The 72,089-nt window shown below is 38.4% G+C and overlaps 1 long non-coding RNA gene across 1 annotated transcript; it reads left to right on the top strand.

Moving 5' to 3' along the window:
- Window positions 1-12,963: 12,963 nt before the first annotated feature.
- On the top strand, window positions 12,964-47,673 carry LOC121142640. Its single transcript, XR_005879669.1, has 4 exons — window positions 12,964-13,003; window positions 31,385-31,471; window positions 34,388-34,484; window positions 47,009-47,673. It is a non-coding gene; the product is annotated as an uncharacterized LOC121142640 (long non-coding RNA).
- The last annotated feature ends 24,416 nt before the right edge of the window (window positions 47,674-72,089 follow it).

The following is a 72,089-nucleotide window of genomic DNA, read 5'->3' as shown; positions in this document are numbered from 1 at the left end:
TGTTAGAACATAAATTTCTTTAGTAGTCATCAAAATAAATGAGTTCTATTGAACTCCACACATGAACAGCAATCCATCTGCAAGTGAAATTTGGAATATGATCCTATTTACAAGCATCAAACAAAATCAAAGGAATAAATTTGAGAAGTACAATAGTTGTACCCGAAACTTATAAAATGTTACAGCAAGAAAGTAAAGACAGAAACAAATGGAGAGGCCCTTCATGCTCATAGATTGTCACTCACTCCCCACTGATCTAGAGATTAAATAGAACTTGTCTACAACTCTCTCAAAATTCAAATAGCTTTTTTTCTAGCAGCCATTTCAACAACCAGTAAGCTTTATATGAGAAGGCCAACCTAGAGCAACCAAATGGACTCCAGAAAAGATAAAGATGGAACCCTTTCACTTCCAGTTTCAAAAACACTATATATTTACAATCATCAGGGCAGGTTCGGATAGGAGAGCTAAGCATATATTACTGAAGCAAGATTCGCCAGACAGATTGATAGATGTGAATATACAAAAACACACTCAAGTTCACAATCAATTGTCATTTTACATAGGTGCAAAGCAATTCATGGAGGAAAGGTACTGTATTCAATGACTTTATTAAACAACTACTCTCTGTGCAAAGATGTGCAAACAAATGTCTAAGACATCAGCACGATGGGATATATATGCTACTTAGCCATATGTAAGAATAAACTGTTGATATATGCTTCATTAGGGTGGATGCGTGTCATGGTTCAGATGAAAAAAATTGGATGTACAGCTGAACATGTGGTATATTCCCATGTATATAGATATTTAATAGGAACACTAATAAAAGCTAAAAAATATTGATGCTTGTGTAAGGTGAACATGGAAATAGAACATAACTAAAAATGGGTATGAGTGGTTCACTTGGAAGGATTAAGATGAAGAACACTTGAGTCAGATCAATAATTACAATATTTAGTAAAATTATTAATGGTCATTGGATTATGCACACAGAACAACTCAATTTTATAATATGGAAAATATACCTTAACATTATTTTTGTAAGTGGTGGATGGAACTGCATCTTTAATTGACAATGGACTGATGGGATAGAAGCTGATAGTGTCTGATGACATATTTCACACTGTGCTCCTGATATGATGAACCTGAGCTGTAGTCACATTCCATCCAACTATAGAAAGCACCTGTCCATGACCTGTTCACTACTGAACCAGACAAAAGATGTAGTATGTGGTTTCTACTACAGTAAAAGAAAATAAACAATGGAATGCAACAATAAAAATGCAGAGGCTGGAGTTCACCCCAGGCATCTACCAGATATGTTCAAGGCTGTGAAACTGAAGAATGAAAAAAGACATCCTGAACAAAGAGTGATAGAAAAGACTGACTTGGAAACAAAAGCATTTTACTATGACTGTGTGGTGCACATGGCTTTCCAGGCTTGGGTTACTATGATTTGAATGCATGACCTACCATGTAACTGTTTTCCTACTGTAAACATCTGCAATCTAAAACTATTTATAAGCCTTGAAAAGCTTTAGAGTACTGATTGCAATCTTAAGAATGGCCAGTCAATCTAAGTATATATCAGTGGACAGTCAGATAAGTTTTTAGGGATTTTTCAATTACACTATGAATTCAGCATTTGCATTTGCATCAATTAAATGAAATAAACCTTGGTTCAGGGAGTGGAGCCAGCAACTAGTTCAAGGGAATTAGTCATAGAGAGTCCATAGGAACCAGGAAAACAGAAAGATGCAATGGAAGCAGTAGGCAGGGACTCAGAGGTTTTTGCTTCTTTTTGGTTTGGAATAAGTGGAGAAATGAATCTCTTGTTAGATCTCCAGACAAAAGCAAAGGTAAGCTGGTTGATTCTTGGCCTCTCTGATTCTGCATGCTTTCATCCCCATATCTGATTTCTGAATCTTTGTTGGTAGATAGAAGAATAGAGACTTAGTTTAAACATACATGTGTCAGCTGCTGAGCCTGGGCCTTGGAACCAGAAATCCCTCTAGGCCTTGACCTGAGTGGTCATTGGGGAAACTGACTGCAGGACCATGGGACAGCAGATGATGATTAAAATATCAGGCAGAGAAACATCAGTTGGCATCCAATGCAAGCAATAAGCACAGAGATGGAGAGTTCATATCGAGAGGCTGCAGCTGCTCACAGGATCTCTGGAAAGCCGGCTCATGCTTAGAAATGGAGGGAGGGGCTCAAGCTTGCCACCAATGGTGTTGTTGCTGTGGACCAACTGAAAAGTCAGCAGATTTGGTGAGACACTGGGGAAATTCTTAAGGAGGGTCAAATAATATTAAAAAGAAAATTCTTTCCCGTGTTAAAAATGGGAACTATCACAATGGAGGGAGTAAAGACTCCTCATAGTGCTACTATGGATGGCATGCAAATGGAAAAAAATAAATGAGGGGATAAAGCACATAGCTGGGATTGACATAATGTCAATTGTAATTATCAGTTTGGTAGTTCATAATTTATCCCTAAAATCATGGTTGGATAACTGTGCCAAATATGAAAATTTGGCTAATAAGATTCAAGCCTTAGAAAGACTTCCTACTGATAAGACACAGACTTACTAATGAAAATAATGAAAATTTGACTGATAAGATACAAACCTTAGAAAGACCTACTAATGACAAAAAGAAAAATACTTGGACACAGATAATGGAATGAAGGCAAGAACCCACTGGATCACTGCATGATAAAACTGAAGAAGTGTAGACCAACCTTATTTGCAAACCAACCTTAGTTTATCCAGTTACTATGCCAGAATGACCAGCAGATAATAGTCATCCCCAAGGTTATTCAAAGTTAAATGGAATATTATAGAAATGTTAGATATGAGATTTAAGAAAGCAACAAATTTGCCGGACGGTGGTGGTGCACGCCTTTAGTTCCAGCACTCGGGAGGCAGAGGCAGGCGGATCTTTGTGAGTTCGAGGCCTAGCTGGACCGACAGCCTCAAAAACAATACAGAGAAACCCTGTCTCATAAAAACCAAAAAAAAAGAAAGAAAGAAAGAAAGAAAGAAAGAAAGAAAGAAAGAAAGCAACCAATTCATGTGGTGTGCATTCATCCTAGGGGAAGCAGATGTTAAATTCATGAGAAATTCAAGAGAAAATATATCCACCAAGACTAGAAAGATTTAGCTACAGCAGTATTGGAAGCTGGTCCTCAGTTACAATGGATAATATGGTAGAAAGAACTAGAACCATAGAACAACAAAATATGGCTAGAGATATTGATATTTACCAAGACCAGTTTTTTTGGTGAAAGCAAATATGATAATTAACAAGGACAGTTTGGCTTTGATGATGACACCTAGGCCCTATGTCATGTGGCTGGTTTGAATGTCTGAGTCATTTATGAAAATTATGCAAGGTCCAAAAGCAGCCTTCACTGATCTTTTGCAAAGATTAACTTCATCTATAAATAGAATAAGCATTGGATCCAGTCAGACAAATATAGCTGACTCTTTGGCTTTTGAAAATGCTAATTCAGAATGCAAAAGGGTGATTAGGCCATTAAAGACAAGGTTAGCACCAATACAGGAATGGATTAGAAATAGAGTTGATATTGCATCACATAATTATGAAGCTACTTTGATAGAAGTGACTCACAAAAATTTGAAGAAATATCAAAATGTCAAATGTTTTAATTAGGGTAAGCAAAGTCATCTGAAAAGGAATTTTAGGAAAGGCATTCCTAGAAAATAATGTTTTTTCTAATGATGATCCAAATAGAAGACTCCAGCCTTCTGGAGTATGCATGTGTGACAAAGGCTGGAATTGAACTGAGAGCAGATCAGCAAGACACAGGCAAGGTAACCCTTTAGCATCAAGAAATGCTTTAGGGGGCCTCCCACAGGGCCCAATATCAAATTTGATTCAATCATTCCCTACATATTGAGAGGCAGTAATTATATTAAGAGGTTCTGGAATATCAAAAATATCCAGAAAATAACATATAAATCTGATTTTTGAACTGAATCATAAGGACTTTGAACTAATTTACTTATTTGTCCTGACTTGTAACCCCTTTTCTTATTTATTTGCATAGAATGTAGGAACTTCAGAAATTAATGTTCCCTTTATTATATGAGGGAGAATCCAATTAGTTCTTTTATAAACTGAAGTCCCTTGCTTTTGGGATATTTGTTGCTAATCTTTTCCCCAAACTACTGAAAATTCTGCCAGCATTCATTTTCTGCCCAAAATGGGTTTCAGTATTAGTAAAAGGTACTACAGTTTCTGCTGGGTCTATTCCTGATAATTTATGAAGTCTCATTTTTCCTTTCAGAATCCATTCAGAAACCTTTTCTACATAGGTCTTTAACTTTTTACTCTCTTTGCATGGTAAAAATATCCATTCCAAGATATCACCTTTTCTCTGTATAAGAATTCCTGTAGGGGAGTGAGTAGAAGGTAGTTTGACCAGGATACAATCAAGGTCTAGATCCAAGTAATCCACTGCGCATCTGTAATTTCTTATTTACCAGAGTCAATCATCTCTCAACTTCAGAAGTTAATTTTCTTGGATTTTGAAGTCCCTATCCCCTTTAAGGTTCTGAATAAATCACTTTATTCTTGAGTTGTTAATACAATTGTGGGAGTTAATATCCCACAGCAATTTTTGAAAATCAGTAAGAGTTCATAGCTGATCTCTTCTGGTTTGTACTGCTGAATTTGTTCTAGACAATTCAGACTTAACTTTGTAATTTATCCTATTACAAAAAGAAATCAGAAATAGAAATCACCCATTTTATATAGCACATATCGTAAACCCATAAAGGTTTATTGGACCCTTTAGCAAAAGATAGTGACAAAAAAGATTAGTTATTGCTAGGAAATGTAGTAGAAGCCTTGAATTTAATAAGAAATACCATGTTAACAGCAAAGGTTTGAAGAAAAATGTTTCTATTACTTGGCAACAAGCCAATAAAATTGTAGAGATGTTCTACTTGTTCTTTTTATATTCAAACTCTACTACCTGCAGGAAGTAACCCAAAACACATTAAAATAAATGAAATTTGACAAATGAATACATTTCATTTTGCAGAGTTTAGAAATTAAAGTATGTGCATCATACCATAGATACTTCTTCAGGATTTCAATGGGCAACTGATTTCAGTTCTGAAAAGGTTGATCCTACAATTACACATTTATTACAAGCTGTGATCATCATGGGAATACTGGTACAAATTAAGTCTGACAATGCTTCATCATATGTCTCTGGTAATATGAAACAATATTTTGCATATTACAAAATAAAACATATTACAGGTATACCACACAATCCTACAGGGCAAGCAGCTATAGAAAGATCTAATTGCACTTTAAAAGATATGCTTAATAAACAGAAAGGTGTAATAAAGTTCCTCAGAGATAGGGTACACAATTAAAGTGCTTTATTAACTTTAAATTTTTTGAATGCTAATGCAAAAGGAACAACGTCTGCAGGGAGACACAAGACAATAGAAAAAAGCTTGCTGAATTAAATCAGTCTGTATGTTATAGAGGTGTGTTCATCTCAGAATGGAAAACTGGATATGTGTTACATTGGGGAAGAAACTTTACCTTTGTTTCCACAGGAGAAGGAAAGCTATGGATACCATCAAGACTGATAAAGATTAGATACAGTAGAGACCTCTTAATTAAGGAGAGATTATAGTTCATAAAACATCTTGGTCATTTAATCCAAACGAAGTTATAAGACTAACAAATGCCTTTCATTTGATCAGGATTTAGTTTTGTCTTTCCAGGAGAATAAAAAAACCCAACTAAAGATTTTAAAGACCACTGACCAAATGAGACATCAAAAGGAGGAATCATCAAGAGAAAATGTCCCAAGAAAAAGAATAAATTGTCCTAATGGTATAACACATTTCCAACTGTTTATCTTCCTTTAAAACTTGTTTGTACTATTTACCTTCCTTTAAAAAGAAGGAAATTGCCAAGTATTGGAAAGGCCCAAACAATAAAGAAAGGGGCAAAAAAGAAAGACTAGGAAAAAAAAGAAATTCTGTCTTTCCTGACACTATGGGTTAACATTTGGGAAGATTATATTACATGAAAAATGACAAGAACATAAATACAAATGTTTTCACTTAAGGAATCTTAATAAGCTGAATTCAAAGGTAGCATATACCTTTATCTCAACATTGCAGAGGCAAGCTGATTTTCGAATTTGTGTCTATCCTAATCTATACAGTGAAGTCTATACAGTGAGATTATGTCTCAAATATATATGTGTGTGTGTGTGTGTGTGTGTGTGTGTGTGTGTGTGTGTGTGAAGTTGAAACTATAGAAGAAAAGTATAAGGAAATGGTAACTACAGAGGTTGGCTGTAAGGGATGGGATAAAATACAGATTTCGGATACATTAACCAAAGGATGCAAAACTTCAGTTGGACTAGAGGAAGAGTCAGCCAGGCTCTTATAAATCTGATTTGTTGAAGATGCTGAGGCTAATGATCACTTAATCAATGCCTTTCTGGGCTAGAGTGTGATCAAGGCCATCCTAAGCAACTTAGTGATATTCTGTCTCAAAGAGAAAACAAAAGATAAAGAAGAAAAGATGAGAATAAAGAGAACTTCCAGAGACCTGCTACAGAGTAACTATGTACAATTTACCCATGTACATAATTTATTATTTTTTCAAACATTTGAGCCAAACAATAAGTAAACAAAGATAAGGGGAAGGAAATATCTGCAGGAGGCTTTAAACAGACTCCTGGGAACCAGGATGCTGTGGACATGTGCCCTCTTTTCTGAATTTTTAATGTAATTTTGGCCAAAACCACATCACTAAATACTTGATTACACAAAAGTACATTTGACTTTTAAATATAGTTACTTTCATCTCTCTGCTGTTATATTAACATGAAGTTTTTGTATAGCACTGACTATGTGCCAGGAAGTGTTGTAAATGTTTCAGAAGTGTTGATTCATTTAATCCTATAATAACTGGAAGATGAAAATTCCCCTCATTTTATACAGGGCAAAGTTTAGGCTGAGTTTTTAAGATCTCAATGTGTGTGGAAGAACTGAAATTCAAATGCTAGGCCTTGGCTTCAGGGTATACATCCCTAAATATCAAATTGTATCATCTCTGACTTATCCTCGACTTGTAGAAAGAGCAAGTGTCACAGAGTCACAGTCTTAAGGACATACTAGGTTCTAATATGGGGAAATCTGATCTCTTAAAGTATCAGTTCTCTTTAAAACCAAGTTGGATAATGCTATTTCATTAGGATTATACAGATAGTAAATAGCAATGAGCATGGGAATATAGCTTATATATTGAAAAAGTACTTATAAAAATATTCATTGGCTATCCAATCAGTCCAATATCCCTGATTAACATAGACACAACTATTCTTAGTGAAATATTTTCAGAGAGAATTTAAGACAACATTAAGAAGATTGTATACCATGAACAAATTGTTTGTATTTACTTCTGGTTGGATCAATAAACACATACTGGGCCAGTGAGATGGCTATGTGGGTATAAGTGCTTGCCACAAATGCTTCCAAGTGTGTAAGTGCTTGCTACTCAGGCCTGAAAACCTGAATTTAATTCCCAGATCCCACAATGAGAGGAAAGAATTGATTCTCAAAGGCTTCATGATAATCACATGCCCACTGTAGCACCTGCCTGCCAAAAGAAGAAAGACAAATAGACAGACAGACACACACACACATACACAGACACACACAAACACACATAGAGTAAATACATAACTTTTAAATGTATATTCAAATTAATTAATATAATACAACATACATTACTCATATAGGAAAGTATAGAAATCTCAGTATATGCAGGAAGACATTTGGCAAAATTCAACATTCTTTCATCATAAAAGTCCTACAAAACTGGAAATAAAAGGAACATATCTCAATGTAATAAAGACTAATTACGATAAAGCTATAGCCAATATTGTACTAAACGGGAGGAATCCCAGATCATTTTCTCCAAAATTTGAAAAGAGGCAAGGTGCTCACTCTCTCTCCACTCTTATTCAACACAGTGTCTGAGTCTTAGCTAGAGTAATAGAACAAAAGAAGAAAACAGGAAAGAAATAAATCAACTGATCCAGAAGAGGACACGCTCCTACACTAAAACACCCAAGTGCCTCCACTAGAAACACTTTCAACAAAGTAGCAGAAACTAAAATATACAAAAAATAGTAGCTTTTCCACAGTCCAACAATACATTTCCCTAGGAAGAAAAAAATAAATAAATCCCATTCATAACAGCTTCAAAACATAAAATTCTTAGAAATAAACCTAAAAAGGAGATAAAAGACCTTAACAATAAAAACTTTAAGACACTAACGGAAAAAACTTAAGATGACAGCAAGTAAGGAAATACCTCACATTCTCGTAGGCAAAAGCAATGTCATGAAAATATCTATATTATCGAGAGCCATCTACAGATTTGATGCAATTTTCTTCAGAATCCTGAGGAAGCTCCTTTGAAAAACAACAATGAAAAAAAAACCAATGCATAAGAAAACATAAAAGACCCCAAGTGGTTGAAACAGCCTGTAACAGAAAAGGCAATCCTGGAAACACGGCAAAGCCTAACCACAGAGCCAGACTAACAAGAACAGCATGTTTCTGGCAGAGAGACAGACATGGGGACCAATGGAACATGAAGGAGAAGCTGGAAGCCAACCACACAGCCACACTACCTAGCTTCTGACAAACAGCTTTAAAACATATTCCAGGGAAGGGAAAACAGCCTTTTCAAAAGACGATGCTATCAAAACTAGATTTCAAAACAAAACTAAGTCCACACCTCAATTATCCTGCCCAAAAATCAACTCAAAGCCCTTCTTCCTAATAAAACCTAAAATGCAGAAATTACTAGAGGAAAATACTTCAGGATATAGGCATGGTGAGAAGTTTCTGAAAATGATTCCAGTTAGTGCAGGAGATAACCCAGAAATTAAACAATCATCATAGTAAAAAGAAACTGTATACAGGATGAAAAAAAGAAACGGTCTTAACCAGCCATACATCAGACAGGCAAGCAGGGGTTAATATCTAGACTGTACAAAGAATTTTAAAAGCTAAACATCCAAAACACAAAAGTTCCTATCGATAGACAGATAGCTCTGAAAAAGAATGCAAGTGGCCCATAAATGCTTATAAATGTGATCAACAGCTTTATCCATCAGGGAAATGAAAATTAAAACTACTGTTAGAAGTAGGGAGACAGTTCAGTCAATGCAGTGACCTGAGTTGGATCCCAAGAACCCACATTTAAAATAAAATGTGTTGGCATGTGTTCTTAGTTTTTCTGGCTCCCAGTGTTTGCACAAACAGTTGTATTTGCACCTGTACACACACACACACACACACACACACACACACACACACATACACCATACATACATACATGTATGCATACGGTAAGAATCTATTTCAGCCCAAATAGAATGGCTATTATCAAGAAAATAATAAATGGTGGTGAGAATATAGGGGAAGAGAAATACTTACTGACTGCTGGAGTGAATGTAAATTAGAGAGCCACTGTGGAAATCAGTATACAGGTATCTTAAACCTAAAAATAAGCTGGGCTTTAGTGGTGCACACCTTTAATCCCAGCACTCAGGAAGCAGGGGCAGGTGGATCTCTGTGAGTACAAGGCCAGCCTGGTCTACAGAGTGAGTTCCAGGACAGCATCCAAAACAATACAGAGAAATCCTGTCTTAAAACCCTGCCCCCCCCCAAAAAAAAACTAAAAATAGAATTGTTGTATGTTCCAGATACACTACTCCTGGGTGTATGCACAAATGTCTCTAACCCCAACTAGTGAGATATTTTCCATTTCATGTTATTGCTACATTATTCTTTCCTGCGTGAGCTGAGGAAGCCTTGAGTGAATGTGTAAAAGAAAAGATAAAGAAAGCCCTTAGTACCATTAGCATGGCTTGACCAAGTATGCCAAGGACCCAATGCCTCAGGTCCGGAGAGAGGCAAAGTCTTCTCCATGTGAGCCTTTCTTCGGTCCAAATATGAGGGTTTATGGACATGAACCAATATATCCAAAGGCTAGAATTGCAGGTTCCTCCTCCAGAATAGCTGTAACCTGACACTGCTCCCTACAGAGACATTTTAACTGAGATCAGCTAACTCCTTCTCAATATGCTGTACTTAATAAAAATGCTGAGCTTCTGGATTCTTTCAAAGTTGGTCCTGCTCCAGTAGAGAGAGCACAGCCTACCCAATGCCAGATTTTCTGTATGTGGATCTGTGTGTCTGTTTTCTTCATTCCATCTCTGTCCCAGGTAGGATGAGGCACATTCCAAAAAAAGATATTGAATCATCCTAGATTACTGTGCACAGGAAAGGAAAACACATGCACACATATACACAGTGGAGTTTTATTCAGCCAGTAAGAAAAGTCAAATCATGGCATTGCAACAAAATGGTTGGAAATAGAAATGACTATGCAAAGCAAAATAAGCCAGACAAATATCACATTGTCCCTCATCTGGTGAATCTAGATTTTTCAGTGTGTGGGGGGAGAGGGTGCGTGCATGTATGTGGGTGCCTGTGTGATAACTAGATAAAGGTTTGTGAAAGGAAAAAAAGCAACATTCCAGAACTGGATGGATGAAATAAATAAATAGGGTAATGGAAAACTTGAGACCAGAACATAAAAGAGCACCTGTTGGGGGAATTGGATCAGCAAGAGGGAGACAAAATTACAGGAGAGGGGAGAGTGAATCAAAACAGTATTATTGAAATACCATAATGCATCCTGTTTTTTTAAAAAGAAAAATCAAGTAAAAGAAAGCAAAGCCTGCAAAATGGAACAAAGGTAACAGAGCCCTGGACTTGATTCTAACAGGAACAGTTGTGCTTTGGGATCCTGGGTGCATCTCCATGGACTTTAGTCTGGGCATGTATAATGTAAGGACAATACAATCCAACTTTGTGGCTTCTGAAAGTTAACAAAAGCTTATAAACAAAGAGTTTAGGATACAGTAAACACTTAACAAATACCATTTTCTGTCTTCATCAGTGAGCTAGAGCCCATGTCCTTTCACCATTGTGCAGCTGTATTTTAACAAGCAACCCTTGCCTTCCTATGGCTTGTTATGTACTGGTACCTTCTTCTCTTCTGTCACTGCTCTGCTTTCTAGGATAGCAATTTCCTTGAGACTGAGGACGTATTTTCTTCACTGCTATTTTCTAAATATGCAAATGGTATCTATAAAATAGACAGTGTGCAGTAAATACTAAAATACTCATTATTTATCTTGTCATTGTTACAGTTGGGGTCAGGAGAATTTCAGTGGAATAACTTACCACAGCATGAGGCTAGCATTCACTGAATGACTTTAAGGTGAACAGCATGAAAGTTTCCAAAGCCACTCTCATAGTAGGTCATTAGCGCTTAGGCAATTTTGTCAAAGATCAGATCCAAGTCTGCCTGTGTCTGAATAACTTGACAGAAATTTAATGGCTAAGCAAAAACAAAGCTGTCCCTGAAATGTATGTTTGTAATTATCTCCACCATTTCTGTCTTTCTTCTTTAAATGCAAAGCCCATTTACCAGCTGAGGTGATTTATCTGATTTCCAACTTTCAAAGACCTAGAATCACCTAAAGAAAGTCTCTGGGCATGCAAGGAACTGTCTAGATTAGGTTAGCCTCTGGACATGCTGGTGAGGGATTATTCAGGTTAACTTAACTGTGGTGAGAAGACTCGCCCTGAAAATGAGCAGCAGCATTCCATGGAAAAGATCCTGGGACTGCCTGCAGAGGAGTAAGCTAGGTGGGCATACACTGATACACACAGACAGGCAAAGATACTCCTAAGACAGCACACAGGCCATATACAGGCAGGCAGGCCTACAGACAGTCAGATGCACACACGCAAGCTGGGAAAGGCAGAGGCAAAGGTTTACACCTCTTAACTCAAGATCCTGTTTACACAGAATCACACAAAAGCAGAGCTATACCAGAAAGAGTTATATAAGAGATTACATCACTGTTTACCTTGGGATCTCAGACACACTGAGTGAGCCGTTTTCTGCAGACTCATAGTTCCCATGCCCAGTCTCTGCCATGTTTTAGCTAACTCTTACTGGATATCATTATCAACACCATGTTTTCTAAGCACAACCAGGCCATTATAACCTTTAGTTTCTAACAAAATGGCATTGTGTTTTATTTTAGAATTACTGTTAAGCTCATGTATTTTGTGCTTGATTTACTACTGTGACATAAGTGTTTGTTCCTTCCCTCGCTTCTGGCTTAGGGACAGTGTGTGTCTTCAGTAAGGATGGTCTCCAAGCAGCCCGGGAGCTCAGATGAGTTAATCTGATGCTGAGTCCTGAAAAGTCATGGTGAAGCGTGAGTGCTGTTTTCACCTGGAGGTGTTAAGAGTTATGTCTAAACCCTTAAGTTCAACAACAATCTATGTGTTAGAGATGTACAGCATACGTTTAGCATTTTTCTGTAGGCCACAAACCCATGTTCAACCCCAGTTTGACCTTTTTACATCTACTGTCACTCCCTAAATGCACACACAGATTTTTTAATAATTTTAATTTTTAGTTATACATACACACGTGTGGGCATTTGAATGTGTATGGAGCCAGTATGGGACTGGAGCCATAGGTTGTTGTGATCCCATATGGGCTAAGAATCCAAGCTAGGTTCTCTGCAGCAGCAGTGGATACTCTTAACCACTAAGCAACCCTTCCAACACATTCCCATCCCCCCTTTAAAGTACCGTTTTTTTCCTATTCTTGGTGGATTTTGGATATGTACAACCTTGGTGGTCTGGAAAGATATGGGGGTGCGTTGGGGAAGTCCTGTGTATATGTCAATAAAGCACTGTTGGCCAATAGGGAAGCAAGATAGGTGGGACCAGGAGTCCAGGAGGATTCTGGGTAGGAGAACCACAGGGAGTCAAGATCTAACTGCCATAGGGATAAGAAGCCCAGAAACTTCTCCGGTAAGAGAAATACTTAGATTAACAATTATGGGGTAAATACTTAAGTCAGAGCTAGCCAGTAAGAAACAAGCAAGGCCAACAGCTTCATAATTAATATAGTCTCTTGTGTGTTATTTGGGGATTACAACGCGGCAGAGCTGAGGCGACTGGTGGGGAAAAAAACATAGCCGGCTGGCAAGAAAAAGACTTCCCTCTACAGGGATGTTCTTAAGTGAATCTGAAGGTCTGAATCTGTTGATTTGCTTGGATTTGTGAAGTTTTCTGAGTCAAGAGAGTTGTGAACTGCTTTTTCTGGATTCTTCATGTTGCTTATGGGGAGGGGGATACACCAGGCTTATGTTCACATGAGAAGTCCCAGGGAATCAGGATTGTCATATTGAATAGACATGAAAACCCTGGTTTAGCAAAATGGAATCAGAGACACACAGACAAGTGAGAAACAGTGGAGCCAGAACTCAAATGCTCATCTGACCCTGAAGTCTGTTCTTGGTCATCGATGTGAAACAGGCCAAAGTCTGTGATTATTGGTCTTAATATTTATTGGAGCAAAAAAAAGTATAATCTCCCTAGAGATAAGCATTTTAAATTCTGGACTTCAGAATCCAAATGGACTTGTGCGCTCACCACCCCCGAGGATTGTTAGCAACTGCGTGTGCAAGGGGCACACTTCATGTGGCCCTGAACTCTGGAGCACTTGAATGGCTTTGTTAGAGGCTGCAGCCTTTGGACCCTTACAAGATTTAACCTGGGGTATGTCAGTAGCACAGGAAATAACTGAAAGTGAGAACTGGGCTCTCAATTGAACATGGGTGTTTTTAAATTTCTAATTATGAAAGTTTATCTTTGAAACATATTGGTAGCTTCTGAAATTCTTTGGAATGATAGCTTGTTAGTGTTCAAAAATTTAAACTCCAATGAATTCATTTATTCAAAGACGTAGTCTCAACACTGATGCTAAGAAAATAATTTAGAAAAAAATCATTTCATAGAAATTACAAAAAATGATTTGATCACAGAAAATATTTAGACTTTCAGTATATGGTAACTGGAATGTAAGTATTTTTCCCCTGGCTTTAATCCATGAACACATAATTAAGAAAATAAGTTTGAAGGCCAACTTTTCAATTTGAAATTTAAATTTATGTCTCTCTTAACACACATTATAAAACATTACACTGAGTAGTAGAATTTAAGGTGGCTGGTATCAGTTATTTTTCTCACTGCCATGATGAAGTTCCCTTAGAAAAGCAACTTAGAGGAGAAAGGCTTTCTGCTCACAGTGAGGAGGGATGCAGTCCACCACAGTAGAGACACACTGGTGGCTGAGTCTGAGGCCGCTGCTCACACTGTGTCTGCAGGACTGTGAGGCCGCTGTCCACACTGTGTCTGCAGGAGCCGTGAGGCCGCTGTCCACACTGTGTCTGCAGGAGCCTGAGGCCGCTGTCACACTGTGTCTGCAGGAGCCTGAGGCCGCTGTCCACACTGTGTCTACAGGAGTGTGAGGCCGCTGCTCACATTGTGTCTGCAGGACTGTGAGGCCGCTGTCACACTGTGTCTGCAGGAGCCTGAGGCCGCTGTCCACACTGTGTCTGCAGGAGTGTGAGGTGGCTGTTCACACTATGTCTTCAGTCAGGAAGCAGAGAACAGTGTAGGAATAAATGTGTCTCTTCTGCCTGTGACTCCTCACAGTTTCTTCAGCCTCGAAGCCTCCTGTGCCATCTTCCTTCCCTGACGTGAGAGCTTGGACCTCACACGTATACATTCTATCATAATAAAAATACTTCAAAAATGTTGTTCTAGTTTGCTGGGGATTTTTCTCTTCTCCTCCTCCTCCTCTTCCTCCTCCTTTCCTCCTCCTCCCCCTCCTCTCCATCTCTCCCTCCTCCTCCCCCTCTTCTTCTTCTTCTTCTTCTTCTTCTTCTTCTTCTTCTTCTTCTTCTTCTTCTTCTTCTTCTTCTCCTTCTCCTTCTCCTCCTCCTCCTCCTCCTCCTCCTCCTCCTCCTCCCCTGTTTTGGCAGACTGTGAAACATTGGCCTCATGTTCTGGCTGCCATGCCTTCCCCACCGTGACAACCTGTGTCTCCTCTAGAGTGATAAGCCAAAATAACCTTTCTCAGATAATTTGTCACAGAAACAGAAACAAAGCTACTACACTTGTTAAGTGGTAAGCTGAGAGCCAACCTTGTCCTTCACCACTGTGGATCCTATTATGATTCATCTCGGTTGTCAACTTGATGGAACTGAGGAACCCTGTGGGATATAAAGAAGTTATGTTTAGGTGTGTCTGTGAAATTGTTTGTAAAGTGGGGAGTGTGGGTCAGTGGAAGAGATGCACCTTAAATGTGGGTAACCTGAGCCTGCGGGGACAGCATGGGATGAAAAGGGATAAAGGGGGAAGCTAGCTGTCACTTGTGAATGACTTTTAGAGCACGGGTGATTTTTCTACTGCTGTCATCTGTGGACAGCAGCTTTGAAGTTCCTTGGATTTTAGATATGGACTTCCATCAGAAAGGTTCCAGAAGGCTTTCATGCCTACAAGGGAGCTGCATCACTGGCCTCTCATTTGAGGCTCGGCTTGTTAGAGTCAGCAGTTGCTGATTTTCCCATCCCTCCAGCCTGTAAACAGCAACTTCAAGACTCTACAGTTTCATATTCTGTGAGCCGATCTAATAAGCCGTCTCTTATTATGATATATTTTCCATTGGCTCCGTTCCTCTGGAGGACAATAATACTGTGTCCTTCTCCCTTTCGTAAATGGCGAGCAAAGAAGGGAGGTAGCCAGAGGCAAGTGATAAAGTAGATGCTTAGTCACACCTCTGAGACACCTGAACGCAACATAAAGCAGACACTGGTAGATGGTAAAGGTTTTATTAGGAGACATATATTAAAAGCCTCCAGAACGTCTTTAAGGAAATGGGATATAGAACAATCAATATTCCACTCAGCCAACTATAAAAAGAAAAAAAAGTATTTCTATGAAAGAACCATTAACTGTTACAGAGCAACACTGATAAAGATAAAAGTTTTATACCCACAATAATGCATGTCCTTTTATGGTGTTCCCTGCAGCCTAAGCAGTCTCTGTTTTAGTTTGTCTGACTTAAATCAAGCTGTTGTGTCCTACCCTTTCTTGGAAGGCACTTAGCGGTCTCTTGCAGTGTAGTGAAAGCTTGCCGCCCTACTCTCAAAGGTAGCAGACGTCTAAAACAGAAGGGTTACTGCAAGTTTTGATCTCTGTAAGAGCAGCACTCAGGCCGTAATTGTCCTAGAAAATAATTCATGTTCAAAGACCAAAAGCAAAGGTCCTTTGTTCTCACTACTGGCAGCATTTTCCTCATACTAAACTGAAAGAAAGATCATGGCAGGCATCCAGGCCTACTTGTCATGAAGCAGAATGATGCCTCTCTGGGAATGTCACAACTACAGAAAGGATACCTGATTACAGAGCGGTTACTATGGCTGCAAGTCAATCAATATAATAACACAAATCACAAAACAGCAGTCACCTGATTGCTGCTAAGTACAACTGTTACTATTAATCTTCTAAAGCTTCAGTTTCATATGAGACACCACCAGGACGGATACAGAGAAAGACATAAAGGTGTTTATTGTAATTGCAGACAAAGGGGCTGGAGTCAACAAGAGCAAAGGTACAGGTGAAGGTAGCACATGTTTCTTCTACTCGTTTCAGAGATAAGCAAACTATGAGTATATGACGTGTTCAAGGTCATAGGTCCAAGACCCTAAGTAAGTATTCAAAGCCAGCCCTCGCTTGACATTGAGCCCTCTCCACTATACTGTCCTCTCTTTTTGGAAAAGATAGAATGTTGATTTGACCTTTGAACAAGTGTGGGAAGTTCGTAAAAGCTAAGGGCATGAACATTCCAGGAGACTGGTGGCAAGAAAAAAAGTAAAGAAACATACAGAGGAAGAACAGAACTCAAGGATAAATAAAAGTAATCCAACTTGAGTGAAAAGTACAGCAAGACACCAATTAGAAAATAGGCTGGAAGGAGGCCTCGGTGGGATTTGAGTATGAAATACCCCACAGGTGCAAAGATTTGAACACGTTTTCTCCTAGTTGGTGGTAGTATTTTGGAAGTTGTGGAACCTTGAGGAGGTGAAGCCTCCCTGATTGAAGAGGGTCACCTGGAACAGGTCTTGAGGTTTTACAGCCAACCCCAACTTCGTGATCAGACTGTTTTCTGAAAGTGTGTGCAGTGTGACCAGACAGCCTCCTGTCCTTGTGACCATTCCTTCCCTACTTAGTGCCAAGTCTTCCCCAGCATGATGAACTGTGTCCCTCTAGAACTGAAGGCCATAACAAAGCCCTTCTTCCCTTACGTTGCTTTTGTCAGTATTTAGTCACAGTAATGAGAAATTACTTAAGACAGGACTGAAAGAAAGCACAGAAACAAAGTGGTGATGTGGGGAAACCCATCCAAGAGCTATGCTTTGGAAAGTAAGGCCACTAGTTGCACACCGACTGAGTTTTAAGCAAACTTCCTTTTACCAAGGCTTCACATCTCCTCTGCAGATGTCAGCATTATTGTTTTTGTTATTTATTCTTTTCTGATAGCAAAGATCCCCCCGGATATGAAAATCTCTCAGTACTTCTCCAAATTTTGGTAGAAAGCAATAATTTAAACCACACTCCAATAAAAGAAACCAATAGAAAGAACTTCTTTCTTGTATTGCTTTTACCTGACAATCTTTATAAAGAAATTCTGCACACATAAAGTTATTGCATTTTTTAATCTAAAGCTTCTTATATCGAACTATGCACCATTTTAAAGAAATGTTGTTTACACATCTAGATATATTTAGCATGCAGTCTCAAAATGGATATGAACAGATTGATGTCACAAATAGAAAATGACTAAATGACATAATTAGTTTTAAATGGATAAGTACTTAATGAAGTATCTTTTCCTAAGCATACTCAGGTTATTATTGTGGTAAAAATTGAACCAAAATTTGTTCACATTAGAATTTTCAAAGGTTGTTTTATTCAAGTACCATTTGCACTCCATTTTCTTGTTGGTTTTCTATGCATTATTTTTGGTATTTGGTGATTGTTTTTACAATATTTACTACACATTTATAATTTTATACTTTTTAACTGACACATGAAAACATAGAAGTTATACATCTTAATATAATAGTGTGGCATGTGATGTTTTCATCAAATGCAATAAATACGTACATTTTGTATAGTATTTAAATGAGATGAAGCATATCTAGCTCCTCAAATATTTATCACTTATGGTGAAAGATTCAAGTCCTTCCAGGATTTTTAGATATACAGTACAAAGTTGTTGACAATAGTCACCCTGGGTGCACTGAACACACCAGAATATTTTTCTCCTGTAATCTATAACTGACACACCTCTCTCTATCCTTCCTCACCAATAGCCTATCTGGTCTGTGATGACTACCTTGCTGCTTTTTTTTCTATTTTCTTATTATTTAAATTAGAAACAAGCTGGCTTCACATGTCAATCCAAGCTCCCTCCCCTCCTCCATTGCCCTCCACTAGCCCCCCTGACCCCTTCACCAATCCCCACTCTGCTCCCCAGGGAGGGTAAGACCCTCCATGGGGGATATCCAAAGTCTGTCATATCATCTGGGCAGGGCCTAGCCCCTCCCTCATGTGTCCAGGCTGAGAGAGCATCCCTCCATGTGGAATGGGCTCCCAAAGTCCATTAATATGCCAGGGATAAATACTGATCTACAACCTGAGGCCCCATAGATTGCCAAGGTCTCTGTGCCCCCATGGAGATGGATAATTAGACAAAATACTTTATTGATGTAAACCTTTGAGAGCTTAAACTCAATATTTAGTGTACACTACCAGGAGATGATGTCAAGACACCAGTTACTTGGCTCATTATTGAAGGCTGGTCCTGGAACTAAAAACAAGAACAAAGTTCAAGAAAACCTAAGAAACAGAGTAGCACATGTCACAATTGGAAGAGGATAGACAGGGATTGAGGAAGAATTGCCTGGTAAAAATGGAAGCTTTGTGAGTGCCAGCCAAGGAAGGCAGTGTTGAAAAGTACAGTGAAATTATTCGCCCTTGAGGTTACAAAGGAACTGTTATACAGCAAGGGTAAATAAACTATTTTTGAAACAATGAAAGTGACAAATATATCAGGTGACTTGGTGAGTTAGAGAATAATCAGATCCAGGAAATCAAAACACTAGAGTCAGTTCTCAGAATTCATCATAGTTTTACAGCCATATGCTTTGACAATTCTTTTATAACTGAACTTCTGTGAAGGACTCTGGAACCCAAAGAAAATGAATATCAGACATTTATATTTCTGTAAATGCAGGAATGTATTTAAATTGAAAGGTGTTATTCTTTTCCTCCTTAATAGACCATGATAAATTTTATAGAGGAATTTCAAGCATTCTATGAGTCTAAAATTTAAATATCAATCTCCATGCCAGGTAATTTTTGAAGCAGTTTCTGAAAACCACTTGACCCCTCACCACTTTTTCCAAGAGGCTCACACAGTTACTTGGTTGCTAGCAGCTATTACCTCAATCAGAAAGGACTCAGCAAAATGTATTCATTCAAAACTCTCAGAGAGTCATGTGCAAACGTGAAAGAGTTGTCCAGTGTGAAAGAGCTGTGCTATTGTGTTCCTTCTGGAGAGGGAAAGGAGAGACTAACAGTTTGTTACTCGTGATCACTTAGAAAGTGATATTCAATAGCTGAGAAAAGGGTATAAACCTTTTAATGAAATTGTTAAGAACCTTGTGAAGCAGGAAATGTATGATCACATTGAATAGCCAGAGTGTTTAAAACCAAAACAGAGATATGTTAGTCATAATAAAACTGAGAAGTGTCTTTAAAACACTCACATCTTAGACCATGGAAAAATATCTATTGACCAGGTGAAGACTTTGCCTGCATACAGCTTCTGAAAAGTCATTTCTAAGAAAGGAATGAGGACTACTCAACAGGCTGTCACTTAGAAAATAGGAAGAGAGGAGAGATGCTGGGAGTATGGGTCCCAGGGAAGAAAAGATTTTTGTTTCGTTTAAGAATCAATAGCCATGTCTGAAACTTGTCCGCGTTCCTAAGATGCACTTTTTGTCAGGACTAAAGTTGAATTCCCTTTCTCAGTAGGTACATATGGTTCAGAAAATCCCTAGCAACTTAACTCTCCATTTCTGCTTTTGTAAAGCAAGAAGTAGAAATGCTAGCATCCTCTCACAGAGTCTCTATAAAGAGTGAATAAAATGGATGATGTTGGACATTCCTGGAACAAAGTGAGCATTCAATTGTATTGGTTGCCAACTTCTTTCATCTACTGAATTTTACTTGACCTTCAGGAATCAGAACTACACAGCCTAGAAGTAGATCATTACAGTCATGGGATGTGGGATCAGAAGCAATATATATTCTACATGCCTTTCCTGAAATATGTGCTAGGTAAAATACACCTTTAGTTGAAACATAAACTACAATATGAAGATGCTTCAGACCTATGTTCAGCTATCAGTAGGTAAAATCAAAGAAATATGTGTCTTAGTTACTTTTCTGTTTCTGTGAAGAGCCATCTTGATCAAGGCAACTTAAAAAAAGAAAACAATCAACTGGGAATTTCCTTCAAGTTCAAAGAGTAAGTCTGTGGTGGGGAGCATGACAACAGGCAGGCAGTCATGGCACTGAAGCATGAGAGCTCATATCTGACCCATTGGCATGAGGAAGAGAAAAAGAGACTGAGCTTGGCGTGAGTTTTTAAAGCCTCAAAGTCAACACCCAGTGGCACACCACTTCCAACAAGACCTCACCTCCTAATTCTTCCAAAAATAGTTCTATCAACTACGGACTAAGTATTCAACTATATGAGCTTATGTGGGCCATTCTCATTCAAATTAAACCACAATTCAAAAAATACAGAAATGAAAGAGTCTGCTTTTACCTATAAAATACCCTGCACACACCCGGTAAGAATAGATTTGCTCATCACACTTTTGTTCACTCTTACAACATCCTTAGATGCAACTCAATAAAATGTTTTTAAATCAGAAACACAAGAGTCAGAATTAGAAACAAAATTGTCTCATCCCAAATCTTTTTCATTTGAGACAGGTCTCACTATGTGAGTCAGGCTGGCTTCAAACTCAGATCCAGATTAATCTACTTACCAAGTGGTGATCTTAAAGATGTATATGATTGCACCTGACTAAATTCTCTTAATAACCTACCACAGCTCTAATTCATCCAATTCATCCAAAGAGTCACAATTTATGTCAGTTAAACTGAATATGCACTCCCAATAAATTGTAGTCTTTTTCCTTCCAACAATGTAGAAGTTGTTTCGTTAACTTCATGGGTTTCCTTTAAGACAGAAGAGTATTAAAGTATGACTGCCCCTTCTTCAATGAGTCTGATGGTTAGGGGAGTTTTTATTCATATTTTGCAAGTTCTTAAAGCTCTATAATTATGAATATGGCATCAATGAATGAGTAACTCAAAAATATCATCTTTAACACCATTGTTTCCACCATCATCACCACCCATAATTAACTATACAAATGGGATATTATTTCACATATTAAAAAAACACTTTTTTACAACCTTCCCTCATGGGAGTCTGCTGACCAACTTGTGACTAGGAGCTTCTAGCAAAACACCTCTGTCCCCTCCTCCCGGTAAGGCCTGCATGCAAGTTCCTGTTTTCTGTCCATCCTTATTGTTTAAACGTTAATTCCTGTTTTGGGACCATCCTTTGGAACATAGACTTCTGGCCTTGGTGGTTTTCCACTGTACCTGACAAGTATATAAGGCTCCACTCTTGTAAAAATAAATCCCATTCTGCTTATAAGAATGAGCCACTGTCTTTGTCTTCATTTACATCCTTAGCCCTTCACTTGGATCGTTGTGAAGTGTTGTAGCCCCATAACTGCCAACAGCTCACTACAACTTTGAGACTAGAACAGCTGAAGTCACTCCCAGAATAAGCTTTCTCAAATGTACAATGTTTAGTGAGCAATGATTTAACTAAACTTGTAAAGAAGGTAGTTATTGAGTTGACAATATGGATTCTTAGTGTCCAGACTTGTTTGTATTTGGTTTCACAATCCTAGCCCATTGATTTCTGGCTACAGAACTTAGGCGTCATGAAATCAAGAGTACTGAAGACTCTGGAAGCATAAAAATGTTATAATCCCAGGCAGAATAAAATAAACTAAATGTGCTCTCATCCTTCCATACTCAGAGTAGACATCAACATTTTATTCTTATTTATTAAATCTAAGTGTTTCTTCTCCAAGATGGCTTCCATAAGAATTGGTCCTTCAAGATTACAGAACACAATGTCCACAGTACTTGAACACTGCTAATATCCTATGATATTATCTCCACTAGTGTTAGCCTTTCTTCCTGAGAATGAGAGACCGAGAGATAGAAGTACTGTAGTCAATGAGCCAACTACACATGGACTACTATGCTTGTAGCCATGACGCCTGCCGGGTGGTATTTATTATCGATTTCTGGGTAATCATGGTTTGCTGGGACAGATTAGTACTAGTACAGATCATAGTTGCCTGGATCACTGGTAATGCTTATGAAGATAATTCTGCCATTTATGTCATCATGCCATCTCACAAAACAGCTTGACACTGAAACTGAGTGCTGGTTACCAACTGAACTGGGAAAAAAGGCATTAAAATAGCAAAATAGCAAAATGTGCATCTTCTGACTTCTATTTTTCCTTAGAAATAAAGAAGTTATAAATATGTCACACTGAGAAATAAAAAGTTTTGCTGTTTGTGGAGCAATCAATAACCATAGGCCAGCATTTTTGTATTTTTGTCCATTTATCCAAAGAATACATATTTAAATATCAGAGAAAGTATAGGCTGAAAAGATGGTTTGGTCAGTAACAATTGTTGCTAAAATGCTTGTTCTGCAAACATGAGGGTCTGATTTGAGCTCCAGAATCCATATTTTAAGAGCGTTTTGTGGTGGTACAATGTGTGCTTACAATCCCAGTACTGATGCAGCAGAGAAAGGAGGGGATATACCCAAAGCTATTATTAGGGAAGAAACAAAGTTCTTAGGGAAGAAATGAAGTGACTCATGAGAGAAATTACAAACAAGAGCCACTGGTTTCCACAGTCAGTAACTCCAGTGCCTTGCCAGGTAGGGCTCCTTATCAGAGAATCACTTATTTGGTAGGTTGGCCTGTTGAACAATAGTTATCACCTGCTGTGTGTTCCCATGGCAGCTCTCAGCATCTGATGCTAAGATAAGAAATGAGATTTTTTTTAAAAGAAAGCCACAGATAATTGGCGCTATGCTAGAACTTACGTTTCATGTAATCCCCCCCATTCTTGTTATTCTTCAAAATCAGACTTTCTCCATCTCACACCTCTTTTTGCCTGTGTGCATGTGTGTGCACGCCTGCACGTGTGTGGAAGTGAAAGGACAATGACAGATTCTCCTTCAGGCATTGTTCACTTCTCTTTTTGAGATTTGGTCTCTCACTGGCCTAGAGTTTGCCCAGTGGGCCAGTCTGACTGACCAGAAACCCTGTAAGGAGGAAGGTTTTTAGATAGAAGGAGAAGAAACTAGAAGAAGTTTGGAGGAATTGAAAAGAATACATGAATATTAGAATAGAAGCAGAACAATAAAGAAACTTATTTGAAAAAGCACACGTGAGTGAGTGAGTTCACCTGCAGAAATCCTTCAGTTATGTAAGCCCTTCGCTGGCTGTTGATTCTCTTCTGAACCCTGAGAGGGCCTTGAGGCTGGACTCCAAAGGCTCTCATTATTCAGACAACACTGTATAGTTAGTTTATCCAAATATGTCAAACACGACACCATTAAATGGTGGTTTGTGCTTGAATTCATATTAAATGTTCAATAGAAAATTTTCTTCTCAGTTTAAATTAATGAAATAATTACGTGATAATGCCTCAATGAAAATGTTAGATCTTTAATTTAAAAAAGTTTTTGGTGTGACATTAGAGTCAAAATAGACAGCACAAGATATTATATTGTTCCATTCCTCATTTCTTTACCTAAAACATCTTCCTGATGTATGTATGTATACAATATGCAAATTGCTCACACTAAATGATTTGTATTTTAGTTTCTTAATATAAGGAAAAATTTTAAGATTTACTTTATTTATGTCTATGTATGTGTGTCTCTCTAAGCCATAAAAGGGTATGAGATCTCCAAGAGCTGGAGTTACAGGCAACTGTGATCTACTTGTTGGGTGCTGGGAACCAAACTCAAGTCCCCTACAAAAGCACAACATGCTCTTGCTTGCTGAGCTGCCTATCCAGTCCCAGATAAGGGAAATGACTATGAAAATAGAGAGGTTTGTCTGGGTGCATCCACAGTGCCTAGCGGCCCAGCATCACCAGCAATTGCTTTCATTCTATTGTTCTGATTTTATTTGTTCCTTTGCTATTTTCCTCAACAATTTTAAAGAAAATTTGAGAAAACGTCAAATTACCTGTAAATAACTCTGCATAAATATCTACTTTAAAGAAGAACTTACAAAAGTGACCTAAATAATCATAGCTACACTCAACAAAATTTACAGTAACTCTTTAATAATAATCAAAATCTAGCATGTATTCCATTATCTAGAAATTGAGTTGCTAAATCTTTTAAGTTAATGAAGAATCTGGGTCCAGTTGCTTGATGATTCCAGTTAGTTGATAAGGTAACTCTGTGATCTATAATATTTCTTCTCCCTCTCTCCTTTTATTGTGTTGCTTTGCTCTGCTCTATTTAATGTTTCATGCAGTTTGATGTGTGTGTGTGTGTGTGTGTGTGTGTGTGTGTGTGTGTGTGTGTGTGTGTGTGTGTGTAGTCCAGGGCTCCAGCCTCTTGTCTCAGTTCCAGAGTGCTTCATTTACGGGCATGAAGCACCATGCCTGGTTCCTCAGGCTCTATGTTGAAGAAACTGGGTCATGTGTAGATACAATTTTCCCCTGTTCTACATAATGCTAATTGGATCTTAAAATGGTGTTCCATTTTTAATGTGTATTTTCCCAAAGATGGAACTATAACTAGAAACCATATTGATCATGATCGTTTTACTAATTAATTTTGTCTTACTGCCTGAGTTGAAGTGTATATTGACTCACTTTAGTAACCCCATGCTCCGTTTTGATACACTTTCCCTCACTGATCCCAGCAGCCTTTTGTGACTACTGTCTCCATCCCTCATTCCATCAGAGCTTGGCATTATCCCTTCATTTATTCCATTTATTCCATCAGAGCTTGGCATTATCCCTTCATTTAGTAGCAAAAAAAATGTTTCTTGAAATGAGAAATATCTCATTGCCTGACTGGTCTACAGAGCTAGTTCCAGGATAGCAGGGCTACACAGAGTAAACGTGTCTCAAAAAAAAAAAAAGAAAGAAAGAAAGAAAGAAAGAAAGAAAGAAGAAACTAATCAACAATTAGCCATTCTAAAATGCAATCTGTATAGAAAAGCTTGTTGAGTTCTTTTGTTGTTGTTCAGAAAAATCTTAGCAACTTACAACATTCTGCTTTTGCTTTTAAGCTTCTTTGTTTGGTTTTTATGTCTCTTTCATTGAGTATTTCACTGCATTTAAGGCAGACATGGTTCCATTGTCCCTTCTTTAGAGACTTGAGAGAGCCCTCCCAAGCAGCTCCTGCATCATTTTAACATGAAGATAATATTATGGGTGAGCTTTCTCTCACCTGTTCTGCCAAGAGGTCTTGGGATCGTTTTCATGTAGATCCTCCCTGACCTGTACTACAAACAGCACTGTCTTCAAGGATACCTGCTCCTCTGAACAGAAAGTGCTATGTAGATACCTCTAGCTTAGCCCTGAAGACACAGAACAATGACCACACGGTCATTTTTCCTGGGGCTCTGGAATGCACAGTGCTATAAAATGTATTTCACAAGGATACGTCCATATAGTTTTAATTTGATTTAATGACTAACAAATATTTGCTTAACTTCCTTGATGTTATTTTTTTCATTCCTTCTTACTATAAATGCTCAGATTCCTAATATTTAGTTATTCATGCTCATCTGCTTTATCATATTTATCTGTGACTCTTCTTATAGTTATTTTAGATTTTTTATATTAATTTTTATATTCTTTCAAACTAAAGAAATACACAACAAACATTTTACAAGCTCTGACAGAAAATCAAGCTACCACTGGGAGAAATTAGCCACAGCATTGCAAATCCCACAAAACAGTGCCATGTTTTCCTCCTGAATTTCTCACAGAGAAATGCAGAAAGATATGCACAAGTTTACATTAGATTATATGGTACCAGCCAACTACCAGTAGTTGTTAAATGCACTGGCAACATTACCATGCCCCAAGCCACTAAATGCAGTTCAACATTCCTTTCTGTTTCCTCTTTTCTTTACAGTATATAAGCAAGGTATTAAGTCAAACTACTGTATTAAAAAAATCACTAGAAATCTACTCTGCATGGTTCTCACTAGTTCACAGTTTGGTTCATTAGTTTATGTTTTTTTATATACACTTGACAGGTTATTTTCATGTTTTGTTTTTAATTAATTTTTAGTATGTGCACATGGCTTCTAGAGTTTAAAAGCACAAAACAAAGTGCTTTGCAGAATTTTTGTCTCCATTACTATCTCTCACTAGAGATGAGCTGAGAAAACACCTGAAGCTAGCAGTCCAGCTATCCTGGTGAACTCTAGCTGAGCAACAAAAGGGAAAAGTGGAAATCAAGGACCAATAGCTGAGACTGTACTCTGACCCCCACATGTGTGCTGTTGCATGTATGTGTCTGCATTCATACTCAAGAACACATGCACACACATGCAAACACACACACATACATACACACACCACTCTGATCATTGACAGTGTGACAATTTCAGAAAGTTTGAAGCTAATCAGAAGAAGCCATTACAGAAATAGAGGACAGTGATGGAGGGACATCTTGACTTACAGGAACTTTGAACCTGATCTTATATCCTAGGTACAATCTCAGTACTTCCCTTGATCACAGGCAAATCAGAACATTGTCACCTTGCCTTGATGCATATAAAAATCAGCATTTTAAAACAGCATCTGTTGTATTGCTTGTTTTTATAATGATGTAGGAATAGTGATACTTTTAGCACTAGTAAAAAAAATTAGCTCACATTAAACCAAAATCTAACATAAGTTAAATGGAAGAAGATTGCCCATCTTTTGGCCATTAATGCTTAATTAAGCATTTCATTAAGTTTTTACTTTAAAAGGTTCATTAGTAACAATTAGTCTTCTCTCTTCTCTAATTTATATGCACCTGTTTCTAATTGCAGTGACACTATGTCAGCCTTCCAATCTGCATCTGAACCTCTAAAATAGCCGGGATGTTTCTGCAACCCAGGGATGTCTCTTCCTGTTTAAAAGACCATTCTCCAATACTCTGGTTTCTCTTCAGATCGTATAAATCTTTCGCCTTTTACTAAAAGACCGTTCTGCTCAGCTTGGACACTTGTGTGAGGACCTAGGTCCTGCCCTGGATGAAATAACAGACTCTGGATATTCAACATGGAGGGACTCACCCTCCCTGGGGATCAGAGTGAAGTTTGGGTGGGGATACTGGGGGGCCTGGTGGGAAGGGTAGAGGAGGAGGGAGGAGGGAGAGGGAGCTGGGATTGACACATGAACAAGCTTGTTTCTAACTTAAATAATAAAAGGAAAGAAAAAAAGACCGTTCTGCTTTCTTTTAATACAGTTCTTTTACTTTTCTAGGATAATGATTGTTCTAGTCTAGTATTTAAAGGGTAAATATGAGTATTTCCATATCATTCTTTTTCTGAAGACTGGCTTCTCACAGAAAGTGTTGGTCACGTCTCATTAAAAGAAGACAGAAGTAAGCAGCAGCATAGCCAAGTGGTCAAAAACACTGAACTAAATGGAGAAGGAACCTTTGGAAACTAATTTGTATTTTTCTCTAAGGCTGTGACCAACAAAAACTTAACCCAATGCCACAAGAAGTAGTATTGAAAAGTCTATTTGGAAATTGAGTCAATTCTCTTAGCAAGAAATGGTCATAAACAAATACTGTGTTCCCAGGTGTTTCTTACGCCACTGAAATCTCAGGCATCTGCCATTTGTAGGGACAAACAGAGAGGAAAGTTTATTTGTCAGAGTCTATGATGCTAAGATCAAATGTCAAATATTTATTATAAATCATTGTTCACTAGTTTCTAAACAAATTTGTGTTTTGGAAACCCCTCTTTTTAATGCAAATTAATTCCATTAACTATATTTCAAGCTATAATGTTCAAACATTTGCTTGTTTTTAAGATTATTATATAATATGTATTATGTAATATGTTTATCATAACAATCATATAAGTTGTAGACATAAATGCTAATTTTAATGAAAACCATTAATATCATGTTTGTGTAAGTTCACCAAAAGAACTAATATCCTCAGGAAAAGACAGGGAAGGCAAATGTCTTCCACACTGACTCCTGGGACATCTCTCAATCTGCAGCATTCTTTCTTATCATTTTTTCCTAATGCTGTCTACATGAATCCCCACCTTCTCTGGGTGACATTCCGCCTCAAGATGCTCATGGGCTTCCTCTACCCCACCCGAACATCCACCTCTTCTGATCTCATATTTCAACCAAAGGTTTGATACACATATTTATGGCTTATGTAAGTTCCCTTCCAAGCATATATGTGAATGTGCATAGTTATCTCTTAGCTCTTCTACTTTCACACAGGTAATTTTGATACTAAGAATTGAAGCACTTTTGTGAAGAGAAACATGGTAAACAAGAGACCAGAAAATCCAGTTCCACAATTCTACATGCCTCACTCTCCTTGAGTTGCAATTTTAGCAGTTCCAAATTTTATATAAGACCCCATCATGTGATGGTTATGTGAAGGGAGATAGTACAGCCACCGTGAAACTTTTAATAAGCTTATTAGATGTCTATTTGTCTACACAGAAAGACTAAGACTACTAGGGTGCAGCATGTGACCTTTCCAGCCCTATCCTCACCAATTTTCAAACAAATGAATGAGCAGTTGGGATATTAGATGAAAAGGGGAAGAGAAATGACCTTTCAACAGAAAAGAATTGCTATATACCTTGGAGATTGCCGCTGAGACACCCAGAGAAGTGGCTTTTAGAAAAATGGTCGCCACTTCATACTTTTAGCCTTCCATGTCCAATACAGCTGAATTTGACACAGTGGGAGAATATAGGATAAAAATGGCCCTGCAGGGAATTTCATCCTATTATGTTTATATGAAAGGAGGACTGTGAACTCCATACATTTTTTTCCGTTTTCTTTCTTACAGTTTCAGTGCTTTGATCACAGCCAACCTAATGCTATGTGTGTTGAAGGCTGTAATTTTGTAGGAAGTATCTTGGTCAAAAATCTGATGGATGTGTAAGCATGAGGAGATAACCTTGAGAAAGGATCGAAGCAAAATGAGACTGTCTTAAGTAAATCCATTTCAGACTAGCGTAGCATAGAGAGTCCAGCACCGTACATTTATAGATTGTCCGGGAGTAGCCAAGAAGCTTGTAAGATATGCTTAGGAAACAAGTTCAGGCTAGTGTATAATCTGAAAGTTGCTGAGGCAGGAAATCATTAATCAGTTTTTCTGAGTGATGTTTTGATCATGCCACTTTCTCATGAAAGAATAGCTTCTGGAAGTCAACAGGGTGGTAGAATGTAAAACTGAAAAATAAAAATAAAAGCCAAGTTGGAGTGCACTTTCCCAGATGTCGTTTTCTGTTTTTGTGGAAATGAGAGGAGTTGCTTTCAGAAATCATACTCTACACAGGTCTTTAACAATAGTCCTCACACACATTCCTCACATGACTGCCAAAGTGCAGAGAAATCTGTGGTGAGATAGAAGTATCATGTGCTCTCTTTCCTTGTAATTTCTCCAAAGGTTATTATCTAAATGCATCAAGGGGAACAGCCAGTAATGAGATTATTCAATGAGGAAAAGGAAGAGCAGCATAATGAATGGTGGGCTTTGGGGCAAAACCAGCATCAGCAGAAGATGAAGGGAAGCTGAGTAGTGTTAGGGCTGATATACTGCTGAACAACAGGCAGACTACACTGTGCCAGTCTGCTTAGAACTGTAAGTACAGCAATACTGCCTCTCATGCTGTACAACCAGGCCTGGCATGGTCATGGGGTTCCAGGTATGCTCAATGAAAACCACTGACTTTCGGAAGAAGATTTGCTGTTACATCCCAGGCTATGACATCATCCAAGGAACCTGATGAGCTATCCTTTTGGGCCAGTGAGTGGACAGAAAGAGAGAAAAGACAAAAGCCCTTGTTAAGTGACATAGGACGATCATCTTTTCTGTATTGTGGCAGAGGCGGGGTTCTTCCAGGCCTCAGCTTCCATCCTCGGTACTACCAACAGAAAAATAATGGCTTTTCTACTTCTATTTGGATATGTTTATCTTGGCTTGTTAGAAACCACTATAAGTGTTTTGTTCTTTAAAGACTTAGAATTGCTGAATGTGTGTCTTGATGGCCCAATGCTATTGAAAAGCAGATTCATGTTAGAATAGCTTCATTATTTGGTAACAGAACTTGTATTTATTTGCTTCTATTTGGCACTAAATTTTGTTTCTGTATATACAGTTTTCTTAACTTGCTGTTGAGTTCTTAATTGTCAAGTTTTGAACTTAAAATGGGACTTTGTCATGTATTTAAAAATGCTAGAGCATACAAATTTCTATGAACTGAACACACACACATACATGCATACACACACACACACACACACACACACACACACACACACACATGGACCCCTTCATATATCTCTTACCATCTAATCAATCTTGACAAGATAAAAAATATTAAGAATATTCAGTGTTAGAGAAAAATAGAATTATTTTCTCACAATAATAAATCTTTCTCTACATAAGCTAATCCAGACAAAGATTTATTGAATGCCTACCACATACCTACATACACTCTAAGCTGTAGGAGAAAGAAATGATCACTGATTGATTACCAACAAATGTGTATATTATACAAAAGTCAAGTTATAGTGTTGCTGGGTTTATACAATAGTGGTGGAGGAGGGAATACTTTCTTACAATTGTTATAGTTTTTGTTTGCAATTTGCTAACTTCTTCATATATGACCTTTCTTTTATTTAATCCTCTGTCCAAAGACCAATAGTATTTTTAAGTGTAATATAGAATCAATTCATTCTGCCTTTTATTATTCCTTAAGTGGAAAAACTAAAAAAAAATCAATTTCTCTCTTACCTTAACTTTATTAAGAAAAACAAAAGTTCTAATTTCCAAAGTTTTCCTTTGCATATGAATGGCTAAGCCTGACTGACTGGTTCAAAGATTTATGATGTTAACCAACAGGAAACAGAGAAAGGAAGTATCTACTGTAAGGTGAAAATAAGAAGCCTCTGGAATGATAAGAACTGAGTTTGGAGATTACCAGACACAGTAAATTCAACCCAAGTACTAGGAGAGGAATCTATCCATTTAATTTCAATGATCCAAAGGGGAGAAGTGTATAAAAGTTTACAAATTCCAGTATAAGATAGGTTTCAGGGAGAATACAGCAGTATCAAATTTCTGCTATAAATATAGTGCCAAGCACAGCAAAGCCATGGTAGGGCCATGAGGTCTGGAGAGGAATGTATCTGTTCTTCATAAATGTGATAATTAAGACTATGTGTCAGTATGCTAAGCTGCAGTGCCCAGGTGTTTGTGAAAACATCATATTGCTGTGAAGGCATCTTCTTAAGTTGGAAGCTTAGCACTTACCTCGGGGGATTGGAGTAAAGCAGGTTGTCTTGCCAAGTGTGGGTAGGCTTCACCCAATGAACTAGAAGCCTTAACAGGAAACGCCAAGGTCCTCCAAAGAAGAACAGTCTCTGTCTCCAGCTGTCTCGGATTATGAACCTGAACCACAGCCCTTTTCAGTTACCAGCCTGCCAGGCCACCACTCTTATTTCTGACATATTTTTCAACCCTATAAAACGTACTCTCAAGAGTACCTACAGAGATGCGTGGACTTTCTCAATCTAGAGACCAGTGGAAGAGGCTCCAGAATACACAGCTTCATAATTAACATGAATGTCAGCTATCATTGGCTTCTGTGAGACCTGCACAGGAGACTCAGTAAAGACCATGTCACATTCACAAGGACACCATTTATATCACCCAAGACACACATTAACAAGAACCATAAAAATGAAAAATGCAAAGAATATCTTCTAAGCCATCTTCCAAGCCTTCTAGGAACGTCAATTTCTCACTGCACAGCTTTCATAAAAAACACCTGGAGAAAGTAGAAAAACGACCCCAATATAAAATTTGTATTGACCATTGTATAAGTACTGACTGAGACAATACAGATTAGATCTGAACCTACATTTATTTTAGAATAACCTGTATTTTTTTCTCTCATCAATAAACAATTTGTGATATCTAGAAAACAAAGATAAAAATGTATTAACCACACATCACATGTTTATTCTACTATATAAACTCAGTTATAGAGTAATATTTTACTCATTTTAAACCAGAATTAGCATCATATTTCCACCGCAGATATTCCATGACCCTATGATAGAGTATCAGTTTGTGTACCTGTGCATGTAAACAAATAACTCTATTATTTCAGGATAATTTTGTTGACCATCCATTAATAGTATGCTAAAGAGTTTCCTATTTCTAATTCCTATTTCCTAATTTCCTTTAACTCACCTTTAAGTAGTTTTGTTGGTTCTTACCTTTACCTAACTGGTTTTCTTCATTTTAAGTAACTGAAGAAAGCAATATATACACAAAGCTTCTATCTTGGGGGTACTTGTTAGTGGTAGAGACCAAAGCCAATCAGGATAGCAAGGGAAAGCATCCCAGGCACAAACCTAGTTGCATGTGGTCTGAGATTCTTAGAAACTCCCTGAGATGTTTTCATGATTCAAACTTCAGAGTCTGGCACCAGCTTTGCATGTACTTATTAAGTGGAGCCTTGGGTGTTCCTGAGCAGGTGTAGGGTAAATTTTGATGGACAATGGTCTATTAGATGGCGTTCAACACAAGAGAGGAATTAGCTTCAGTAGTCTGTGGACAACTCTAGTGAAGGACTTTTTGTAGTTAGCAGCCAGTGAAATCATATGGGTAATAGAGAGACAGAGTACATAATTCCAGATATGAGGCTGCTGGGCCAACCCTGTCCACAGGGTTGTTAATAAATATACACAGACATGTTCTTGTTAGTTCCAAAAGTACATTCCTCTAGTTCTTGGTATACGTCAAATGTCTTTTTAGCCATAAAAAATTAAAGGCTATTGAAAACAAAATTTTCAACCCCTGTAACTTCATAGACCAACCAACATTCACCTGGGAATCTTCACACTGTTTTTAAATCACTAAAGCAAGACTCTTGGTTCTTTTGTGGGTTTTGCTGTTGCTGCTATTACCATTGCAGACTGCTTTTAAAACAGTTTGAGTTTCTTCCTGACAGCTGCACAACATTCACCACTGTCAACATCATGTACATGTAGCACACTGACTACAGTCAGTGAATTTACACCATCACTGTCAGCATCATGCACATGCTACATACTTGTTAAAGTCTGTGAACAGACACCATCACTATCAGCATCATGCACATGCTACATACTGGTTACAATCTGGGAACAGACACCATCACTATCATCATCATGCACATGCTACATACTGGTTACAGTCTGTGAACAGACACCATCACTATCAACATCATGCACATGTAGCACACTAGTTACAACCCCTGAACTTACCTTAATGATGATCACCCCAGGACTGTAGTTTACATTGGAGTCACTCTTCGCATTGTACATTCTTTGGATTTAGACAATTATTTTTTATGTGATGTGTATCCACATTATAGTATCATTCTGAATAATATAGTATAATAGAGTATCATTCCTAAAATTCTTCTATAGTCTTCCTTTTAACTACTCCTTCTTCAAGGGCTCCCAGGAGCCTCTAATCTCTATATTTTTGCTTTTTACAGAATTTCATGTAGTTGCACTGATACAGTACATATTCATTTCAAATAAGCTTTATTTGCTTAATAATATGCATTTAAGTTTCTTACAGCATCTTCCCATGACTTTGTAACTTATTTCTCTTAACTCCAAAGTTTCATTGTCTGGGGTACTACAATCTACTCATTGGTTTGTTGAGGGGCATCTCAATTGTTGCAGTGTTTTGGAAATTATGGATAATTCTGATTTAATTGTCCATGTACAGGCTTTGATATGGATATACGTTTCAGCTCACTTAGTTAAATATCAATAAGGATAATTCTTATAGTATACAAGAGTGTGTTTGGATAAGTAAGAAGCTGTCAAACTATCTTCACAGATTGCCTCATGATTTTGGATCCTTACGATAAGTGAATGAAGAGTTCTACTGCTCCACATCCTTGCCAGCAATGTCCAGATTTCAACCATTTTAACAGGTATGTAGGTATTGAATTCAATTGCCATTCTCTCACAACACTTGATATCAAACCTCTTTCAATTATTTGCTATACTTATCTTCTTTGGTGAAGAATCTGTCAGCATTTGTGGTTTTAACCTTTTTTGAGGAGGCTTTGTCTTCAAATTGGCACAATACTCCTTTCTCAGCACCTAAGTGCTAGGTGGCAGGTGTGAGACAGGTGTGAGCCACCAGGAATGGCACAACTCAATTTTTAAAACATGTAGATGGTCAAACTCACTTCCACAATAGTCTTCAGATCAAGTTCCTTCCTAATGTGACGGTTTGAAGAATGCTCTCCACACGTTCATATGTTTGAAAACTTGGTCCCTAGTTAATGGAATTATTTAGGAAGGATTCCAAAGTGTAGCCTTATCAGAGGAGGTGTGGGGAAGGTAGGGTGGTTTGAGGTTTCAAAAGTCCATGCCATTCCCAGTTAGTTCTCTTTTCGGGCCTCATGCTTGTGGATCTGATGTAAGTTCTCATCTACTGCTACAGCATCATGGCTGCCTGCCTACTGCCATGCTTTCTACCAAGATGGGTATAGGACATAACCGTCTGAAACTTAAGTCCCAATAAATCTTTCTTTTGTAAGTTGCCTTAGTCATGATGTTTTGTCACAGCAATTGGAAATTCAACTATTTCCACCATGAGGTTAGACTAAGAATTGGGGTTAATTATGAAAAAAACAATTTACTTATTTGTTATATTTTCTTTAAACATGAAAGACACCTAATATGGTGATATACACCTATAATCCCAGCACTTATGAGGTAAATTGAAGGTTCATTTGAGTTTCATAGAAAAATCTTATTTAAATGAAAACAAAAATGAATAAAAATGTTAACTAATATTTTACACAGGCAATAATATTTATCAAAGTAATAATGCACATAGCCCATATAGCCAAAAATCCCAATGTTACCTTTAAAATGTTCACAGGACACCATAATGATCACCATCTCACTGTATGATTCATTTGAAGACCAAGACTTCTCTCTGAATTATGAGATATACACTCTCTTGATGGAAATGCCCTTGTATTTAATCCTTGTCAAATAAAACAGCTATCAAATTCACTATACATGCTTTGATTCATGAAATAACTATCAGTAACTATTAGCATGGGACCAAAAAGACTATTACTTTCTAAGAGCAATTTTATGTTCAATAGGTACGGTATATTAATAGCTAACAAGTCAAGGATATTTATCTTCTGAAAATTGGTATATCAAAAGATAACAATTTACTATTGGGAAAACATAGACCTTAGTAAATAGTGTTTTACTGCAAGTATGGTTTAGAATAAGAAATTTATTATTCATGGTTCCCAGGCAACTTTTAATATGTTTAAAGGCAACGCTACTAAAATAACAAAGTATAACAACATAAAAAAGGAAGAACACGAACACAGTCAACAAGACATTGTTGTTGGAAAATTATGACCAGAACATATTGTGTGATTTTTTTTCAATTGAAAATACCAAACAACCAGAACAAGAAAAAAGCACTGTAGAAGTCAGAAATCTTTCTCTGTGCTGCAGACAGATGGGAAAACAGGGCAAATTTGGCAGTCATCTATGGTTATGGTGATTAAATGATTAAGTGAGTTGAAAATAATCAAGCACTGTAATCAGCCCTTGGTAAATAGATGTCCATAATGTAAAATCCTAGTACATGAAAAACCCCATTCATAAAATTAGATTCCATACCTATGATCCTAAGTGCTTAGAAGAATAGAGCTCTTTTGAAGCATTTTAGTGAATGTGTGGATTTATGTTAGGTCTTAAATTCAATTCCATTGATCAATGAATCTGTTTTTATGTCAACAAGACAAGACGGCAGCCCACAGAATGGGAAAAGATATTTACCAACCCCACATCTGACAGAGGGCTGATTTCCAAAATACAGAAACAACTCGAGAAGCTAGTCCCTAAAACACCAAATAATCCAAGTGAAAAGTGGGGTACAACACTAAATAGAGAATTCTCAACAGAGGAATCTCAAATGGTTGAAAGATGCTTAAGAAGGTGCTCAATATTCTTAGCCATCAGGGAAATGCAATTCAAAACAGCTTTGAGATACCATCTTGCACCTGTCAGAATGGCTAAAATCTAAAACACCAATGACAGTTCGAGCCCTCACAGGAACCCAAGTTCAGTTCCTAGAATGTATTTGGGGTAGCATACAACCCCCTATAACTCCATCTCCAGGGGATCTGATACCTCTAGCCTTCTTCAGATATGCACACTCATCTGCACACACTTGCAAACAAACACACAATTAAAAATAATAAAAATAGAGATCTTTACCTCTCCTTAGGCTCCTTGAGCCCCAATCCCCAGTCTCATCCCCAGCTCTGTGACAGAAAAACAGACCACAGATATCAGCCCATATCCAGCAAAATTTTCCATCACCATAGAAGGAGAAAATAAGATATTAAATGATAAATGCAAATTTAAGTAATTTTGATCTATAAATCCAGCCTATAAAAGGTGACAGAAAGAAAACCCCAACCTAAGGAAGTTAATGACACTCATGAAAACACAGCAAATAAATAATCACAGATGAGCAAAATCAAAAGAAAGAAAGCATGCACACACACAACAACAACAACAATAACGAAAAAACCAGGAATCAACAACCATTGTTCATTGATGTCTCTCACTATAGCGGTCTCAGTTCCCCAATAAAGAATACATACTAACAGAACCCATGCACAAACAGGCCCCATTCTTCTACTGCATCTAAGAAACACACCTCAAAGTCAAGGACGGGGGGGGTCGGGGGGAGGGCACGGGAGGAGGGGAGGGAAAGGGAGTGGGACCTGGAACTGACTTGTGAAGCAACCTTGTTTCTTATCTAAATTTAAACTGGAAAATAAAAAAATAATAAAATAAAATAAAATAAAAAGTCAAGGACAGACACTACCTCACAGTAAAAGAGTGGAAAACCTATTCCATACAAATAGACCTAAGAAGCAAGCTGGTGTAGCAACTTTAATATCTAACAAAATAACTTAAATCAAAACTAATCACAAAAGATAGGGAATGTCACTACTATTCAACACACACACACACACACACACACCAATCCACCAAGAGGAAATTTCAATTCTTAAGATCTATACCCCCAACACCAACACAAAGGCACCCAAGTATGTGAAAAGAAACTTCTTTTCTCACATACTGACCTTCCCACATTAGTAGTGGGAGACTTCATTACCCTGCTCTCACCAATCGACAGATCATCCAGAAAAAATAAATAAATAAACAGAGAAATGCTATACCTAACAGACATTATAAACCAAATGAACCTAACACGTGTTTACAGAACATTTCACCCAAACATACAAGAATATACCTTCTCCTCTGCACCTCAAAATTGACCACATGTCAGATGCAAAGAAAGTTTCAGCAGATGTAAGAAACTTGAAATAAGTCTCTACATCTGTCAGACCATGGGTTAAAGCTGGATATCAACAACAACAGAAGCAACAGAAATCTTACAAACTTATGGAAACTGAACACTACTTAATAAAAATATATCAAGACAGAAATAAATACTTTCTAAAATTCAATGAAAATGAATATATAGCATACCCCTACTTGTAGGACACAATAAAGTCTGTCCTAAGAGGCAAGTTCATAGCACTAAATGCCTACATAAAAAAAAGCCTAGAGAAATCTTTTACTAGCAACTTAACAGCACACCTGAAAGCTCTAGAACAAAAAGAAGTAAACACACCCAAGAGGAGTTTATGGCAAGAAATAATCAAACCCAAGGCAGAAGCCAATAAAACTGAAACAAAAAGAACAATATAAAGAATCAAGGAGATTTGGTCCTTTGAGAAAAATCAACAAGGTGGACAAACTAACCAAACTAACCAAAAGGCAGAGACAAAATCAGAAGCAAAAAGGAGGAGATAGCAATAGAAACTCAGGAAATTGAGAGAATCATAAGGAAACATTTTTAAAACCTAAACTCCGCCCAATTGGAAAATCTAAAATAAATGGATAATTTTCTCAATAGATGACACTTTCCAAAGTTAAATCAAGATCAGATGAGCAATTTAAACAGACCTATAATCCCTAGTAAAATAGAAGCAGTCACTAAAAGTCTCCCATAAAGAAAAAAATGTGCATAGCCAGTTTTAAAATAGCTAAAACAGAATTCTACCAGACCTTCAAAGAGAAGTTAATTGCAATACCCTTCAAATTATTCAAAAAAAGTAACAGAAGGAATATTGCCAGTTTTTTATAAGGCAAGGCCACAGCTACTCTGAAGCCCAAATCACATAAAGACCTGGCAAAGACAGAGAATTACAGACCAATTTCCCTTAGAGATGCAAACATTCTTTTTTTTTTTTTTGAGGCTTTTTGTTTTGTTTTTGTTTCTTCTTTTTTGTTTTTTGGGGCAAAATTTCTTTATGTAGTCCTGGCAGTACTAGAGCTTGCTCTGTAGACCAGGCTGCCCTGAAACTCACAGAGATATGATGCAAACATTTTTATAAAATACTTGAAAATTGAATCCAAGAACACATGAAAATATCATTCACCATGATCAAGTAGGCCTCATCTAGAGATTCAGTGATGGTTCAAGATATGAAAATCTGTCAATGTAGTTGACCAATAAAAAATTGTCATCTCATTACATACAAAAAAGGTCTTTGACACAATCCAACATACCATCATAATAAAAGTTCTGAGAGATTAGAGATATAAGAAACATACTTCAATCTAATACAGGCAGTTTACAGCAAGCTCCTAGCTAACATCAAAGCAATTTCACTAAAATCAGAAACAAGACAAGGTTGTCCACTATCTGCATACATATTCAATATAGTAAATGAAGTCTTTGCTAGAGCAATAAGACAACTGAAGTATTGGAAAGGAATAAGTCAAAGTATCTTTACTTACAGATGATATGACAGTATGCATAAGTGACTCTAAAAATTCCACTGGGAACTCCTACAACTGATAAACACTTTTTGCAAAGTACTGGGATATAAGATTAATTTACAAAAATCAGTAGCCCTCCTATATACAAATGACAAACAGACTGAACAAAAAAAAAATCAGGAAAACAACATCTTTCACAATAGCCTCATGTGATATAAAATACATTGGGCTAATTCTAACCAAACAAGTAAAAGACTTGTATGATAAAAACTTCAAGTTTTTGAAAAAAGAAATTGAAGACATCAGAAGATGGAAAGATCTCCCATGCTCATGGATCAGGAGGGTTAACACAGTAAAAATGGCCATTTTACCAAAAGCAATCTGCAGAATCAATGCAATCCCCATCAAAATTCCAATACAACTCTTCAAAAATCTTAAAAGGACAATTCTCAACTTCACATGGAAAACCAAATAATCCAGGATAGCTTTAAAAATTAATCCACCGGGCTGTGGTGGCACACGCCTTTAATCCCAGCACTCGGGAGGCAGAGGCAGGCAGATCTCTGTGAGTTTGAGGCCGGGCTGGACTGACAGCCTCCAAAACAATACAGAGAAACCCTGTCTCGTAAAAAACAAAAATAATAATAATAATAATAATAATAATAATCCTATACAATAAAAGAACATCTGGAGGTATCACCATCCCTAATTTCAAGTTGTAATATAGCGCTACACTAATAAAAACCACATGGCATTGACATAAAAACAGATTCATTGATCAATGGAATTGAATTTAAGACCTAAACATAAATCCACACATTCACTAAAATGCTTCAAAAGAGCTCTATTCTTCTAAGCACTTAGGATCATAGGTATGGAATCTAATTTTATGAATGGGGTTTTTCATGTACTAGGATTTTACATTATGGACATCTATTTACCAAGGGCTGATTACAGTGCTTGATTATTTTCAACTCACTTAATCATTTAATCACCATAACCATAGATGACTGCCAAATTTGCCCTGTTTTCCCATCTGTCTGCAGCACAGAGAAAGATTTCTGACTTCTACAGTGCTTTTTTCTTGTTCTGGTTGTTTGGTATTTTCAATTGAAAAAAAATCACACAATATGTTCTGGTCATAATTTTCCCTTTCCACAATTCTGTAGCTAGTAAGTGAAGAAGCTGGAAAATAAATGCAGACATATTTATTGGCTCCACAATCTAAAAGCAGGTACTGTGGTATCCCACTTTCTCTTTGGTGGGTTTATTGTTTCTTCTCGCAATGATGTAATTTCTCAACTTAAAATAGGTGATACAAAATAATGCACCCAGTTAGTTAGACAGTGGGTTTGGGAAGGACTTTCATGTTGAAAAACTCACATTGTTCTTATACCATTAAAGGAAACTTTGTTTTCCCAAACCAAAAGAACTATACTTCTAATTACATGTTACAACTTTTAAAAAATGACTTTAAAAAAAAAGTAACATATTCCATTCAGTACATCCAACTGATGGAAGACGGATGGGGAGGGCACTCCCATATACCAAATAAGCAATTTTATAACAGATCCTCTAGTGGACACGAGCTGGATGGACTGTAATTTAATTAAGTTCTGATTTTCTACATGGAAGCAGCCTCAGATCCCACATGTTAAGGGAGCAGTCCGACAAGACTGTCCTCTAGTGAAATGCCAAATGTATGCCCCACACTCTGGTAGAGGTTTCCACAACCTCCTCCTCAAATTTGATTAGCTTGCTAGAATGACACACAAGGAAACACTTTACTTACATTTTCTGGATAGTACACAGAATCCAGACTGACAGACTGGAAAGACACATATATAGGATAAGGCCTGTGGGAAGGGCCTGTTGCAAGGGCATGGAGTTTCCATGCCTTCTCCAAGTACACCAACCTTTAGTTCCTATAGAGCAGTGGTTGTCAAACTGCAGATTGCAACCCCTTTGAGTTTGTGTATCCTGCACATCAGATATTTATATTATGATTCATAACAGTAGCAAAATTACAGTTATGAAGTAGCAAGGAAATAATTTTATGGTTGGGGTCACCACAGCGTAAAGAACTGTGTTAAAGCGTCTCAGCATTTGGGTAGTAGATCAGTGTTCACCATGGTTTATGAATGAGCTTTGGGAGCCCATTCCAAATAGAGGGATGCTCTCTCAGCCTGGACACATGGGGAAGGGCCTAGGTTCTGCCCAGGATGAAATGACAGACTCTGGAAATCCCCCCAAGGAGGGTCTCACCCTCCCTGGGGAATGATGTGGGGATTGGGTGGGAGACTGGTGGAGAGACAAGGGAGGAGGGGTGGGAGAGGGAGCTGGGACTGACATGTGAATCATTCATGTTTCTAATTTAATTAAAAACATATATTGAGAGAGGAAAAAAAAAAGGTCTCAGCATTAGGAAGGTTGAGAGCCGTTGCTAGAGGATCTCCTTAAATATCTTGACAGGGGTCCCAGAAGTTTTGTAGATCTTGGTCTTTATCATCCTATCACCTCTTTTCTGGAGATTGCTAAGAGAAGCTAACAGTTCCAACCCCCCAGCCCTTTAATCATCATGTCTTTATAGTGACTGGTCCCAGCCTGAAGCTGTCTTCCGGCCTTACTCCACTTCATCCCATTAGTAGTCACTTAATAAATTGTAAGGCTTTAGCAACTTCGTACAAAATCAAATACAAGGGAGATTCCAATAAGCCTTCTTACTTAGGAAATTATACAATATTTAGGATCTTTATGTGAGAAAGCAAGAACAATGACTAAACGTTGCAAAGTTCATGTTATATCTCAGCCATAGCTATCAAAGATTAGCCTTGAAAGCCAAACAATAGCAAACAAAAATTGAATGTCATCCATGATCCACATATTTAGATATTTTTCTCTTCAATGCTAGTCACAGAATTTTGAGTCCCAAATCAGTTCTTACCTGCCTAGAGAAGAAACCTATTCATAACTAATAGAGATCACAACTACTATGATCTCCACTCTGACTTTGGAGAGCACAATACAGCTGCTTACTACTCCATTGTAAAATCATTTTTGCCTGTAGCTGTTAGCTATGTTTCCCCTGAAAGCTTAACAATTATGATCCTTGAAACTCCCCCCTTTAAATTCCATTGCCCAAACTTCAGTCTGTTTGGATTTTTATGGATATTGGCCAAGTTCTCTTTATTTTTTCACATCTTTTAAAATCACTAAGATCAAAGCAGGACATTTTATATAACTTGTCATTAAAATATCATCCTCTTTACATCACTCCATTTTGTGAGTACCAGATTGGGAGGCAAAAGACTTAAGACAAACTCTTCTTTTTCTAGTCTATTACCTATTACTTTTGGATAACTCTCCTAGATTATCTTTGTCTTGGTTTGTTTATATATGGGTACCAGAAACTGCAGTAGGCAATGTTTGTTGCCTCCAGATGCTGTGATTTTATGACTTCCTCCAGCAAAACAATATATATTAGTGGATATCTGTGTATTGCTCACATTTTTGTTTTGCATTATCCTTTGAATATTTTCCCTTCACAAAACAAATTATCCTTTCTTTATCCCCAGGGATTTTCAGTATATTTATTTTTTCAGCTTGTCAAAGTCAGTCAGAAATCTTCCTACGAAGTAAAGAATTCACTTAAAATATCTGCCCTTCAAGTCCAACATGCAGCAGCTAGGCTGGTGTAGAGGAGAGAAAAAAATAATTCTGTGAAAATTGAACCAGTTTCAAGAATTTATATAAAATAAACTAGTGTTTCCCATCTAGTATAAAAAAATAGTAGTATAAGAAGTAGGTCAGAGGTGAGATTATTCTTTGCAATTGGTCTTCCATTTTATTCTTTTTTGGTAATATTTATTTAACACCCTCATTTACTGTGTTAGGTTTCATGCCAAGAAAACATAACAGATGTGTTTCTTGTCCTTGAAAAACTCAAATCCTGAAATAGGTTTCTACAAAATGAGGAAAAGGGTACCAGGCATGAATAACACAGAGAATTCAGGACTCCTTCCTAGTTCCTTTACCACTGTGGGCCAGCTGGAATCTGACAATAAAGAGTTTCGTGTCTAGATATCTAAGACCAGTCTCAGAGCTGGGCAGCCACTGTGCCTTGTTCATCAGTGTGTGTGGCTTTGGGGATTAGCCTTGTCTAGAAACAGACACTGTCTTTACTCTTTTACCAATACTGTTTTCTCACACTAACCTCATTCCCATTTTCTTGTCTTCCCACACATCTCTCCTACTTACTACCTTTATTTGCATACTGGTAATAGATTTCCATAGTTTCCTGTAGAGTTAGTGTCATGGTCTCCTTGTCATTTCAGTTTCCAAAATTATGCTCAACTTGTTTCTCTAAAAACACATCATCAAACTCTTTCTTTCCATGACAAAATGTTTCTAAAAAGAATGATCATTCTAGTCTGTTCTTCTTATACAGATGTTGATATTCTCTGGTGTAGGGCCTACCTGTTATTCTTGTTGGAGTGAGGTGCAGATTTTCTTAACTGGAAGCCACATGGTTTGGAATGGTCATAGAAATTGTGTTATAAAAGAAAACTTGAAAAAGTTCTTATAGCGCATATACCCAAAAGATGCATATTCATAAAACAAGGATGTCTGTTTCACTATGTTCATAGCAGCATTATCTGTAATAGCCAGAACATAGAAGCAACCTAGATGCCCCTAAACTAAAGAATGGATAGAGAAATAGTGGTACATTTACACAATGGAGTACTACTCAGCAGAAAAAAATAACAATGGAATCTTGAAAATCGCAGGGAAATGGATGAAACTAGAAAAAACTATCCTGAGTGAAGTAACCCATTCACAAAAAGATGAACATGGTATGTACTCACTCACATATGGATTTTAGACATAGAGCAAAGGATTACCACCCTACAATCCACACCAGCAGGAAACAAGGAGGACCCTAAGAGGGACATACATGGTCCCCTGGAGAAGGGTAAAGGGACAAGATTTCCTGGGCAAATTGGGAGCATAAGGGAAAGGGAGAGGAAGCTAGAATAAAAAGAAGGGGAGAACAGGAGGGGAGAACAGGAGGGGAGAGGAGGACATGAGGGAGCAGGATGTTTGAGTCTGGGGAAGAATAGAAGAGAGCAAGATAAGAGATACCATAATAGAGGAAGCCATTATAGGTTTAACGAGAAATCTGGCACTAGGGAAATGTCAAGAGATCTACAAGAAAGACACCAATAACAATCTAAACAATAGTGGAGAGGCTACCTTAAATGCCTTTCCCCTATAATAAGATTGATAACTCCCTTAAATCCTATCCTAGAGCCTTCATCCAGCAGCTGATGAAAGCAGAAGCAGACACCCACAGCTAAACACTGAACAGAACTCCAAGAATCCAGTTGCAGAAAGGGAGGAGTGATGAGCAAAGGGGTCAAGACCAGGCTGGTGAAACCAACAGAAACAGCTGACCTGAACAAGGGAGAGCTCATGGACCCCAGACTGATAGCTGGGAAACCAGCATATGACTGATACAGACCCTCTGAACGTGGGTATCAGTGAGGAAGCCTAGGCAATCGATGGGTCCTCTGGTAGTGGATCAGTATTTATCCCTTGTATACGAATGGACTTAGGGAGCCCAATCCACACAGAGGAATACTCTCTCAACCTAGACATATAGGGGAGGACCTAGGCCCTGCTCCAAGTGATGTGACAGACTTTGAAGATCCCCCATGGAAGGCCTCACCCTCCATGGGGAGCTGAAAGGAGATGAGATAGAGGGTTAGTGGGGGGGGCAGGGGAACTGGGATTGACATGTAAAACAAGCTTATTTCTAATATAAATTTTAAAAATAGACAAAAGAAGCAACATGAAGTAAAACAAGAAGAAAGAAAAAAGAAAAACTTCTTATAGCATTGGAATGAAAAGAGATAAATCTTTGAAATTTTCCAGGTATGTTTGAGACCATTTAGGATGTACTAACAAGCCTGTATAATAGAGGTAAGAAATAGCAAAACAAGCAATCTGAATATCTAAGTTATAACCATAGACAAGGAATTAAGCAGTCAAGAGGAGAAACATAGAAAATATTTTAATGAGAATGAGTATGATTATTTGTTGAAGTTATTGCTCACTATTCATTCTTGGTAGAACATATGAACACCCACAGCCTTCATGCCTTAGTATGTAGCAAGTTGTGCTTGATGAAGAAAATATTTAAAAATAGCAATTGACAGTTCTAGGAAGAGAGTTCAATGAGTAAAGCATTTGTCATGAAGACAATAGGAGTTAAGTTCAACCCCAGCCCCCATGTAAAAAGGATGGATGTGGTGGTGCATATAATCCAAGAACTGGGGGACAGAGATGAAAGTTCCCGTAGGGCTTGTTGCCCAACCAGTCTAAGCAAACTGCTGAGCTTCAAGTCAGTGAGAGACCACGTCTCAGGAAATAATTAGAGAAGGAATTGAGGGTAACACCTGATACCAACCTCTAGCCACACACACTGTCCACACACAAACACACACAAAATCACCCAGGTAAAGGAGAGTCATTTCCTTCAGTGGTGTTGGCCCATGGTAAATAGTCCATGGTTCAGCAAAGAGCTGGCCAGTGCTCATGCCGGCAATCCTAATTAAACTCCAGGAGTTACAAAAATAATAATAGTAATAATAATAACTAATTAACTAATTTAAAAAATCTCTGAGGATCTATCAATTAAGTGTAATTAGAAAAAACCATTTAAAAACTGCTAATAAAGAGGTCCTTAAACTGTCCTCAATATTTCTTTACTGTTTTCAAAATTTCTACAATTTTTTTCTAACATACTTAAAATTCATTCTAGTAAGACATAATTATCTTAGTTGTGATACCTACAGAATTCTTTAGGTGTTCTTCCACACTGGTGTTATAAAGTATGGTTTCAATTCATTGCTCACTTAGCTACAGCTCAGTCGGTAAGCATGTTAATTAACTTGATAGCATTTAAACCACCACTTTAAACCATGCAAACACTTCTAAGCAGGCAAGCAGGTTCTCCCCATGGACCAGGTCACATATATAGAAAAAGACTGATTGTTAATTGATTTTGATGACAGTATCACAATGAAAAAATGTTGAAAATTAACTGCTTGGGGGAATTTATACATTCGGTAGAAATAGAATACAGTGCAGTTTTAATTTTTGCTTGGTATTTTAAAAATGCTTCCAGAAGAGGTAATGTTTTATTGATTAGCCAATCCAACAAGTTTTTGCTATGTATAAATAATTGCTAGGTGTTTCAGTGAATTCTAGCTGTAAAACTGACTGAACTCAACACTACTTGGTAAATTACTGTAATTCTTTACTCAACATTTTTCATATTTCCATTAACTTTTATCCTCTGGTAAGTACTAAATGATAAAGTGAACTGCAGTTTGAAATGGTTTATTCGTGCCCAAACATTACTGCTTCACAAAAGGCATCATTTTTGGATACCTAAGTTGTCAGTAAAATAATTGCATTTGCCTTTTAATTGATGCTTGTACCTCTTTGAGGCCATCATTAATGAGCCTCCTTTAATGATTAGCCAGAAAATATCTTCTTATAATTAGCATTTTCCTGACGCCCACTCTCTTTGTCCTAGAGGAACAGAGTGAAGCAACCTTTGAGAAGTTTCATTAAAAGTCAGCGCCAGGCCATGTGTTCCTAGTGGTCGTGGGATGGCTATCTGGATCCACCTAACAAAAGTCTGATGGGAAGTGAAGAGAGTTCTTCATGTTATCATCATCAGCGCTGGAAGTGGGCTTCAGACATTCTCCTCCACTGTGTGAGAATGAAGAGCATCTGTGCAACAAATGCTAGCGTGGGCTACGCAAGCAAAAATAGGATTTCCACTTTGAAATTTCCTTCCCAGATATGTTTGGGGATGACCAAAGAAAAGGAAGGGGGAAAATGGACCAAGTCCATATGGCTTCCTAACTCAGTATTTACAGTCTCCCACCATGAAAAGGTGCGAAGAACAGCATTAGAATAGGCAGGTTGAAGTCATGCTTTCACTAAGAGATCACAGGACTATGCACTTGGTTTAAAATACCGGTACTCTTAGATCAGAAAGTAATTTGAAAAAGACAAATTGGGCCCCTAAATGTTTTCTGACACAGTAGTTGAGGTTGTCATTGAAGAAAAAAAGCCCTCACTTGTTGACTCTATTCAGATAATTAGGACATAGAATTTTTTTTTCGGTTATCACAATCTCTAACTTCCCTAGTCATACCAAATAAATGTAAACTAAATGAATGAAAATGTAGCAATGGTAACATTGAGAAAAACTTGATCTTTCTTTTTTATTATTATTATTTATTACATTTTTAAATTAGAAACAAGTTTGTTTCACATGTCAATCCCAGCTCCCTCTCCCTCCCCTCCTCCCGCACCCTCCCCATCACCGCCCCCCCAGCTTCCCACCCTATCCTCACTCCCTTCCACATAGGGGATATCCAGAGTCTGTCATTTAGCTCAGGGCAGGGTCCAGGCCCTCCTCTCAAGAATCCAGGCTGAGAGAGCATATCTCTTTGTGGTATGGACACACAAAGTCCATTTGTATGCCAGGGATAAATACTGATCCACTGCCCAGGGCCCCATAGATTGTCCAGGCCTCTTCACTGACACTCACATTCAGGGGTTCTGGATCAGTCCCATGCTGGCCTCCCAGCTGTTGGTCTGGGGTCCAAGATCTCCCCTTTGTTCAGGTCAGCTGTTTCTGTGGGTTTCACCAGCCCATTCTTTACCCCTTTGCTCATCACTCCTCCTTCTCTGTCCCTGGGTTCCAGGGATTCAGTTCAGTGTTTAGCTGTAGGTGTCTGCCTCTGCTTCCATCAGTCACTGGATGAAGGTTCTAGGATGGCATATAAGGTAGTGGTCTTTTTATTTTCTTTTTTCAGCTGACCAAAACTCACAGCACAATATGAGTGAGATTAGAAATGTACACATGCAAACCACCTGAGCTCAGGGCAGAGGCCGGAAGCTCCTTAGAACAGAAAATACATACATTTCACAGAAGCAGATTCAGCTGTGTGTTTTTGGCTTGAAAACAGACATTTTTTTAATTCTCTGAGATTATGACTTTGGTTTCCACATGAGTGAACACAGACCAGTTCTTTCCACCACAGCATATAAGACAAATATTGCAAATTTTTTTGGCATTTAGCAGATAATTGCTGGATACTTCTTTTGGTCTTGTCAAGGAAGTTATTTTAACAATGCAAGGAAACCATGTACCATGTGTTTAAAAGTGCATACTGTGAACCTTAATTGCTGAGCAATATTTAGAATATGCCATGCCAACTACATTTTGGCATTTCAGTTTAATTTAAATGCTACCTACTGTAAAAGCAGTTGTGTTTTAATATCATGAGGAAATCATTTATTGCTCTGGACAGAAAACAGAACTGACTGATGGAGAAGAAAGTCATGAGCCAGGCGCGACTCGTCAAGCCTTTCGTCTCCCCATGCAAATGACTACACTGGAAGGACTGTGTATTCCAGACCAACATGAATTGCATAGTGAGTTCAAGTCCAGCCAGGGGTACAAGAGAACCCTTGTCTTTTAAACAAATTAAAGCAGACCGAGTTTTTTTTTGTTTGTTTTTTGCATTCGACATCAACATTAAGAACTGTGCTGCAGAATGAATGGCATAGAGCCATGGTAGGTTAGAGAGGCCCAGCCACCTGAAGCCAGCTGGGAATTTTTTTTTTGAAATTTTTACTGAGTCTGTTAGACAAGAAAACTTCTGGAAATAAGTTCCACAAACTATTCTGAGACTTCTGACCAAATGATACTGGCATCATCTAACAAGCTCAGGCTCTGCTGTCAATTCTCATACGCTATATGTAAAATTCATCTCATCTGTTAAAAATGCATTGACTGCTCGGCAGAATATAGACAGGACTTTAAAAGCCTGGAGTGGTTTTTTTCTGTATGTTATTACCTTAAATTTATAACTCTTACCTTTTTCTCTAGTCTCTGTAATTTGAGAATGTGGGAACTATCTCTATAAAGTTTAATGCATTCCATCCCACTTGCAAGCACCAGGCCAATCTCATTAAGACTGTCTTAGAAAGCCCTCATTGGCCTTCTTGCAAGAATCCTTTTCAATTTTTAGCACATGCCCACATGCAATTAGAAGCAAAGGTCTGATATGTACGGAGAAAACTAAGGTGGTATCCTGACTGCACTTGCTCAGTTCCAGAACCAGAAAGAAGACAGACATCATGACCACCATTGCTTTTAGCACTGTCTTAATTGGATTTGTGATTTTTAAAAACAATGGCCAAGTGGATAACTCCTTAAAATAAAATTAGATGCTGAAATTAGATGCTACGGAGGGTATGAAAGTAGCAAGCTCTGAATCTTGTCTTAAGAAACTAATAGTTTGATACAGGAGGTAAGATATGTAAGTAAGCATAAAAGAGAGAGGTGAGGGGTGGGTCATTTAGTCAAGAGGAGAACCACTTCAGAGAAGTCTGGAGTGGATTGTGCAGGTTTAGGAGCTAACCCAGGAGAAATAATTAGAAGACAGGAATTTCAAAGTCCTTAACTTTACTACTAGCAGGAGGGATGGGAACACCAAAGTCTGTGACCACATTGGGGAGTTGCAGTCCCACCTGGAACCTAGCCACTTAACAATGCAGACTGGAGACATGTCTGAGACCTGCCCATGCTCAATCTGTCCATCTGCCTGTTCCATTGCAGTACATTAGGAATAAATACTACAAGTCACTGAGGGGCTCCCACTTAAGTGAATCTCTGCGATTTCTTTTCTCCTTTTCTAGTCTACTTGTAATGTACACACCAACACATACAAGAGGTTTGCTTTTTAAATACACGCATCCCACACTTAAAACCAAATTCCAATACACCAGGCACCAACGAACCCTCCATCTCTATGTTGGAGACACAAGGCAAAGGGTCAGAGGGGAAGCAATTTTTCAGAGAGGGCTAACCCACGCCCCCTTCAGGGAGGCTTTAGGTAGTTATGGATTCCCACGACATTTACTGCCAAAGGATTAATGTCTGCCCCGAGTCCTGGGTGGATGCCAGCTAGGATAATTGCTTGTGGAAATATTAACTTGGATAAGCTGAAAACCGCCCATATATTAAACAATCCAAAAGCTCTCGCTTTTCTACGCGGTTTTTGTTTCTGGGCAGCCTCATTATAGCTAGTGGTTGTATTTTTTTTTTTGATTATTCACTTTCAGAACATTGGGCAAGTAGAAAAGGTTTAGAAAACTGAATTAAATCCAAAATAGACTGCTTGAAATACGTAGGTTATGGGGTGAACTGCATTCCTGGGCCTTCTAAGGCAATCATTAGCAAGCTCATTGTGGCTACTGCAGGTAAAAGTTAACTCATTAATTTTAATTGGGAAAATCATCTTGACTTCCTTTTCCTAAAGCCCACACTTCATCCCATGGTTTAATTACGTTATTAATGCACCTCACCAAAAAAAAAAAAAGCAGTTCATCTCTTCTTGATCTCTTAATAAGCGTCTCATGACAGTTATCCAAGACTTCCCTGCCGTCTTCATGCCCTGAGTCCTCCATGCTCTCATTCTCCACAGATGAGCTCATTCCCACATAGAGCATGCGCCGAAAGCAATTAGCGCACACTCCCTCTCCTGTTCTGGCATCCATACCTGCACATACGTTACTTGAAGTATTCTCTCAAGGAGCTCTTTCCTTTGCTTCCAACGCTCACCTATCACAGTGTCCCTTGTTTCTCGACTGAAGAGCAGAAACCTCAGCATCATTTGACCAGAGCTTGCTCCAGATGCACAAACTTAGGACACATGCTCACCTGGCCATCATCAAAACCTGTGTTTGAAAGATCCAGGATGAGCGACTTAAGATGTCCGAACAGTCTAAAGCTGTGCATTCAGAAAGATCCCATGGTGAATTACTTATACACACACACACACACACACACACGAGAGAGAGAGAGAGAGAGAGAGAGAGAGAGAGAGAGAGAGAGAGAGAGAGACATACACACACATGCACACACACACACAATCATGGGTGCTCTTTTGTTCAGATCCTAGTCAATTCTGCTTACCCAAGGATTATTTTGTCTTCATTATTTTTATTGTAACCTGCAAATAGTAACCTGTAAGTTTCTTCCTCCATGCTTGCTTCATAGAAAGTCATAACTTTTTTCCATCTTGTCTTTTTCCTTTCATCCCAAACTGGTGGAATGACTTTAAGAATATATATGTATCTGTGTGTTGTGTTGTGTATAAATGCCTCCAATATACAAAGCTAAAAAGAAAAGATGACTCAGAATTCTCTCTTCTCGGGAACAGCCACAGTGACCTCTTTGCCTTTCTCTTTTCTGTATCTTCATTTGGAAAAATGTAGACTGAAGAAAGATACAAAATCTTTGCTACTGTTTTCTTAGAATGAAAAGTGGTTGGGTTTTGTTTTGGGTTTTTTGGGTTTTTGTTTGTTTGTTTTATTTCATTTTTTGGTAACTTAGTATGGCTCAGGTTTCTTTGTTCAAGCAGACCAACAGTGTGTGTGCTCATGTGTACATGTGCACATATGTGTGGGGGGGGGTGTGCACATGCATGTGGAAGCCCTCAGAGTTGACGGTGGGAGTCTTTCTTATCACTCTCCATCTTTTGGATTAAAGCAGTAGAGGCCAGGCGGGAGAAGAAAAGGCAGTGGCAGAAGGAAGTGTCAGTTATCCCTACCACCATGAGCAAGGGCTTTTCAGAGGAGGACATTTCTGAGCTACCTGTGGCAGTGTCCTGGATAAGAGAGGGACAGGATCCCAGAGCGGATGGGTTACATCGTACATCAAGATAATGAAGACTGGTTCCCCACATCTGCATGTAACATTCTTAGAGACACCGCTGAGAGAGCTACCCCACAGCAAAGACTGGCATGGCTTTAGATATCAGGAGTAGCCACACAAGAAGGTCCCTGGAAATTAAAGATAGGACATTTGCATCCCACAATCTCTCCTACTCCACCACAGCCCCTCTAATTTTCTAGCTGTCATTAAGCCACTCTCGTTCCAATGAAGGGAGGAGAAGAGGGTATTTGTAAGCCTAGAATTGGGCTAATTTAACAGAAGTGAAGTCTTGGTCTTCTCAAGTTTGGAAAGAGATTTTTATTTTTTAAGTGATTAGAGCTAACAATTTCTCTTATGTTTTTACTCTGATATAATACTAAAAATAGGCCTTGCCACTCTAAGAATAAAAAATGTGCATGTGTATATCCCATATGTTTTGATACATACACATCTGTGCTGCATACAGACACCGCATCACATATATGTTGCTTTTATGTATACTATATGTGCACCCCATAAGTCTTCTAGTATTTTAATGGTCTCATTCCTCATCTTAAATTTTTTACTTCACCCTCTAGCCAATCTGTGTAATAGGAATGCGACTTAAAAATTATTTCCCAAATAGTTAACCAACCTAATTACCATCTTTCCCACATACACAACTCACAAAGGGAATAAACTTGCTACCCTGAGAAAGGGAAGCCCAAAGCTGTTACTTATTTTTCTTTCTTTGGTGTCAGTCTGGTTCCTTTCCCAAGTCCCTCAATGGTGCCCTCTTTCAGCTGCACTCTGAAGTCAGTGATCTCTCTGAGAGCAGCAGCTTCTCTGGCTGTAGCACTGACACATTTGAAGGGCTGAATTGGAGAAGAGCCTGCCCTGTCAGGCAGAACCAGGACTCGTGGTGAGAAAACTCAGTGCAAATTAAAATTGTCAAACAGTGACATGTCTCATCCTGTGAGGAATTAATTCCTTCTTTTGCTACTCTGTCTATGAAAATAATTTCAGCTGGAAGACTGCTTGTCAGGAAGGCTATGGGAGAGATCCTCTCACAGAGGGAAGGATGGGGGGGAAATTATCTCATGCCGTGGATGTGGGGCTGCATAGAACAGAGCTGGAGTAGTCAAAGTGCAACCAGCTGAGAAAGGAGAGTCCCCGACTGCTAAGGCAGCTCTTGTGCAAGCGCACCCACTTTCTCATTAAAAATTATGTAAGACATTAGATGGTGATTCGGGATGTTATAGAGATTTTATCAGCAGGAAAACTATGAGGTTTGGAATAAAATTGCCAAGTACCATGCTTTTTTAATGACCTTATAATAATGGGGCTAACTTTTCTGGATACCTAGCATAATCATTTTAAAATCATAAGCATTTGCTATTGGCATTATATACTTTTGCAAAATGATAGTATATCAAACATCACTATATATTTTGTTTCAATTCAAGCATATAAATAACCATAGTAAATTGAGTAACTGAAAACATATTGGCCAGAGTTTGACATTAACATAACCCATTGGAATATTTTCTTTGTTATTGTTTATTTGGGATTTCATGAATGTTTATTTTCCTTTTTTCATACAGGCCAAGCTGGCCTCATTCTCCCAAATGCTGCATCTTTCTTTTACTGTAGGGGCTTTGTTAGATCAAAGTGTCATTGGTACATTTCTGAAAGAGGTTCTTAACAGTGTCCATCAGCTCAAGTCTGACATCCACGAATTGGAGGCAGGAGAGCTTAGGAAGCTACTCTAGCGACCGAGGCTCCTACCAAGCTCTGGCTAGGAGTGGAGAAGCAGGGTTATTAATACATTGCAACTACGGTCACAGAAGGGAATCGCACTCTGTGCGCTTTGACTTGATTATTGCTAAATGTTTCCCTTCAGAAGCATTACATTAATTTTCAATTTCAGAAAGAAAATTACTTTCTCAATGCCTATAACAAGATGCTACCCAGGTTCATCCCAAACCTGGACCTTTGCCAAGTGCCTTGAGATATTCTTGACAGATAATTTCCTCTCCCCTCCTCTCTGCATTCACCCCGCTCTTAATTATCTAGTGGGTGGAAAATATCATTTTATGCTAAATGACTTTCTGCAGATGCTATTTGGATTACCTATAAAACTTAGTCACTAATTCACAATGGGACCAGATAAAGGTTTTAAAAACGCTGTGACTATAGCATTCATAACATCTGTTTTAAAAATATCATTAGCGACATCTATATTTAATGTATAGAATGAAATGTGTTCGAGAGCTTAGCAGGTGGAAGAAGGCAAGAGAGCTGTTTATTTAATTAGCAAGTGTTTATGGATCAACTCGGATACAGTACTTGCACCCCAGCCCCTGAAAGAATCAGTATGCTCATTTCAGTAGTGTGAAGCATATTTAATACATTCCTTATACTGCACAATGGGCTCATGATTCTCAGAACATCCAGTGTTTAACATCTAGTACTTCAGTATTTGCACATATGAGATTGTGTTTTGTGTAAAATTTAGGGATGTCTCAAAACACATGTTCTATGAGCTGTTGTGTATTTGATGCCATCTAAGTCATTAGTATTTTTCAGTGTGTCACAGAACTTCCTAGATATTCACTTTCTTCTGAGGTTAGATGATATCCTGAGAATTATCACTATGCTGCTTAAGATAATAAAGCTTGCCTCTGTTCACATATATCCCATAATATATGAGACATATAGGTCATAAGACATTGCTGTTTCTATTCAGTCCCTACTTCTTGGAAGGTCCTAAAGCTCTTGTTAGTAATAAAAAGCTGATTGGCCTGTAGCTAGGCAGAGAGAACACTGAGAAGAAGAAGGAGCAGAGTCAGGGAGTCAAGAAAGTCTCACGCCAAATGCAGAAGAAGCAACACAGAAAGGTCATAGATGAGGTAAACAAGCCTATTAATCTACGGATTATTATAAATTGGTTCATTTAAGTTATTAGAGCTAGATTAAAGCAAGTGTAACCTATTGGCCAAGTATTTACAATTAGTAAGAAGTCTCTGTGTGATTATTTGGGAGTTGCTGGCCAGACACAGCTGACCTGTGGTCCCAATGAAAAATCCTGCCTACAATCATTAGTCAACATGAAAGTACAACTTAAAGTCATGTATATCAAAGTGTCACAATGTACTCCATTAATATATAGTTACTGTTTCTAACTTAAAATGTTGTGTACTGGGTCCAGTTGGATAGGAGAAACTTACAGTGTTATGTGGCCTAACTATAGCTGCTAAGTAACTAAATGCTTCAGCCCCAAATGAACATACAGAGATGATATATTAATTATAAAACTGTTGGCAGATTGCTAGGGCTTCTTATTGACTAGCTCTGTCTTAATTAACCCATAACTACTAATCTATGTATTTCTACATGGTCTTATCTTACCAGAGAACACCTGGTATCTTCCCAGTCTCTACATGGCATCCCTTTGCTTTCTCCCTCTGCCTACCTTTCCCAGAATTTTCCTCGTCTCCTAGTCATGCCTATCTTGCTGCCTCTATTGTCCAAACAGTGTTTTTTTCATCAACCAACAACAGAAACATATATACAGAAAGACATCCCTCATCAAATGCTCCACAGTAACTAATAGAACTTTGAATGTTCCAAATGTATACACACAATGAAATGATAACTATCCAAGTAGGCAGATATCCCAGCTTCCCTGAGCTGATTACTATACTTTTTGTATATAGATTGCACTGACAGTCAGTAAACACATACAATTATTATTATGATTACAATTATTAAAATTAGAGTACATTTTAGGTGATTATTTTTCAATGTGTATGTACTGGGTGTACTGCTGTCTACATGTGCAACATTTGCATGCAGAGGGCAGAAGAGGGCTTTGAAGTTGCCATGACTGGAGTTACAGGCAGTTATAAGCCGCCCAATGTGGGTGTTAGCAACTGAACCCAGGTCCTCTGCAAGAGGATCAAGTGTTCTTAACCACTGAATCATCTCTCTAGCCCCTAAAAATGTATTTTTAAAAGAATTAATAGTGGCTGGGGAAATGACTGTTCGTAAAACACTTCTCTGGCAAGAACAAGTTCCTGAATTTGATCCCCATAAGACATATTTTAAAATGAGATACTTGAGGTGGTATGCACTTGCCACCTCAGCAGAAAATGGGGAGACAGGTGAATCATTGATACTCCCTGGCTGTTTATCTTAGACTAGCTGATGAGTTCCAGGCCAGTGAGAGCTTTGCCTAAAAAAAAAAACCAAAGTGTTAGCAGCATCAAAACAACATCCAGGGTTGTCCTCCATCCACACATATGTACAACCACATATGCATGTGCACTAATTGCATACAAATATGCACCCACACACAAACATACATCACACATACATGCCCAACCACATATTCATAAGCACTCACTTACATACAAGCGCATGTCCACGCACATGCACAACCACATACGGATGTGCACTTATTGCATACAAACAAACATGTGCATAAACACTAAAACATAATGAAATCATACCTGTAGCATATCCTTTTGTAGAATATTTTATTTTTTCCTTTTTTTATTTAAATTAGAAACAAGCTTGTTTTACATGTCAATCCCAGTTCCCTCTCCCTCCCCTCCTCCCCTGTCCTGCACCGACTCACTATCCCAACCCTTTCTGCTCCTCAGGGAGGGTAAGGCCTCCCATGGGGGAATCTTCAAAGTCTATCATATCACTTGGAACAGGGCCTAGGCTCTCAGGTGTGTGTCTAGGCTGAGACAGTATCCCTCTATGTGGAATGAGCTTCCAAAGTCCATTCTTGTACTAGAGATAAATACTGATCCACTACCAGAGGCCCCATAGATTAACCAGACCTCCAAACTGACATCCTCATTCAGGGGCCTCTAGGATGACATATAAGGTAGTCATCAATCTCATTATTGGGGAAGGGCATTTAAGGTAGCTTCTAGACTATTGCTTAGATTGTTAGTTGCAGTCAACCATGTAGATCTCTGGACATTTCCTTAGTGCCAGATTTCTCTTTAAACCTCTAATGGCTCCCTGTATTATGGTATCTCTTTTTTTGCTCTTCCCCTGACTTGATCTTCCTGCTCCCTCATGTCCTCTTCTCCCCTTCTCTTTCTCCTAACTCCCTCTCCCCTCCCCCATGCTTCCAATTAGCTCAGGAGATCTTGTCCCTTCCCCTTCTCTGGGGAACATGTATGTCTCTCCTAGTGTCCTCCTTGTTTCCTAGCTTCTCTGCTGGTGTGGATTGTAGGCTGCTACTCCTTTGCTCTATGTCTAAAATCCATATGTGAGTGAGTACATACCATGCTTGTCTTTTTGTGAATGGGTTACCTCACTCAGGATGGTTTCTTCGAGTTCCACCAGTTTGACTGCGAATTTCAAGATTCCATTGGGTTTTTTTTCCTCTAAGTAGTACTGCATTGTGTAAATGTACCACATTTTCTCCATCAATTCTTCAATCAAGGGGTATCTAGGTTGCTTTGACATACCTTACTCATTCTCTCATTTGTTTACTCAAATCATACTCAAATTACTTTCTCATTTCCAAGCACTGTAATAAGAGGTAATGTAAACACGTCACTTTTTTAAAACTTCTAACAGCTTTAAACAAACTGATGACAAAACAAGGTGGTGGTGTTTTAAAGAGGCCTAAATTTATAAATGCAGTGGTGGCCAAGCTCTGGGAGGCAGAGTAAGTCCCTAGACAACTGGAACGCCAGGTAAAACACTTACAAGAAAATATGAGGAGAAGTCAGGAAAGAAGAAGAAAACCAGCTGCACATGGGTATGACAGAACATGGAGGATGTGGAGAAATGCAAGGAACTTTTCCTTCACGAGAAAAGGGCAAAGCTGTTTTTAACTGGAAGGCAGGTTAACCAGCACAATGGGTAAGGAGGCATGATACCCTGTGCTCCTCTACTGCCTGAGACTTGATCTAATTTTTGCTCAGGGCTGTACAGGATTCCTTATTGGTGACCAATAGGTGTTAGTTAAATTTTTTAACTATATCTATTAATTAGTGTTTGGTAATTAATGTGGACAAATTGAAAAGACGAAATACATCAGAGTTTCCTGGTTAGTTCATAGATTTGGGGTGGAAATGAACATCCAACTGCCATGCTAATATATTGCAGGTTCTCTTTAAAACCGAGTAGTTTGTACAGTTCTAACATGAGTTTTGCTGTTTGATGTGTATCTCTGAGGGTTTATAGTTTAAAATATGACTTCCTTTCATCAGGTTTTAGTTGAACTCATTTTTCTTGGGAGTGTAGTCATGGATTTGCTCCTCTGAAGTGCTGACCCTTCATCCTCAAATCATTTCTAGCAGGGATTCCTAAAAGACCTACCTGTTGAACACATTGGCAATGTGAGATGAGACATGCATTCAAATAATAAATTCTGACACACTCTGAAAATACTGTTAGGGATGAGGGGGAAGTCAATTGTCTTAGTATCTCATAAGTTAGAATTTAAATAGTTTTAAAAAGTAAATTTGAGCCACATTTTTTATGTCTTTTGAATACAAAAGCTACACAAAACAAGACTGAACCAATAGCTCTTTGGTAATAGGAATCATTGAATATAAAATGAAAAGACAAAGGGGTAACAGAATTTTTAATACTTATGCATCCTGGACCCATGCATGTCTAGTAAGTCAGAATAATATGGATAATTCAAGAAGCCCAAATTTAAAAAGTTCCCTGTGTATTCTCTTGTATGGTAAATACTTGAGAGTTTCATTATTTGACCATATTTAGGTAAGAACTTTCTGCTCTATATCTCACGTAGAAATAGATGCTTAATTCCTACCCAAGACTAAGGACACCTAAATAATTTATTCCTGGGCACAGTAGTTTATCTTTAGCTCCTATCAGTCCTTCACTATCAATCAGGACAGTCCCTAAATAAACAGATGGGATTTTTACCAAGCTCTGACAGTCAGCAGGCATTGTTGAGCCAAGAATGAAAATTAATTCCATAGACAATGACCTTCTTCTGAAAATGCTTACATAGTCAAGGTTTGCATTCAATCACTTCAGAGATGCAGTCCACTTGATTTAAGATGGGCCTTTCTTTCTATCATTAGATTGCTTGGTTTCTAGCAGGAGCTAGTGGGGAAAGTATTTGTCAGATAACAATGCTGTCTGAATCTTTGCAAATGATGAGGCATTTAGAAACCAGTTTCTTTCCACATAATTTCACATCTTTGCCCTGTGGAATGACCCCAAAACATCAGACCCACAATGGTTGGCAATGCATCTTGAGTGGTTCAGATTCAGGTGCAAGCAGCATGGTTTTAGTACCACCTCGATTTCAGACGACTATGTTTAGTACAGTTGGTATGGATTCACTCCTCAACAAAGTGTAGCTATTCTCTTTTTATAGATGAAATAACAGAGATTCAGGAACTGCGGGAGTCCGTCAGGAGAGTACCTGCTATGCAATCATGGTGACTTTAGTTCAATCCCTAGCACCTCCCTAAAAAAGGTGCTGTGGTGGTGTGTCTGTGACCCAGGTACTGGGGAGGCAGAGATGGGTGGGTTCCTGGAGATTCCTGGCCAGCCAGCCCACTATTCAGTGAGTTCCAGGCCAAGAGAGAGGCCCTATTTCCAAAGACAAGGTGAACAGCCCCTGAAGAACACCTCTGTCCTCCTCATATACTATATTAAATGATATTTATGGAGTTTAATCAACACAACATTTCAAGTTAATGTTAAACACAAGATTTAGAATTGTATTTCTTGATTTTAAGTTCTCAGTTCTCTTAATTCTTTCTCTCCATCTCAGCAAAAGTCTTTGTTTAATACATTATTCTCTCTAAATGGCCCCATATGTGTTGTAACTACCAAAGTAAATTATAGAAAAGTCTAGAAATTTCAAGCTAGATATTTTTTTCTCCTATTCCAATCACACAAACCTCATCGCACTATTACCTTCAGAGAAATTTGTCATTGACTAGAAAGAAGAACCAGCTCTTCTGGCTTTTAGTAGTAATGAAGGCTTTCCATACCCAAGTACATTTAGAATTAGCAACTAATGCAGAATGCTCTCTGTTTTAAGCCTATTTTTAATGAAACAAAACCCCAAGCGGTATTCATAGTCTTCAAAGACACTTTCTAGCTTTAGCTGAATATAACTACTGAGTTGAGATCTTTTCTCAACCTACAAAAGTAATTAATTCACCACCTGGCTTAGAGCCTCAGAAGGATTAAATATAAAACATGAAAATTGCTTTCAGTGAAGGGGCAATGAGATGAGATCGCATGAGAACTTAGTAACAGGCTCTTAAAATCAAAGACAGCACATTGGCCACAGGTCAGAGGTGTCTGCCATGCACAAACACGCCAATGCTTCAGACAACTGCATTGGAGCACTAAGATTATATCCCCTGGGTCCATTTCTCAGAACCACTACAGAGACTTGAATTTACCCTGTCCTTTTTGCTTCCTGATCACCACGAGGCTTTAAAAATCAAACAGCATTGGCATAAAAGGAAGTGCATCACTGGGTTGTCTAAAAGGAAAGAAAAATAACTACAGAATACAATTACCTGATTCATGTAGGTTATAAATATTCCTTTACCTGTTCAGCCCTCTCATCGCCCTCTACACAACTATTCTTAAGAAAGGAGATTCAAATTCTTCAGAGTGAAGACTGCAAAACACAGCCATGCTTTCCCCTGCCTTTCAATGACTTAACAAACCAGGAAAATAGAATCAGTAATTAAACCTCAGAGTCAGCCTGGCCAGGGGCAGATGGCTTATCAATTGTTAGTTCTGTGGCCTCACTCACAATGAAAATTACAAGCAAGAGTCATGTGAAACCTCTAAATAAAAAATGGCCCAGAGCAAAGAGCGTAGGACTCAAAACACAGTGGACACTCAGCGTTGCATCCTCATCCTCCTCCTCTTCCTCCTCCTCCTTCTCCTCCTCCTCCTCCTCATCATCATATCTGGAACCTGGCAAGGAAAACAGAGCATGAACATGGTCCTATCAGACAGTGACCTGCTGAATAAGAGTCTGTGCAAAGAGAAAGGAAGCAGCTGAGGGGGTTTTCAGCAACAGTATTTCAGGTCTTTTTGATCAACTATTTTTATCAGTGACTTGGTTGGTGATTTATCACATTCAAAGACAATCTGACATATCTAGTATAACACCTAACATTCCTTGTGTCAGTCTTTCTCAGCTTCTTACTAAAAGGTCTGTGAAAAAGCAACACCTTATCAATACATGAAACCCTGGAAGGGTTGCTGTTGTGAGGATTCAGGACCATGCTCAGGAGCAATATGAATTAAGCAGCTTGTATACTAATGTCTCCCAGTCCACATAGCTGGATACATGTTCATTTTATCTACCTTGTATTTGTTGATCACTTACACATATATTTATAACACTGTGTTAGGATCGTACAGTTTATCCAGAGAGTAAAGCAAACTCCTGTCTACATGAAGCAAATAGACAGAAATGGCCATTAAAATAAAAATGATATATTATATTGTATGTGATATGTATATGTGTGTGTGATGTGTTCTCTGGTACTAAATGCAATGTAATAAAGTGGAAAAGCCAAAAGACTACTGGCAGAGAGGATAGGGGCTCTGGTATTAATTAGAGTTGTCAAGGAAAGTCTCTTCACTGGGGTAAAATATAATCAACATTCAAGAAGAGGTTAAAGAAGGAGTTTCAGCTACATTTATATAGGAGAGGAAAATCTGGAAGAAATGATCTAAGGTGGGAAGGTAAAAGTAGATAAGATCCATCTCTTTCCCTGCCTGTCCCTCAATAAAGAAAGAGTAAATTATAAAGTGAACTGCTATATTTGGGTGTTGAACACCATAAAGCATGCTCTTCATGGTACTGGAAAATCATAGAACCTTTAGGAAATGGGCCTAGAAGGAGAGCATTAGTTAACTCGGAACATGGGGTGATTTGAATATGAACATTTAGTGGGTTGTACAACCCTTTAGACCATTATCAAAAAAGAAGTCTGGTCCTCCTGCCTTCTCCTACATGCTTTCATCAGAATGGGTCACTGTCTACTGAACTCATCAGGACCAAACCAAGTGAGCTACCCAATCTTGAATCTGGAACTACCAACATTGTAAACTAACTCAATCTTAGCTGCCATGGCTAGGCTTGTCATAGTAATCCAAAGGCAACCAAGGCATGAAGCACAGGGGTTTCTTTTAGAAGAAAAAAGTAGTATAAATAGCAAATAAGGAAGGTAGGCTGGGATATACCTTAGTTACACAGTGCTTACTGGGCTGTGTGGAGCACCATAGAGCTAAAAACAAAAGGATTCAAGAAAGGCCAAACTGCATAATATACAGTTTGGTGAAAGTATGTAAAGAACTGCAGTTGGACTTGTAAAGAAAACACTAATCTCTGATGGAACAAGCCTTGACTTGGCTACAGACTGTGTCAAAGATATTTGTAAATTTTAGCACTTACTAAGTCCAGTATAAGTCAACACCGAGAGTGGCTATTGATATTAAAAACCAGAATTCTACATAATGCAATATCCCAAATCAGAAATGGGCATTTTGGTTCATTCTATATAGTCGATAAAATGCTGGAGTAGAGTTGTCAGCCTTTATTTCCTTGTGAAGGGTGGGTTCAGATGACTGTGAACACTGCTGTGTTCAACAGCCTGGCAGTGCAACACAGTTGCATGAAGCTGAAACTGAGACACTGACAGGAAAAGAATGGAGTAAGGACAAGGACGTGTGTGAATGGATAAAACCCACATGTGAAACACTTTCAACCAGGTTTTTTTTATTATCATCATCTAATCTTCACTGCATCTAAAGGAATTAGTATTATTAACACTTAAATTTCTTTCTCCTTTTTTCAGAATCTCATTTCTTAAGCTGAAAATTAAAGTTCATAGATGTTAAGGAAAGAATAGCCTAGATTTGACATGGAATAAACATACGGGATCAACTAACAAAGTATAGTCACCAGCCTCCCGGAAGGAAGGAACTCTTCCACCTCGCAGAGAGATTCACCATGCAATAATGCCCTGCTCTGCTCACAGTGCAGGAATGATGTCCTCTGCTCCCTGACATGTTCATAGCCCTGCAAGCTGTCAGATGATGGGCATTAGCTGAGGTCAGTTCTCTCTCATGTTCTCTTTTGCCCTGCTTTGCTTTGCTTTGCTCTGTCTCATTAATTCTCACTATGTCTCCCCAGCAGGCCAGGAACTTGCTATGCACAGGAGGCTGACATCTACCACTCAGAGGTCGATGCACCTGCCTCTACCTCCTGAGTGTCACTGTTTTGTTTCAACCTTTATTGTCCTCACCTCCATGAGTTTTTCCTCCAATCTTGAAAATTAGTTGGTACTGTTAGATAGCTATCAAGTGAGTGCCAGAGTAAGGGAGAATGCAGGGAGGAGGCAAAGAGATAAGGAAGACCATGTACAGAGGCTGGGATCACCTACACAGTGTGGAGTGCCCATTCCCCTTCCAAGGGCAGTCTCTAAAGAAACTGTACTCAAGTGCACAAAGCATTACAAAGATACTTAAGGAATATTATTTATCGTGTAAAACAATTAATTACAATCCAAAATCTGTCATTAAGACATGGATAAACAGAAAAGTAAAAGAATCAACCAGATGTATTTAGAGCTGAGCAAAAACAAAAAGTAACAGAATGACAGATACACTTTAATGACACTACTGAACAGTTAAAAAACAGTATGTGTGCATAGGTGCATGTGTGAGTGTGGATGTGTGAGTGTGGATGTGTGAGTGTGCTTGCTGGAGTATGGATGTGTGAGTGTGCATGTGAGAGTGTGCATGTGTGACTGTGCATGTGAGAGTGTGCATGTGTGAGTGTGGATGTGTAAGTGTGCTTGTTGGAGTATGCATGTGTGAGTGTGCATGTGAGAGTGTGTGTGAGAGTGTGTGAGTATGCATGTGAGAGTGTGCATGTGTGACTGCATGTGAGAGTGTGGATGTGTGAGTGTGCTTGTTGGAGTATGCATGTGTGAGTGTGCATGTGAGAGTGTGTGTGAGAGTGTGTGAGTATGCATGTGAGAGTGTGCATGTGTGAGTGTGGATGTGTGAGTGTGGATGTGTGAGTGTGCTTGTTGGAGTATGCATGTGAGAGTGTGTGTGAGACTGTGCGTGGGAGAGTATGCATGTGTGAGTATGCATGTGAGAGTGTGCATGTGTGAGTGTGGATGTGTGAGTGTGGATGTGTGAGTGTGGATGTGTGAGTGTGCATGTGAGAGGGGTAGCAATCCTAATATCTAACAAATTAGATTTTGAACTAAAATCCATCAAAAGAGATGAAGGCGGTCATTTCATACTCAACCCAGGAGAAATCCATCACAATGAAGTCTCAATTCTGAACATCTGTGCCCCAAATACAAAGGTATTAACATTCATAAAAGAAACATTACTAAAACTCAAATCACACATAAAACTTCACGCACTTATAGTGGGAGACTTCAACACCCCAGTCTCACCACTAGACAGGTCCACCAGACAGAAACTTAACAAAGAAACACAGGAACTAATAGAAGTTATGACCCAATTGGGATTATCAGACATCTATAGAACATTCCAACCAAACACAAAAAAGTATACCTTATTCCCAGAGCCACATGGAACCTTCTCTATAGTCGACCTCATACTTGAGAACATAACAAACCTCAAAAATTGGAATAACCCTCTGTATCTTATCAGACCACCATGCTTTAAAGTTAGAATTCAACAATAACACAAATTGCAGAAAACCTACAAACTCATGGAAATTGAGTAATGCACCATTTCACCATTCCTGAGTCAGGGAAGAAATAAAAAAAGAAATTAAAGACTTCTAAGAATTCAATGAGAATAAAGACACAACATACCCAAATGTATGGGACACTTTGAAAGCAGTGCTAAAATGAAAGTTCATAGCACTAAGTGTCCACATGAAGAAACTAGAGAATAGTCACACTAGAGAATTAACAGCAAAACTGAAAGCTCTAGAACAAAAAGAAGGAAACTCACCCAAGAGGAGCAGATGCCAGGAAATAATCAAACTGAGGGCTCAAATCAATAAAGTAGAAACTAGGAAACAAGACAAACAATCAATGTAATGAAGAGTTGGTTCTTTGAGAAAATCAACAAGATAGACAAACCTTTATGCAAACTTACGAATCGGCAGAGTGTGCGCATGCAAATTAGCAAAATCAGAAATGAAAAGGGGGACATAACAATGGACACTGAGAAAATCCAGAGAATCATCAGGTCATACTTTGAAAACCCGTACTCCTCAAAATTCAAAAATTTAAAGGAAATGAACATTTTCTGGATAGATATAACTTGCAAAAATTAAATCAAGAACAGATAAGCAATTTAAGTAGACCTATATGGAAATAGAAGCAATCATCAAAAGTCTCCCAACCAAAAAAAATAAAAGAAGAAGAAGAAGGAGAAGGAGAAGGAGAAGGAGAAGGAGAAGAAGAAGGAGGAGGAGGAGGAGGAGGAAGAGGAGGAGGAGGAGGAGGCCAGGACCATATGGCTTTAGTGCAGAATTCTGGCAGAAATTAATTCCAAGAACAGCTAACACTAATTCACCTCAAAATATTCCACGCAATAGAAGGGTCATTGTCAAACTCTTTTTATGAGGCTTCAATAACTTTGGTACACAAGCCACACAAAGACACAACTAAGAAAGAGAACCACCGACCAATATCCCTCATAAACATTGATGTAAAAATACTCAATAAAATACTGGCAAATCGAATCCAAGAACCCATCAGAAAAATCATCCACCATGATCAAGTAGGCTTCATGCCAGGGATTCAGAGACGGTTCAACATATGAAAATCCCCCAATGTAATCTACCATATAAACAAACTAAGAAAGAAAAACCACATGATCATCTCACTATATACTGAAAAAGCTTTTGACAAAAACCAACACCCCTTCATGATAAAGGTCTTGGAGAGATCAGGGATGACAGGAAGATACCTAAACATAATAAAAGCAATATACAGCAAACCAACAGCCAACATCAAACTAAATGGACAGAAACTCAACGTGATTCCTCTAAAATAAAGAACAAGAAAGGTTGTCCACTCTCTCCATACCTCTTCAATATTGTACTTGAAGTTCTAGCTAGAGCAATAAGACGACAAAAGGAGATCAATGGGATACAAATTGGAAAAGAAGAAGTCAAACTTTCACTATTTGCAGATGATATAGTGACCCAAAAAACTCTACACGTGAACTCCTACAGCTGATAGGCACCTTCAGCAAAGTGGCAAGATACAAGATTAACTCAAAAAAATCAGTACCTCAGAAAGAAATCAGAGAAGCATCACCACTTAAATTAACATAAAATACCATGGGGTAAAGCTAACCAAACAAATGAAAGACCTGTATCAAGAGAACTTTGAATCTTTAATGAAAGAAATTAAAGAAGATACCAGAAAATGGAAAGAGCTCCCATGCTCTTGGAGAGGTAGGATCAACATAGTAAAAATGACAATCTTGCCAAAAGCAACCTACAGATTCAATGCAATCCCTATCAGAATCCCAACATAATTCTTCACAGATCTTGAAAGAACTATGGTCATCTTCATATGGAAAAACAAACAAACAAACAAAAAAACCAGGATAGCCACAACAACCCTGTACAATAAAGGAACTTCCAGAGGCATCATGATCCCTGACTTCTAGCTCTATCATAGAGTCATAGTCCTGAAAACAGCTTGGTATTGGCAACAAATGGTGCTGGCATAATTGGATGCAGATGTATAGAAGATTGCAGATAGATCCATACCTGTCGCCAGTCACAAAACTTAAATCCAAATGGATCAAAGACCTCAACATAAATCCAGCCACACTGAAACTGTTAGAAGATAAATTTGAAGGTACCCTTGAATGAATTGGTATAGGAGAATGCTTCCTGAACTTAACACCAGTAGCACAAACATTGAGATTGAAAATTAATAAATGGGACCTCTTGAAACTGAGAAACTTCTGTAAGGCAAAGGACACAGTCAGAAAGACATAATGGCAGCTGACAGAATGGGAAAAGATCTTCACCAATGCCACATCTAACAGGGGGTTTATTTCCAAAATATACAATGAATTTAAGAAGCTAGCCACCAAAACACCAAACAATCCAATTAAAAGGTGGGGTGCAGAACTAAGTAGAGAATTATCAATAGAAGAATCTAAAATGGCTAAAAGACACTAAAGAAAGTGCTTAACATCCTCAGCCATCAGGGAAATGCAACTCAAAACAACTCTGAGATACCATCTTACACCAGCCAGAATGGCCAAAATCAAAAACACCAATGGCAGTCTATACTGGAGAGGATTGGAGAAAAAGGAACATTCATCCATTGCTTTTGGGAGTGCAAACTTGTACAACCATTCTGGAAATCAGTATGGTGGCTTCTCAGGAAAATGGTAATCAGTCTACCTCAAGATACAGCAATTCCTCTCCTGGGCATATACCCAAAGAATGCCCATTCATACAACAAGGACATATGTTCAACTATGTTCATGGCAGCATTGTCTATAATAGCCAGAACCTGGAAGCAACCTAGATGCCCTCCAACTGAAGAATGGATAGAGAAAATGTGGTACATTTACACAATTTAGTACTACTCAGTGGAAAAAAAACAATGGAATCTTGAAATACACAGGCAAATGGATGGAACTAGAAGAAACCATGCTGAGTGAGATAACCCAGTCACAAAAAGACAAACATAGTTATGTACACTCTCGTATATGGTTTTTTGGGCATAGAAAAAAGAATTACTAGCCTACAATCCACACCACCAGATGAGCTAGGATGCAAGGAGGACCCCAAGAGAAAAACTCATGGTCCCCTGAAGAAAGGGAGGAAGACAAGAACTCCTGAGCAAATTGGGAGCACGGGTGGTGGGGAGGCATGGGAAGAGGAGAAGGGGAGAAGGGAGGAAGGGGAGGAGAACTGAGATGGGAGGAATAGAAGAATAGAAGAGGGCAAGAAAGGGGATGCCTTGATAAAAGGAGTCACTCTTAGGCATATACCCAAAAGATGCACATTCATACAAGGACATCTATCTGTTCCACTATGTATACAGAAGCATGATTTGTAATAGCCAGAACCTGGAAGTAACCTAGATGCCCCTCAACTGAAGAATGGATAGAGAAAATATGATACATTTGCACAATGGAGTACTACCCAGTGGAAAAAACAAATGGAATCTTGAAATTTGCAGGCAAATGGATGGCACTAGAAGAAACCATCCTGAATGACGTAACCCAGTCACAAAAAAAATGGTGTGTATTCACTCATATATGAATTTTAGACATGGATTAGGGAGTATCAGCCTACAATCCCAATGACAGAGAGTCTGGGAAAGAAGGAGGACCCTAAAAGAGAAGGTACTCTAGAGAAAGGGACAGGATATCCTGAGGGGAATGGAAGCATGGGAGGAGGGCAGAGGGAACTGGGGAAAAGAGAGGGGGAGAAGAGGATGAGAGAGGAGGACATGGGGGAGCAGGAAGGCTGAGTTGGAGGAGAAAAGGATGAGAGATACCATAATAGAGGGAGTCATTATAGGTTTGAAGAGAGATCTGGCACTAGTGAGATTTCCAGGGATCTACAAGGATGACACCAACTGGCAATCTAAGCAATAGTGAAGAGACTACCTTAAATGCCCTTTCCTGATAATGAGTTTGATGAATACCTTGTATGCCATCCTAGAGCCTTCATCCAGTGGCTGATGGAAGAAGAGGCAGACACCCACAGCTAAATACTGAACTGAACTCCTGGAATCCAGTGGCAGAGAGGGAGGAGTGATGAGCAAAGGGGTCAAGACCGGGATGGTGAAACCCACAGAAACTGCTGACCTGAACAAGGGGGGAGTTCATGGACCCCAGACTGATGGCTGAGAGGCCAGCATGGGATTGATCCAGACCCCCTGAATATGGGTGTCTGTGAGGAGGCCATGGCAATCTATGGGTCCTCTGGTAGTAGATCAGTATTTATCCCTGCCATACAAATGGACTTTGGGAGCCCATCCCATGTTGAGGGATGTTCTCTCAGCCTGGACACATGGGGAGGGCCTAGGCCCTGCCCCCGATGAAATGAAAGACTCTGGAGATTCCCCCTGGAGGGCCTCACCCTCCCTGGGGAGCAGAGTAGATATTGGGTGGAGGGGTGGGAGATTGGGGGGGCTGTGTAGGAGGGGAGGGAGAGGGAGCTGGGATTGACATGTGAAGTAAGCTTGTTTCTAATTTAAAGAAAAAAAAGGAAACACGTAAATACAAAACAAATGCAAAAAGAAAAAGATCCTCACTTATCTCTCATGATCCAGCTTAAACTGGTGTTCAAAAACACTTTCTGAATCACCCCAACTGGGATTCAGTTCTCCTCCCTTACTTTGTTAGTGCCCCTTGCAATCACAAAGGTGTGATCTTAAATGTTTTATTTGCCTGTCTCCCCACGACACTCTCTAGAGAAGGAATTTGCTTTATGTGTCTGAATTCCTCCTCAGACCTTGGGAAGAGTTCTTCAGGTGTTTGCTTGTCTCAGTTTTATCTCCACTTTTCTTCTCTGTCCAAGGCTTTCTTGATGTCTACAGGTCATGTTGCTGAAGGTCCAACGCCTTCGTTTCCAGACTGACTTCAAATGGCTATCAGCTCTTTCCTGAAACATCCCTCTGCCCACTGTTCTGCAGTGCAGATGTATGTAAGCTTGTGTGTGGGTTCCTGTTTTCAAACTTCTTTTAATTATTTTGCATGTTGAAAAAGATACAACTTCAAAGGGAATTAATTGTTCCTGATATTTTCATGGACAGCTTAAATGACAGTTAAAAATCTACTCTATGGAGCAGGTGATGGCAGAAAGAATCAATAAACAAGCTGATGGTAGGCAGACATGCCAGTCACTTTCAGGATTAGAAAAGTGTTGGAATTGATAGGGTAACACAGGAGGTTCTGGAGTTTTCTGATAACCATTCTGAATTACCAAGTGCTGGGGAGACTTCTTTTATAACTTATATATGATTAAATAAAGCTAAGTAATTACCAACCTCAAAAGAATCTCATTTATGTAATTCTGATGTAGACAGATACTTCAAACACCAGAACAGACAATGTACTTAATATTTTATTTTAATCTTACTCTACATCTTTCCAGGTTCACTTGTGTTCTTACTGAAACACACCCATTAGTATTCTTCCAGAAAAATCTGAGAACTGTAAAGGAATATGATCTGTTTTTTTAAACATGACATTTTGTCCTTGATTTTATGATATTTTTGCTTTGGTACTTTAAGAATATTCTTTTCTCTGGTGTTTTATGTCATCTGTTAACAGAAGTCAAATGTCACTTTAATGGTCACTCAATTGGCAGTAACGAATTTTTTTCTCTATGTTTATATTTCAGCATTTTACTATAAATGCCTAAATATAAATGCACTGTTGTTTACCCATATCATTATACAAGTGCATTTTTAATCTGACAACTCAAGCTATTCTATCTATAGAAATTAATAGCTCTCAGTCCCACGGTTGGAACAGCCTACATAATCTCCAATTGTAGAATTTTTTCTATTACCTCTTTAAACTCTATTTTTTTTTTTATTTTTCCAGTGGTTCTGGGTTGAATGTAAACTGTCCCCCTTAACTTCATGTATTGGACTACTTTGTCCCAGATGTTTATGCGGATTTTGGAAGGTTGTTGGACTCTTTAAGAAGTAGGTACAGCTGGAGGAAGTCTGTTGCTGAGGGCAGGCTGTGGTAATTACAGCTGGGTCCAGGTCTGGCTCCAGCTCTGCTTTCACAACCGAGGAATGAGGTCTTGGTGTGAAGATTAAGCCATCCAACAGACTCCTCTTGCTATAGATGGAACCACCATCACCACCGTACATGCCTTCACTGCTGTGAGACACTGTATCCCATGAACTGTGACCCAGAATAAGCCTCCCCTCCCTTCCCTGAAGTCACTTCTACAGCAACAAGAAAAGTAACAAATAGACCACATAACCATTAGATGTAAATCATAACACAGCATTCTGATATGTCCCTTAAATTATCACTTACCTTAATTATCAGTGTGTTTTACATGGTGTTCAGAGTAAATTCCTTAACATTGTCTTCCAGTTTATTGAATATTTACTTTTCACATTGTGGTTAGTTGGCTGGATATTCTGTGCACAGAAATGAGGACCCAACATGAATCTTTAGCAGCCAGGATAAAAAAAAAAAACAGGCACCCACTGATATTTTGAAGATAGGGCTATTAATCTAAAACTAGGTGTAAATTATGTTGATCATGGTTATGCATGTCACTTTAGATTTCTCTTTTGTTTGCTGCCTGTCATTTACAAATATTTGTAGCTGCCCTTGAGGGGAGGAGTACCCAAATTAGTTTGGCCCAATGGTGGTTTGCATTGTAGTCGTTCTTCAGAAATTCAACTCATTTGCCCAGAAACATTCCCTCTGCATTTCCTAGTCTAGCTTGGAAACACTACCTTCTGAGGCCTGAGTCTTTTGATCCCACAACCATGAGGCTGTTCATCGGAGAGAAACAACAGTCTCTCTGATTTATATCTACAGATATAAATATCTATATAGACAGATATATGTTGATCCCACTGAGTAGTGCCTATGTATATATGGTGGTAACAGGCTGATAGCATCATTTCAAATAGCCCATTTGTAGATGTTTCCTATCTACTAAAATCCACAGAACCAATGAGAGAGAGCTACATGCCTCCTTCATTGGAAAAACTAGATTTCTTAAGATCTGAGAATCTGTTTTGAATGTACACACAATGAGAAATTCAGAAGTTTGGGGTGTTTTTTGGTCTGAACATCATGTAAGCAATTTGTTCCTTTGTTGAAGACTGAGAATATCTATAAACCTACTTGAAAAGAA

The sequence above is a fragment of the Mesocricetus auratus genome, unplaced genomic scaffold (assembly GCF_017639785.1).
Source record: "Mesocricetus auratus isolate SY011 unplaced genomic scaffold, BCM_Maur_2.0 Super-Scaffold_100010, whole genome shotgun sequence".
Classification (NCBI taxonomy): domain Eukaryota; kingdom Metazoa; phylum Chordata; class Mammalia; order Rodentia; family Cricetidae; genus Mesocricetus; species Mesocricetus auratus.
This window is presented reverse-complemented; position numbering and strand designations above follow the sequence as displayed.